The 72,089-nt window shown below is 38.4% G+C and overlaps 2 protein-coding genes across 2 annotated transcripts; one reads left to right on the top strand and one right to left on the bottom strand.

Moving 5' to 3' along the window:
* Nucleotides 1-44,704: 44,704 nt before the first annotated feature.
* Nucleotides 44,705-47,354, top strand: LOC110604711 (transcription factor MYC2). Its single transcript, XM_021742990.2, has one exon. It carries the CDS (start codon nt 44,936-44,938, stop codon nt 46,988-46,990), a length of 2,055 nt encoding a protein of 684 aa, XP_021598682.1. The 5' UTR covers nt 44,705-44,935; the 3' UTR covers nt 46,991-47,354.
* A 6,023-nt stretch (nt 47,355-53,377) lies between these two features.
* Nucleotides 53,378-55,011, bottom strand: LOC122722298. Its single transcript, XM_043952772.1, has 4 exons — nt 54,420-55,011; nt 54,047-54,305; nt 53,929-53,992; nt 53,378-53,506 (listed from the first exon to the last, which is right to left on the bottom strand). Exons 1-4 carry the CDS (start codon nt 55,009-55,011, stop codon nt 53,378-53,380), a joined length of 1,044 nt encoding a protein of 347 aa, XP_043808707.1.
* Nucleotides 55,012-72,089: the final 17,078 nt, after the last annotated feature.

Raw genomic sequence — 72,089 nt, 5'->3', positions numbered from 1 at the left:
TATAATGAGTCCAGGAATCTCTTTTAGATAACATAAAATTTGTTTTAGAGCAGTCCAATGTTTCACCGCAGATGTAGACATTAACTGACTTACAATGTTTACTGCAAAAGCAATATTTGGTCGAGTCATTACCATAAGGTAGTTCAGCTTTCCAACCAACCTCTTGTAGCCCTATAGATTATCATAAGAGTCTCTGCCATCCTTTGAGAGAATATATTAGGAATCATTGATATGCTACAGGGTTTAGCTCCCATCTTTCCAGTTTCTGCAAGTAAGTCAAGGATATACTTCCTTTGAGACAGAAAAATTACTCCTCAAGACTTCTACTCCTCAAGACTGTAACGCCCCGGAAAACCGGACCGCTACCGGCGCTAGGATCCGGGTCGACTTAAGGCCGCCGGGACCCGTAGCAAGCCTGACATATAACCTATACACCTGTATAATCCCATACATGATCATCAACATGCATAAAAATTAAAACTTTCCTTCATACATACTGTCATCAACTAACTCAACCTGTGCATACTCTGTACATATACATAACATAGTCCCTCTGTGGGATCTCATCAAGCCTCAAAGGCAATACAACCTGTGTTGAGTTAGTTTACATAAACATCATAACATAAGATCATGTGTATAAAAAGGGATTAACAATATACTATGGTCAAGCACAACTCTATCCTCAATAACCTCATTACATTCATACTGTAATCTTTTACATATCATCATAATACAATTGTCATGTCCACAAACTAACTATTACATACATATGACTTTTTCTTCTTGCCTTCTCTATCTATCCCGTACCTGCACACCTGGGGGTTAGGGGAGAGGGGTGAGCTACAAAGCCCAGTGAGTAGAACTATAAAAAGAGTATTTAAAATATGCCATCATGAAATGCGCCACTGCACAAACAAATCACACCACGGATGGACTGATTCAAAAATCCCTCAACTCCATGCCCGGCCCTATTATGGGCACCACAGGACTTCGTATTGCCCGGCCCTATTATGGGCACCACAGGACTTCGTACTCGGAGTTATTGCCCGGCCCTATTATGGGCACCACAGGTCTTCGTATTGCCCGGCCCTATTATGGGCACCACAGGACTTCGTATATAGAAGGCTAATGAATCATCCTAATGTCCATCCACTATCATCTATCACAACAATGCAATGCGCCATAGTCGTGAATTCTAATGCAAACAACCTATAATATGATCATGATGCATGAAGCATGATAAAAGCATTTCATTTTCTTAATTTAAAAGGTTAAGTTTAGTTCCACTCACCTCTGGCAGACTCTGACAAACTCTGTAGCAGCTGGCTCACTGCTGGGGTCCTTGGTTCCTCGGGTCCGAACCTACACAGGTGGACTCCAATGAGGGACCAAACATACATAAACATTACTCTAATATATTCCCCAAAAACCCCCTAAAACATCCTGAAAATATCACATAGGGATATGCATGAAGTGGCTGAACAGGGCACTTTCGGCGGCACCTTCGGCGGCCGAAAGTCCTGGACAGAGAGGAAACTCAGGCAGGTTCGGCGGCACCTTCGGCGGCCGAAAGTCCTAGACAGAGACGAAAGTCTCTTTTCGGGGGCACCTTCGGCAGCCGAATGCTGCCTCCACAAGAGGGGTTCGGCGGCCGAAACTTCCTTCGGCTGCCGAACCTGGTTTCTGCCAAACGGGCAGAAACTTGGTTCACATGAACCTCCTGCCTCCCAAATCCACAAATCAAGCATATACTCCAATCAAATCATGCATAAAAGTTCCTAGGGGCCTCAAACATGCATATACCCCCTCTACAACACTTCAATCACACACAATCAAGCTACATTGTTCAAAAAGTCATCAAAAACCCATAGGTTCAACATATACCCTAACATGCATTCTACCCCTTAAAACTTCATAAAACTTGTTTAAATCATACATTGAGCTTAAGATCGGCTCTTACCTCTTGAAGATCGAGGGTTGAGGAGATCTAAACTCGGAGATAGGAGAAGTTCCAACTTTTGGTCTCCAAGCTCCAAAACTCGTTCTAAGCTCAAAGATCTTCAAAACCAAAGTTATAAACTTGTAAAAATCATGGAAAAAGGAAAGAAAAACTCAAGATTGGGGAAGGATGGCGGAAATGCTCACCTTGGCCGAAATGGGGAGAAAAAGCTCGCCCATTTTCGGCTAAGGGACCCTTTTATAGTGGCTGGCCAGGCCACGTTCGGGGGCCGAATGTGCCTCCGCATCCATGCAAATGTTCGGCGGCCGAACATGAGGTTCGGCGGCCGAACCTGCACTTTCCTCACTCATGCTTTCGGGGGCCTAACGTGCCTCCAAAACGCATGCATGTTCGGCGGCCGAACTTAACTTTCGGCGGCCGAACCTGGTTTTCCTCCAATGCTATTTTCATGCAAAAACTCATTTAGTTTCATACTTTAAAACATTAAAATACATGAAAACATTTTATAAAACATGATTCTACCCTTCTAGAGGTCTCCGACATTCGAGATTCCACCGGACGGTAGGAATTCCGATACCGGAGTCTAGCCGGGTATTACAAAGACTTCAACTCCTCAAGACTTTGACCCCCAAGAAATACTTAAGCTGACCCAAGTCATTGGTATGAAAACTCGCATGCAAGTAGTTTTTGAGATAAAAGATCATTGTACTATCATTCCCTATAATGACACATGTCATCAACATACATAACAAGGAGAATAATACTAATATCTAAATTTCTATAGAAGACTGAATGGTCACACTTGCTCTTTTTTAACCTAAATTCTTGAACAACTTCACTAAACTTATCAAACCATGCACGGGGGCTCTACTTCAAACCATATAAAGATTTCTTTAAACAGCAGACTTTTCCATACTCCCCCTGAGCAATAAATCCAAATGGTTGCTCCATATACACCTCCTCTTGAAAGTCACCATGTACAAAATGTATTCTTGATATCTAACTAGTGTAAAGGTCAATGTTGAGAAGCAGCTAGGGAGATGATCAAGCAAACTGAGGTTATTTTTGCCATAAGAGAAAAAGTGTGAGAATAGTCAATGCCATAGGTTTGTGCATAATCTTTGGTGACAAGACGGGTCTTAAGCCTCGCTACGGAACCATCTGGATTGACTTTGATGGTAAAAACTCATTTATAACCCACAGTCTTCTTGCTAGAGGGTAAATCAACTAGTTCCCAAATATGATTTTCATCTAAAGCCTTGATCTCCTCAAACATTGCATCACACTATACAGAATCTATCATGGCCTCTTTAACTGTCTTAGGCAAAGAAATGGAATCTAGATAGATAATTAAGGAGGTAGAAGAAGGAGACATGTGATCATAAGACAGAATGTTAGCAACAAAATAGGTAGACTTACACTATTATTTATCTTTACAAAGACTAATGAGGAGCTCAAAGTCACTCGGTGGTGGAAGGCGAAGAAGATTCTAGTGTAGGACATGTATCATTAAGTATTGGTCTCCGAGAGTAAACTTGAACAATTGACGTTTAACAAGAGGCTAAGTACTAGGAGGAATGTTACCATCATATTGTGTGGTAAAAGGCATACATGAAGAGTTCCCACCATCAAATATGATTCTATAGATAAGACACTCATCGTCCTCCTCTTAACCAATAGAGATTTGTACAACAGGATAAAAAGAAATTTGCTCAAAAAAGGCTACATCTGTTGAGACCAGATATTTATTGAGGTTTAGAGAGTAACACCAATACCCCTTCTAGAGGTGAGAATATCCCAAAAAAAAACACTTCAAAACTTTAGGATCAAGTTTAGTCAAATGAGGTCTGACATCCCGAACATAGCAAGTGCTGCCAAAAAGTCATAGTTCTAGAGGAAATAATAACTTCTTCGAAAAGAGGACATTATAAGGAGTATTATCGTTCAGTACTGTGGAGGGCATATGATTAATGAGGAAGCATGCAGTAGAGATATCATTGGCCCAAAATTACTTAAGAACTTGCATTTGAAACAATAGAGCTCGAGCAGTCTCATAGAGATGTCGATTCTTCCTTTTAGCTATCCCATTTTGAGCAGGTGTATCAACACATGACGATTGGTGAAAAATACTATGTTAAGTCATATAAGCCTAAAATGATTCTAACAAATATTCTTTAGCATTGTCGCTTCGAAAATTTACAGAAACATTAAATTGAGTTTTGATTTCAGTATAAAAGACAAAAAAAATAAGAAAACACTTCCGAACGATACTTCATAAAATAAATCCAAGTCATTCTAGAGAAATCATCCACAAAAGTGATAAAATATTTGAATTCAGTCTTAGATCCAACTGAACATGGGCCCCAAACATCCAAATGAACTAATTCAAAAGCAGACTCAGCTTGTTTATTAACTCTAAGACTTAAAGAACTTCGATGATATTTCGTAAAATGACATGACTCACATTCCAGTGAAGATACCTCATGAAATTGAGGGTATAGCGCTTCTTCAAAACGGGTAAATAATGATGTCCCAATCAACAATGTGCTTCCAACGGAAATACGACACTAGAGCAAGCAACAGATCGAGGCACCCATGCATCTAAAATGTAGAGACCTCCAAATACATGTTTTTTACCAATAATCTGCTTCGTTATAAGAACCTGAATGAGACAATGATCAGAAAAAAAAGAAACACAATAATTTAGGTTTTTGGTAAATTTACTAAAAAATTTAATTAAAGGCAAGATTAGGTAAACAGAGCACAGATGATAGGGTAATAGAAGAAGTAGGTTTGTCAGTCCTAGAACCCTCAATATTATATGTTGACCCATCAACTATAGTAATAGAAAAAGATGCTTTATGAGATTGAAAACTAGCAAAAATATGAGGATTACCTGTCATGTAATCCGTTGTACTAAAATCAATAACCCTCAATAACCCATTTATATAAAGAGAAAATAAGACAGGTTTTATCTGTCCCAACAGCTACTGGAGACGTTGGAATAATTTTAATAATATGGGTCTTACTGTCAGAAACCATTTCAAGCAAAACCCTATACTCCTATATCTTTAAACAAATTAAAGGAAGACAACATAATCTAACCCAATGAACAGTAACCTAGTGAATAATAAACTGCCACTGAATAACACTTCCCAATCAACGTCGGATGGTTGGAGTTCTACCGGAGACGTGCCGAAAATGGCCAGGCGATCATCGAGGAAGAAACTAGAGGAAAAATGGATGCGACACATGCTCCCATGCATCATCCCGTGAAACTGAGGCTGAAACTTAGATCAGCGTGTGAGCACCACTCTCAAAAGCTCCAATCACCGTTTTCTGAGAAACGGTCGGAAATGATGTTACGCCTCTCCTTGTGCCGGCGGTGAGACCAAATGGACACCCAAACTTAGTAACCCAGTAATCAAATTTTCAATCTGAGAAATCCAAAGAAAACAGACACTCAAAATTAGCTCAAAAACTCTGATACTATGTAACAAAACAAGAAACAATTGGGCAATTTCTGCATATTTTCTCTATTAAAGTAAGTGTGTTTATATACAGATTACAAGATTTTGTTAAAGCAACTCCTAAGAATCCTATATCAATCAATTAGCATATAATTATATAATCTCTTTTAATTATGTACATATTATGTTCACAATCTAACAGAGATTTTGATTTCATTTCTTTAGATAAACTCAATTTATTAGTTATTGCAGGTTTTATTTTGATTTTATATGGGCTTAATTTTTCTCTATTTGTTTCAAATTTTAATTTCAGTTCTCCATTTTGTTTGAGATTTAGTTTATAAAAAGTAGTTGGATTGAAAGTTTAAGGAAAACATATATCAAAAAATAGATCCATTATAACTAATTACATACTCTGTTTGGAGATTAAGAAATAGAAATTTTAAGTAAAAGGTATTTTGAAGATAAAAAAAAACTCTTTTTTATTATGAAAAAGTTATTCACTTAATAAATTTCATAGACGGAAATTAAAACTCAGGATTAAAGAGTTTAGTTTTAAAAATAAAAGGATATATTTATTAATTATATTATATTTGAGGAACTAAAAAGTATATTTTCCTTTAAAATTTAATTTTAGATAAAATTACATATCGCCGTATACTTTAAGGGCAAAATTGAAATTTACGCCGTTCTAATTCATTACAACCGGCTCATGTAGGGGTGAGCATTCGGTCGGTTCAGTTCAAAATCGAACCGAATTGAATAAACCAAAAATTGAAATTTTAGTGTTTATAAAAACCGAACCGAACCGATTTTGGTTAGAAACCGAATCGAACCGAACCGGTCTGATTCGGTTCGATTCGGTTCGGTTTGATCGGTTTCGATTTTTAATAATTTTTTTTATTTTTTATACTTTATTTTTAATATTTTAAAATTTAATTAAAATATTTTAATTTTAATATGATTTAATTTCTCTATATTATTGAAAAAATATATTATTATCACTAATCGGTTCAGTTCGGTTTTTTTTAATTTTTTTTTTATTAAAATCGAACCGAACCGAAATAATTAAAATTTTTAAAATTAAAAACTGAACCAAACTGAAACATATAAAAAAATTAAATTAAATTTTTAAATCAATTCAGTTCGATTAATTTTTTTGATTTGAACCGAATACCGCTCGGCCCTAGGCTCATGTATGGAGTGAGGAGGTAAAAGAAGAAAGAAGCAAAAAGGGAAGCGGTAGTTGTTTATCACATGGGGAATGTCACATACACGTGTCCAAACAAAAAATTCAATTAATTTTCTGATTCCGAGCAAAACGTGCCACAATAATTAATATTTTATTATTTTTATTTTTATAAAAATAATAAACGTTTTCGAGAACAGTCTTTTTTTTTTTAATCCGACGAGTAGGGACGACCAATCAACGGTCACGAGTATTCTTCGTGACTCCACCGCGTTGGTCATCGCTGTTTTCTGCTTGGCTTAAAGTTACTCCACATCTAATAATACTAGAGAGTATTCCACTCTAAAATAGTTTATATATAAAAAAAATTTTAATTATTAAATTAATTTAAAACATAAATTTTAATAAATTTACATATAATATTATTAATAAATCTCAAAATTTAATATTTTTATCATAAAAATATTTTTATTATTTAATTTTCTTGTATGAAAAAGCAAATAAATGTTAAGATTATTTTCTTATTCATTTAAACGTCTCAAAAATTAAGCCTATAATTATTTTTATATTGATTAAAAACATAATTAATTTAATTAAATTCCACTCATCTTATTTATTATTAAATCAAATTTAAATTATATATTTTAATAAAAATATATTAAACATTAATATGAAATTTATTAATTAAAAATATATTTATAATTTTGAATGAATTAAAGATAATAAATTCATTTTTAATGGTCGGAGAGTGTATTTCTAAAATATAAATATATATTTTATTTTAATTTTTGTATAAATTTTATTACAATTATTATGTGGGTGTCGTCTTTTATTTTTACTTTTTATTTTTTATTTTAATTCCCAAGATATATGTTGTCTTTGTCAATAATTATTTTTTGAGCAAAATATCGACAACGCGCTGGCGAGTAGCTTATTTTTTCTAAATGGACGCCGATCTTTTTTTAACTACGTTGTACTCGTGGCGTCTTTTACATGTATGCCAACGGCAACACATTTTCTTTTTGAAAAAAAAAATATCTGTTTTTATTATAATAATCATTAAAATTAAATGAATTTGTGATTATTTTAAAATAAAATGAAAGGGTCTTTAATTTGTAAAATTTATGTACTTTAATTTTATTTTTGATTCGATTATTTTATCTTTTAATAAAAATAATTTAATATTTTTATTAGTAAATTAATATTTACATTACCTAACTGCCTCTCACAATAAAATTTTATTACAATAAATAATGTAAATTTATTGATTTTGTTATTAATCTAGTGATAATAAATTTCTCAAGCAATTACTTATTATGTTTGCAATAATATTTATTTAATAAAGAGTTTAATGAAATGAAATATCTACAAATCGAGAGCCAATCTTGAAACATTAAATACATATAACAATATTATATACAATTTATCCGGTACTAATAGCAATAGATGAAAACTGATCCATTTATATTATATTAGAACAATTAAGCTTAATAAATCTCATAAGAGGAGAATTATCTATATGGTTGAGAGGGAGAATCAATAAAAAAATATCTATTTGCTAGAATAGATAACAATCAATAGAGATACGGTATGAAGTAGCGACTGAATTAGGCTATACAAACATGTCGTAGCACTCGGTTTTTCATTAAAGACTTACCCAGTTTTTCACATAAAATTATCGTTAGCAGGCACAATATAGCAGATCTCCGTTACGCCTGTAATTACAAGATCCCTAATCAATTAGCCGTATGGATTTCCTGAAAATACTATAATTAACTTCATCTTCTTATAGTATAAAAACTAATGATCGCAGAAATCAAGATATATAATTTTTACACAATTACTCTTGAGTTCTAAGAAATTCTTTTAATTTATAATATTTTTTAATTTACTGACTTAAGCGTCGGAATAGCTAACATAGGTGCCACCATCTCATATTCTTTTTTTTTTATAAGATTGACCAATTACAATACAGTTTTATTTTGGTCACATCACTCTCCTTACTAGACAAGGACGGCGTATTCTTATGAACCCAAACTCACTACTTGCATGTACCTTAAAAGCTAAATATTTTTCCTTTTTACCTTTTTGCGTACTGAAGCTGGTAGCAATTTTTCCTAGAATTAGAGAAGCATTTTATGAGGAAGAGACATCTTACTTAAAGGGATTCGTTGGAAAATGGGGATGAGAAATCTATCTCATGCAAGAATGATAACAAGAACTCAGAATCTTTTCTTATAAACCCAAGAGTTAAATCTAGCCATAATTTGAATACCATTTGGGTGAGTCAACTTTCAAATCAAATCTAGCTCGGAATCTCCATGACGCTCGCTCCTCTACTTCAAAAGCAGGACTCGATCCTTTGGCACATGCACATCTCTCCTCTTTTTTAGAAGGATCCCCTTACCTCCGAAGCTCTCTCACTTCCTTTGGTCATGTTTCCAAGAGAAGCTTTGCATGAATTCGAATGTGTGCATTCATGTATATCTAATGATGTGTATAATTAGGAACAGTACCCACGAAATTCTAAATATTTAAATCCGAATCCGTTTATATATATAATATATAAATCCGTTCCATATCCATTTAAAAATTAAAGTTAACTATCCGTATCCATCCCAAATTTATTTATCATTATCCGAATACTATTCCAACTCGTCCCAACCCGATTAACGATAGCTATTTTTTATTAAAGATTTAGTTACAAATTCACAAAAACATTCAAATCACAAGTTCACTGAAAAAACAATAAGTGATTTCAACTAACACATTCAAAGTTTTCAAACCAAAAATACATCTCTTAATATATTCATATATCAAAAATACTATCCATCACAATCAATGGAGTAATCATCACTCCTAAAGTAGCAGAATATGTTCAATGCATCAACTCAACATTATAAATCTCATCTTCACAAATCACAAATTAAAAACCATCAGTGTTACAACCACGACCACAATATCATTGAAGTTACACCACCAGGAGTAGAAGAGAAAAAAAAAATAATAGTGAAAAACTACTGTAGCATATCGAAATGAGATTTCATGCGTTGCAATTAGTTGATGGATTGCATGTGTCCTTCCATCCATCACAAATGAAGAGTCACCTTCGAAGGCTTGAACCGTAATTGTTCTTGAGGAAGAAGAAGAAGGGTAAAAATAATAATGGATGCAATAGCAGAAGGATAATATAGAGAAATGGAAGGAAAAAATCGATGAAGTAAAAGAAAAAGACGAAGATCGAAGGAGTGAACGAAAGATCGATGGACTAGGGGAGTTTGAGAGGAGGAGGCTGTTTGGGTTGAGAGAAAAAAAATAGGGTTATGTTGTAATGTAGCAGGTATAAAAATTTATACTCCGAATCCGCTTAAACCTGTTTAAGAATTATCTAAATTCGTCCCATTAGGATTCGGATGGATTGGATACCCGCGATAAACCGTCCGATAACCATCCCTATGTATAATCATTAAAGAGAGAAAAATTGCCACCAACATTTAATTTAATGATATTAGATCGATTTTAAGTTTTTATTGAAAACAATTCAAAAATAAAGAATAAGATCTAAAATAAAATTTTAATTTAATAATGCTGATATAACATAATAATCGCCCAATATAGGCCATGCACTGGCATTCAAAGACAGGGTCACGTGATAAGGGTATGATCATACTCGGTCACACTGAGGGAAAAGAAGAGCCGGACGTTTCAGGACTTAACTCTTCGTCAAGACTCATCCTCTCAACCTACAAGACGAGACTCCATGGAAAATTATCGTTAAAGGATATTAGATTTCTGTTACGCTTACAATCACGGGATCCCCTATTAAATAGCCGGTACCAATCAAATTTTCAGGTGATGTGTTAATTAACTTTATTTTCTCACAGCATAAAAGCTAATGATCATAGAGACCAAAGCATGCATTCTTACACAAATACTCTTGAGTTCTAAGCAATTCCTTACATTCGCTCTTTTCTTCAGTTCACTGACTTGAGTGTCAGAGTAGTTGCCCCAGGCGATAACCACCTCACGTTCTTTTTCTTGCAGAGTGGCCAATCACGGCATAGCTTCATTTCATCCACATCATTTTGGTTCCGTTGCTAGAAAATCCATTGAATTCTTTTTTATCATTTGGATTAAAATTAGTCTCTTATTCTCTTTTTTATTCTATAAAATGGCTGACAATTCATGAGTTTCTGCTAAACCTATTGCCAACAAGGACATAATCATTTTCTCCACTCCTGGTAGTAGACAAAATACACCCTCTATGGTTAACAAGGTAGATCTCAATAATCTGAATAACAAGAAGCTCCAATACATTAAAAGGCGGCAGACTACTCTAGAGCAGCATAAGACTCAGGAGGAGGCCACATTTATGGCTCCCAGGGTAAGGGAGGACGCCACCATTAATATCCTAAGGACTCAGGCAGAGGCAATTCAAATGCAATCCAAGGGGAAGGCAAAGTTGGAGGAAGAGGAGTCGTTGGACGAAGCTCCAAAGGATGTTGACTGAAAGCTAATACGGACCGTACAAAAGTATCAAAAGAAGCAGGAGAAGAATTATGGACTGAAAGATTCCTTGCCCCTTTCAGAAGAGATCTTGGTAGATAAATTTTCCGCTAAGTTCAAACTTTTAAGTTTGGACAAATACGACAAAACATCAGATCCCAGAAGTCACCTGGAAATCTTTAGGACAACTATGCAGTTTCAGGATGCCAATGATTTTGTTTTGTGCCGAGTGTTTCCGTCAACACTCATAGGTTTGACTTAGAAATGGTACCAACATCTGAGCCCAGGTTCAATTCAAAACTTTACACAATTTGCTATATTATTTAAATTCAGGTTTATTACTTGTATACCTTCTAAAAAGCTCTTCTTTGACTTGCGAAAGATCTGCCAAGAATAGGACGAGTTTTTAAGGAGTTTTATCTCACGGTTCAATGCAGAAGCAATACATGTGAAAGAATGAAATTATGAGATAGCATGTGAAACATTAAAAAAAGAAACGTGCAACATCAAGTTCATAGGTTCTCTAATCAAGAGCACAGTCGCTACATACCAACAGCTTATGGGCAAAGCCCAGAACTACATAAGGCTAGATGATGAAGTCCAAGCGTTGAGAGAGGACAAAAGGATGAGTTAAAAGCAAAACCAAAAGGCAGAGAGGTGAGGATAGGAAGGAGACAATAAAAGGCCACAAGGCGGGTTCCGCTAGGCTATAATCTAAGTGTTAGTCCTACTAAACAAGGCATCTTATGCCAGGCCACAAGGCGGGTTTTGCGAGGTCATAATCCGAGTGTTAGTCCTGCTAAACAAGACATCTTATGCCAGGCCATAAGACGGGCCCCGCCAAGCCATAAACTGGGTGTTAATCCCGCTAAATAAGACATCATATGCTAGACCACAATGAGAGTTTCCCCGGCCATAATCTGGACGTTAGTCCCACTAAACAAGGCATCTGATGCTAAGGCCATAAGGCGGGTATTCGCCAAGTCACATGACCAGTTGTTAGTTCCACTTCAAAAAAAGTTTAAAAGGCATTTTATGCCAAGGCCACAAGGCAGGTATTCGCATGCCACATGACCGGTGTTAGTCTCGCTTCACAAAAAGTTTAAAAGGCATTTTATGCCAAGACTATAAGGCAGATATCCGCCAGGCCACTTGACTGGGTGTTAGTCCCGCTTCACAAAAAGTTTAAAAGGCATTTTATGCCAATGCCACAAGGCGGGTATCTGCCAGGCCACATGACTGGGTGTTAGTCCTACTTTACAAAAAGTTTCCAAACCATTTTATACCCAGACCATAAGATGGGTGTTAGTTAGGCCACATGACCGGGTGTTAGTCCCGTTTTGCAAAAAGTCTCTAAGGCATTTCACGATCAGGCCACCAAGAGGGTATCCGCTAGGCTAACGACCGGGTGTCAGTTCTTATTAATCCTCAAGTCATTATTATGACCGGGAGTTAAGCTCGATTTATTATTTTTTTTCTAATTTATTTCATAGCCACAAGACAATCGTCATTTATGGGCAGGAGCAGGCAAAGCGATACGAGTATGGAAAGACAATCTAAGCAAGCCACGTACCCCAAAATCGTGAAGACAACTATCACCTTCGAATATGAAGAATCAAAAACTAATAGGGAGGCTTTTGATATAACACAATAATCGCCCAAAGTATGCATGCACTGGCACTAGAAGACAGGGCCCGTTGTAAGGGTCTGATCAGATGATACTTGGTCTCATTGAGGGAAAAAAAAGACTCGAACGTTTCAGGACTCAACTCTTCGTAAAGACTCACTCTCTCAATCTACAAGGTAAGGCTCCATAGGAAGTTGCTGTTAAAGGATATTAGATTTTTGTTACGCCTACAATCACGGGATTTCCTATCAATTAGTTAGTACTAATCGGATTTTCAGGATTTGCATTAATTAACTCCATCTTCTCACAATATAAAAGTAAATAATCGCATAAACTAAAATATACATTCTTACACAACTACTCTTAAATTTTAAATAATTCTTTATATCATTTTTTTTAATTTACTGACTTGAGTGTCGGAGTGGCTATCCTAGGTGCTAACCACCTCACGTTCTCTTTCTTACAGAATGATCAATCACGACACAATTTCGTTTCGATCGCGGTCATTTCAAATGTGTAAGGTCATAATTTGAGTTTATATTAAATTTATGACAACTATTATTAAATTTTAATTTAGTGGTAATTGAAATTTTTTAGAATTATAAAGCTTAAGAATTTAAATTTAATTAGTGTTAATTATAAAAATAAAAAATACGAATTTATCAATTTTAATTTTATTATTTATAATTTAACTTATATTAAAATAATATTTTATTACATCTCACTAATAATAAATAACAATAATTTTCATATATTATTAAAAAGTATTAACGTCACAAATAAAATATAATTATTAATTAATATTTTTTTAATATTTTAAAAGAAAATAAAAAATTATTTAATTCTACTCATTTTTATTTTAATACAATTTATATTAAAATAATATTTCATAATATAAAATTTATATTAATATTTTTCGACAGTATTTAAATTATCATTATTTAATAATAATATAATACAGTAAAATTTCATTTAATATCAAATCATCTATAAATATTAAAAAGTTAAAAATTTATAAAATTATATTTTTTTACTTTTTTTTTTTAAAGAAAAACACCAATGCCGGCAATGGGAGGGAGGCTGCACAATACAATGATGAGGTGCAATGAATGACAGAAATGAACAAAGACATTCTAAGTTAAACATCACCAAACTTCCAACTTACAATTATTAATTAATCATTTTATCTATTCTCACCAATAAAGTTCACGTTAGTCTCCCCTTCACTTTCTAGTTACTCAGTTTCCATGAAAATTTTATTTAAAATAATTAGTATATGAAAAATAGTAAAAAAAAAATGATTATTCAATTTTTAAATTTTACCATTAATAATAATAATTTACTCTTTACATTTGAAAATTTAATTTAGAACCCTTTCATTCACTTTGTCTTTAGTATTTTAAAATAAATTATAATTACTTATAGCTTATCTCTTAATTTTATAATTATTTATAATTTCATTTATTAATTTAATATTTCATTTCTCTTCTGTCAAAAAAAGAAAGAGAAATTAGAGAAAACATGACTGCCGATTTAATGTTCAATTGAAAAAGATTAATATAATTTATTTTTCATTTTTTAAATTTAAAAGTTGCAATTTAATTTCAATTTAAATTAAAAATAATACTATATTTAATTAAAACTTTTTGTTTTTTATTTCATCTAAAATTAATGAAAATAGTTTAATTTTTAATTTTGTAGGTTTAATTGAATTTAATTAAACTTTTAAGTCAATATAAATTAAAAAAAATTAAATTAAGCTTTTTCAATCGTTATAATAATGGAAATGAGTATAAAATCAGAGTTTGTACATCTCACCTCAGGCACAAAGTCAAAACAGGATCTGCGAATAAATAACCCACTAATAAGTAAACAGTGGGCTCGGTTGGATTTGAGTTTTAATTTCTATATTTTAAATTCATTAAAAATAATATTCTCCCAATTTATTATATATTATTTTTTTATTAATAATATAAGAAATGATAGAAGGGAGAGAGAGCATGTGAAGAAGTGAGTGAAAATGAGAGGAAGGGGAAGAGAAAGGTTTTGTCGATCGTCAGCATCATCAGAGTGTGCGCGGAGTATGAGGGTAGCTATTCGAAAGGAGATTCGGTTGTGCTTTTAATGTTGTCGTTTTATCTGAATTTTTATCGATAGATTTTTCGTATTTTGTTTCATTCATTGGTATTCTTTCCCTATTTAGGGTAACTATTCAAAAGGAGATTCAATTGTGCTTTTGATGTTGTCGTTTTATCTGAATTTTTATCGGTAGTTTTTTCGTATTTTGTTTGATTCATTGGTATCCTTTCCCTGCCTTCGAGCAAGGAAAAGTTTACTTCTCCTTTGTTTGCTTTATTTCTGGTGGATCTCTACCCTCGATCTTTCCTCACCGTAGGTAGAGGTAGAAGTTGTTATTTTTCTGATTTTGTTTTTTAGGTCCAGCGAGGAAAGTTTTATGAATCTAGTCTGAGAGTGTTTTGATCCGGCTTTTGAAGAGATCTATTGAGACTTGATGTTGGTAACATAGGACTACACCATTACGTTCGATGATACGGCTCCTGTTGACTGTTAGACAATGGCTACGCTTTGTTGCGTCTCTCCCTATCGGTGTGGATCGAAGCACGGATGCTATTCTTCTGGTCGATTGTGTTTGCATGTTGTTGTTTATTACTTTCTTCTATATTGGCTGTCTTCTCTATGGATTCCATCATTGGCTTGTGTGGTCCTCGATTCTGTGATGGAGGGGATGCAATCGCTTGTTGGCGGTGGGTGGTTGAGCGGTGACTAGACAGTTTCGGTGGTGTCTATTTGCATTTTGATTCTGGGTTCTTTCATTTGGTTTGATTTTATTTGATTTGATTTGGTTTGATTTGATTAATTTTTTCTTTGATTTTGTTTCCTTTATCAAGTTTGATTTAGTCTGATTAATCCTTTTGAATAGTCTCTATATCATCTATATATAGCCTAATGAATCTTGTGAAAATGCAAATTATGGTAAAAAAACTTTAAAAGTAAATTATTTTTCATTATTGAATTATGTAAAAATTAATATATATGTTTCTAGCTTATTTTTTTTAAATAATAATTTCATATATGTGATTTTAATTTTATTAAACTTGAAAAATTACATTATTTCTAAATATGGTTGAAAATTTTTCAATTCGCTAAAAATTAGATGTTGATGTTGCACAACAATCATTTAAAGTATGCAGTAAGATGTCACCACAAGATATGGTCACGTGGCAAAAATTTAATAAGTTAATACGCAGTCCCACACGTAGAAAAGAAAGTCCAGACGACCATGGTATCTGAAACTAAGAGAAAAGAAAATCGAGGAGCTTCAAGTTGGCCTTGAGTCAAGTTGGCCTCAGGTCGGTTCAGTTCGTCAAGCCTCGTCCTCCCAGCTAAAGGGTGAGAATCTATAAAAAAGTTACCGTTAAATAGCTAGTGTTTAAAAATCTAGTAGATCCTCTTTACGCCTGCAATCACGAAATCCTCGACCAATTAGCCAGCGAGAACCTTACTAACGAGCTAGCCACATGATTACCAGATTTTCAGAAAATGCTATAATTAACCCCACCTTCTTACAGTATAAAAGTTAAGGATCACATAGATAAAGGTAAGTAATTTTCTTGTACAACTTCTCTCAAGTTCTATATTCACCCTATTCTCTAATTTTATTATTTGAGTATCAGAGTGGCTGCCATGGACACCATCATCTCACGTTCTCTTTCTTGCAGGTTTAACTAATCGCAGTACAACTCTAATTTTGGCCGCATGAAATATATATTAAATTTAACTTAATTTAAAAAATGAAAATTAACCCTTTTTAAACTAGAACTAAAAATGGTTAAAGTTGAATCAACTTTATTTTATTTAATTGCGTTGTTTCATTTTCTAATTTAATTACTATTTAAATTATAAACTTACCTCAACATTGCATATTTATGCATATTCTTCTTTTATATATTAAGGAACTCAATTTTTTTAGTATAAAAGATTTTTTTTTCAAAAAATAAATTAAAATTATGTATAATTATAAGAATTTATTTAAATTATATATTTGAAAAATAAATCATTTTAAATAAAATAATATGTAGAAAATATGTTATTGATATTTTCGAGATTAGATTGATGATGTGGCAAAAACAAAACTATATTATGATTGGCTAAATCTGCAAGGAAAAAAAAGTGAAGTGGTGGTGGGTGTCCACGACAATCACTCCACGCTCAAATTAGTATATTTAAATATAGAGATATTGCTTAGAACTTGAGCAGTGTAAGAGAACAACGTATCTTTGTCTTTGTGATTCTTTCCTTTTTATACTGTAAGAAAGTAGAGGTAAATATAGCAGTCCTCGATAATCTCACAATAATGTGACTGACTGCTTGATAAGGAGTATTGCTAGCTAACAAGTTAGTGATCCAATGATTACAGGCGTAACATAGATATGTTGGATTGTTCTCGTTTAACGGTAACTTTGTACCGAGACTCATCCCATTCAGAGGAGGGCGAGTCTTGGTAATAAACTGGATGTTTGAAATGTTCGGGTCTTCCTTTCCTCGGGTGGAACTGCATTACTTGCTTATTAGGTTCGTGCCACATGGACATGTCTTGTGGTGACAGCTCATAACTTACTTTGGGCGATTGTTATGTAGCATCAGAGGTCTCCACGCTGGTCTTCGATTCTTCAAATTCGAAGGAGTTAGCTGTCCTTGAGACCTGGGGCACGTGGCCTCCTAAGATTAGTTTTTTGCTGTTCACGCCATTTTGCCTATCTAGCCCCTCAATAATGATTACCCTGCTTATCGTACCGCATTTAAAGCCTGCCATCAAAACCGTCTTATAAGAACCCTTCTTCTTCCCCAAATATCACTTTTTGCTTTCACTCGTGACCTTTTACTTTTAAAAAGACTCATTCGCACCTTCTTATTCTTCCTACAGTAATTTCTGTTTCCTTCTTTTCTCTTCGAGATGGATAAGAATGTTTCTTCTTCTCTTACCCCTAGCAGAGGTTCCGCTTCAAGCTCCTCCTCCGAAAGCTTCATCAGTCCCCTAACCACCATTATTCCTTTGAGGGAGGCTCTAGAAAATGGGGGTAGCTCTATCAGTGACATCCCATTCGTTCTACCGGAGCAAGATGTAGAATGCTTTTATGATGCCTACCAAATCCCTTGAGAGACCTTTCACATCTTTGCCCTTTCTCCATGCGTTTGTGTAAATGACTTGATCCATGTGAGGAACACCATTATGGTTTTTGAGGAGCAGTTGAAGGCGGGTCTTAGGTTTTCTATGGACCTATTTTTTATTGACATTCTTTAGTTCCATAAGCTCTCAGCTTCCCAATTGCATCCCAATAGTTAGAGAATCTTGATGGCCTTCTAGTTCGTTTGCCTTAATAACAATATCGAACTGAGCATAGCCCTCGTCTCCCAACTGTATCAACTAGGTTCCCACAAAAATGAAGAATTCTGGTATTTTAACGAGCGAAAACACCAGACCGTGTTTGACCGGATACCTTCTTCATCAAAGCATGAAAAAATAAGTTTTTTATCTTTTGTCACCGAATGTCTGGGGGTTTTGGGCGCCTTTAGACAAGCTGGTACTTTTGGGTGAAACTGAGGAAGGATAGGGTCCTACCAAGGAGGAGGGAGGATGAGGCTTTAGCCTCCCTTTTGACAATGGCTAAGTCTCTAGAGAAAATTGACGTTACTCAAATGGTGACAAACACCATTTTATCCTGACGGAGTCATCTAGGTGACCTAGACTCGAGATCCTCACCCGCATAGCCTCCCTAGCCTTGAGGAAAGTATCTCCCTGGCTAGAGATCAAGGTACTTCTCTTTCTGCCTTTTTTAAATTTTAAACTTCCTTGCTTACTTATTTTTCTCTTTTTGCAAATATGGTTGGTTCAAGAAGTAAATTTGCTAAAGCAACGCGTGTTGGCCATAAAGGCAGGGCTTTCGCTGGGGCTACTAGTCCCTTTACTAAGCGCGCTCGCCCTGCAGAAGAAGTGATCATGCTTCCTCCTACCAAATCTAACTATAGTAGAAGAGTCAGTCCACTTATAGTCAGAGTCTTCTGTCTTGGACGCTTCTGCTTTTGCCCTAGCTTTTAAGCTTCCTGCTGCTGTCCCCACTCCATTTGAACCTGCTCTTGCGAGCATGACAGTTGAGTCCTCGTGGCCTCTGATCGTTCAGCGCCGACATTGGAGCTAAATCGGGTACCCTCACTCCTTGATGATACTTCTCTGGGCCTTCTATTTAATCAAAAGTGCCTTGAGACCCGCGGATCGCTGCCGCCTAAATGAGCTCGAGATCGATGAGCTTTTTTTATAATGTCATGACTCTTCCTTGGAGAGTGTCCTCTGCGCTTATGTGCCAAGGAGCATAATAAAGCCCTGAGGCTAGAGTTTGGCACCCAAGAGAAAAGACTCGAGTTGGTGAAGTAGAGGGCACCATGAAGAGCACCATGAAGGAGACTCTAAAGTCAGTAGATAAACTCCGGACTGAGCTGAATGAGGCTAATGATTCCAAACTGGTCCTTGAAAATATGGCAAAGATTGCCGAGAATCGGTCTTTGAGAATAAACAAATATGGACTTTTTGTAAAATAATAATAATAATATTATGGAATGTATATATCTATGTTTGTTTGGTATGTGTATCTTAAAAACATTATAAAATATCAATATAATAAATTATATGTATTTAAATGATATATATGGATAATTACATTTATATTTAATAAATATGTAATAAATTTATGTAGGCCATATATTATTTTTTTATTCTTTAATTTTTTAATAATTCAATAATTTAACTATCAAGTAATAAGATACACGAGCACCATTCATTACTTAAATTAGGTTTTTTTTTTCATCATTTTATTTATTTATCAGGAATTCAATTTTCAGTACAAGTTAGAAAGTACAATATTTATTTATTGTTTTATATTATTATAATATAATTTAAGATCAATAAATAATTATACTTGATGCTACATAACAATCGCCTAAAGTGAGCCAGGAGTTTTCACCATAAAATAGATCCACGTAACAAGAATCTAATAAGCAACTAATGCAGTCTCACCCGAAAAAAGGAAGACCTGAACATCTCAAGCATCCGGTTCATTACCAAAACTTGCCCTCCCCTGGATGGGATGAGTCTCACTATAAAATTTCCATTAAATAGGACATTCCAGCATATCCCCGCTACACCTGTAATTATGGGATCACCAATCTATTAGCTAACAATACCCCTTATCTAGCAGCCGGCCACATCAGCGCTGGATTATTGGGGATTGCTATATTTATTTTTACCTTCTTACAGTATAAAAGGAGAAGAATCAAAGAGACAAATGTACGTTATGTTCTTATACTACTTAAGTCCTAAGCAATTCATTATCTTCTCTCTGTACTTTAGTATACTAACTTAAGTGTCGAAGTGGTTGCCGTAGACACTCACCACCACCTCACTTTCTCTTCCTTGCAGTCTAACTAATCACAACATAGCTCTATTTCAGGCACATCATCAATCTAATCTCGACAACATCATTCAGTTTTGTTACTGGAAAATCCATTGAATCCTTTCTATTCACTTGGATTACGACCAGGACTCCTACTCATTCTCTCGTAGAAAAATACCTCTCTCTCCTTTAACTCTCAAAATGGGTAGTAGTTCGTGAGCTGCTACTAATATCACTACCAACGAGGGGGTCATCGTTTCTTTCACTCCTAACAATAGACAAAACACGCCCTCATAGTCAATGAAGCATACCTTGATAATTAAACAACAAACAAATACTCCAATACATTCAAAGGCTGCAAACTACTCTCAGACAGTATAAGGCTCAGAAGGAGGTATAGAATATGGCTCTCAAAAGAAGGAAAGAGGCCTCTGTAGACACCTCAAGGGCTTGGATATAAATGGTCAGGATATGGCCTAAAGGAAAGCCCAAGTCCGAAGATGAACCATATGAAGCTCCAAAAGGCATCGATTGGAAGCTAGTACGGGCCGTGCAAAAGTACCAAAAGGAACAAGAGGAGGATTTCGGTTTAGATGGTGCCTCACCTCTTTCGGAAGAAATCTTAGCAGAAACTTTTTTAGCCAAGTTCAAACTACCTAGCTTGGACACATATGATGGAACAACAGATCTCAGAAGCTATCGGACAATCTTTAGGATGGCCATGCAGATTTAGGATGTCAATGACTTTGTATTGTGCGGAATATTTTCATCAACACTCATAGGTTTGGCTCAGAAATTGTACCAACATCTAAGCACAGGTTTAATTCAAAACTTTACACAGTTTGCTATGTTATTTAAATCTAGATTTATTACTTGCATACCTCCTAAAATACTTTCTTCTGACTTGCGAAAGATCCGCCAAGGAGAGGGCGAGTTTTTAAGAAGTTTTATCTCACAGTTCAATGCTGAAGCCATACAGGTGGAAGAGATAAATAAAGAGATAGTGCGTGAAGCATTGAAGAAAGGAACACACAACGTCAAATTCATAGATTTCTTAATTAAAAATCTAGCCGTGACATATCAACAGTTGATAGAAAAACCTTAGAAGTATAATAGGCTGGATGACGAAGTCCAAGCGATAAAAGAGGACAAGAGGGCGACTCAAAAGCAAAGTCAAAAGCCCGAGAGGCGATGACATGAAGGAGATCACATGAGTTATCTCATCTCTTGAAGGAAGGATGATCAAAGTAAGTATAAAAATTATACTTCATTGAATGATTCATTGAATGACTCACAGACTCATATTTTGATGTGGATCAAGAAAAATGACAAAGAAATCAGGTAGCTGCCCAAGCTCAACCCCAAGAAAGTAGAGAAACAAGATAGGATCAATTACTATCGTTTTCACGAAGATCGCAATCATACGACATAAGAATATTAGCAACTAAAGGATGAGATCTAGAGGCTAATAAGGGATGACACTCTTCAAAAATTCACCAAAAAGGACAGGGAAGAGAGGAAACTTGAGCCCGAGGAAATAACTCTCGAAACCACCCCTGATCGAGAGCCTATAGGGGTTATACATGTAATAACGGAAGGACCTAGGAATGACTAGAGAAAGTAAGCATATTACAAATGTAATTTTCAGTCTGGTAAGTTGGAAAAAGACCTTTTAAAAAGTCGAAGGTTATTCACCCAGAAGCCTTCTAAGCTGGCCAAATTGGAGGGCCAAGTGATTCCCTACTCTCAATATATTTGTAACATAAAGAAATTTTTAGCATAATAAAGTTAACGAGGTATTTTCATATGTTGCATTTTTCAGTGATAAGGAATGATGGGATTGCCTTCCTCGAAAAAGAAAAAAGATTAAAGAGACAAGAAGAGGCCACAAAGTGGGTTCTGCCAGGCCAGATCACAAGGCAGGTTTCGCCAGACTATCCGGGCATTGGTCCCACTAAACAAGGCCACAAGGTGGGTTTCACCAGGCCAAATCACAAGGTAGGGCCACACCATTCGGGCATTGGTCCCACTAAACAAAGCCACAAGATAGGTTCCGCCAAACCATTCGGGCGTTGGTCCCACCCCAAGGTGGGTTCCATTAAGCCAGATCACAAGGCGGGTTTCACCAGACCAGGTCACAAGACGGGTTCTACCGGAACACCTGAACGATGGTCCCACTATTCAAAAGTGATCATAAGGGACCACAAGGTGGATCTCGCCAGGTGTTGATCCCCTATTAAAAATCCTAAGGCATGGCCCAGGCTACAGGGCGAGTATAAACTAGGCCAAAAGAACGGGTGAGGGTCCCACTAATCGAGGTCTTTGTGCTAGGCCATGAGGCAGGTTTCGCCAAATTCAATTACTGGGTGATAGCCCCGTATAAGACTTTTTTGAGACATTCGAGGCCAAAGCCATGAGAAGGGTGTTCATGGGCGAGTACTGGCCTCAGGTGTAATACCCGGCTAGACTCCGGTATCGGAATTCCTACAGTCCGGTGGAATCTCGAATGTCGGAAGCCTCTAGTAGGGTAGAAACATGTTTTCTTAAAATGTTTTAATGTATTACATGATTTTAAATGAAAAAGGAAATGAATTTTTGCATGAAAACAACCTTGGAGGAAAACCCAGGTTCGGCCGCCGAACCTCAAGTTCGGCCGCCGAACCTCAAGTTCGGCCGCCGAACATGCAGGCATTTTGGGTGTGCCTTAGGCCCCCGAAGGCATAAGTGAGGGAAGTCCAGGTTCGGCCGTCGAACCTCAAGTTCGGCCGCCGAACATGGCATGCATGCGGAGGCACGTTCGGCCCCCGAACGTGGCCTGGCCAGCCACTATAAAAGGGTCCCTTAGCCGAAAACGGGCGAGTTTTTCTCCCCATTGTCGGCCAAGGTGAGCTCTCCGCCGTTCCTCACCAATCTTTGAGCTTTTCCTTCAAATCTTTCACGATTTTCACAAGTTTTCATCTTATTTTGAAGATTTTCAAGTTTTGAGCAAGTTTTGGAGCTTTGAGGTCCAAGAACTCAAATCTCTCCCATCTTCGAGTTTAGGTCGTCTCTCTCTCGATCTTCAAGAGGTAAGAGCCGATCTTAAGCTCATTGCATGTTTTAAGTAAGTTTTATGTAAGATCTATGAGGTAGAATGCATGTTTAGCTTATGGTTAGGTTTATGAGCTTATGTTGTGATTTTGAGCAATGTGTTGTTGTTGTGTGTTGTAGTTGGGGTTTAAGATAGTTTGAAGCCTCTAGGAGCCAATGTATGTTTATTTGCATGATTTGAATGAGTTATATGCATGTTGGAATGAGAAGGAGAGGTTTTTGTGCAAAGGGAACCAAGTTTCTGCCCTCTGGCAGAAACCAGGTTCGGCAGCCGAAGGACTTTCGGCCGCCGAACCTGCCTGGGAGGCAGGCCTTTCGGCTGCCGAAGTTGCCCCCGAAAAGAGACTTTCGTCTCTGTCTGGGACTTTTTGCCGCCGAAGGTGCCGCCGAACCTGCCTGGGTCTCAGCTCTGGAGGGACTTTCGGCCGCCGAAGGTGCCGCCGAACCTGCCCTGTTCAGCCTTCCTTTGCATGTTTTGCATGATTGTTTTAAGGTGTTTTAGGGGGTTTTTGGGGGATGTTTTTAGAGTTATGTTCTAGTTGTTTGGTCCCTCATTTGAGTCCACCTGTGTAGGTTCGGACCCGAGGAACCGAGGATCTCAGCAGTGAGTCGGTTGCTTCAGTCAGTGTCAGAGCTAGCCAGAGGTGAGTAGAATAACTCCTTATGTTTCAATTAAATAAATCAGTTTTGAGCATGTTCATGCATCACGGATGCCATGTGATATTTTAGGTTGTTTGCATTAGAAATCACGAATATGTTGCATTGCATAATATGTTGTGGATGTGGATGAATGTTGAATGATCCATTAGCCCTCATATGTTATGACATGATGATATGATATGGAAGTCCAGGTGTGGCCTGCACTACGCCCCTGGCACTATGTAAGAGAAAGACCGGACGTGGCCTGCACTACGCCCCCGGCACTATGGATTATGTATGTTATGTTATGTATAAGAGAAAGACCAGGTGTGGCCTGCACTACGCCCCTGGCATGATTGGAATATGTAGAGGGCTAAATGGTGACAAGTTCATCCTTGATATGATTAGTTGTGATGTGATGCATTTCATGTTATCATATGTTTTAAATGTTTTATTATTCTGCTCAATGGGCTCTTGTAGCTCACCCCTTTCCCCTTAACCCCAGGTATGCAGGTACAGGGTAGACCAGGAGGTCCGCAAGAGTATTGAAGTCGTTTATATGTAATAGATAGAATGTGGACATGATGAAATTGTAAAGTTATGAATAGTTATGTAATGTAATGATATTGAGGATTAGAGATTGTGCTTGACCCTATGTGCATGGTATCCCTTTTAATACATGATCTTAGAAGTTTTGAAATGCTTATGTAAACGAACTCAACACATGTTATGCCACCCATTGGGGGCATTGATGAGGTCCCACCGAGGGGCCAATGTTTATGATTTGTGATTTATGTTCAGTGCATGCACAGGTTGGGTTTGGTGTATGAATGAAAGAAAAGTTTTAATTTTTTTATGTATGTTGTTGATCATGTATGGGATTAAAAAGGTTTTCAGGTTGCATATCAGGCTTGCTACGGGTCCCGGCGGCCTTAAGCCGACCTGGATCCTAGCGCCGGTAGCGGTTCGATTTTCGGATCGTTACAGAATGGTATCAGAGCCCTAGGTTCATATGGTCGGACCTAGAGTGTCGGGCTCATAGATGTTATAGAAGGTCAAGCACAATAGGAAAGGTCATGTCCACTAGGATAGGATGTGGAGTCCTGTCTTGTATGATGATGTGAAATGCCATGATTATATACATGTGCATTAATGCTATGATGTGAATGATATGTATGTAATGCGGGTTCATGTGTGCCCACATGAATCATAAGATGCTAACGTTTATGTGATGTGTACTGTTTTTTTTTTTCAGAAAACAGGATGAGAGGAACTCGTCGATTTGCACGATTGACTGGAGTGCCACCTGAGGATGAGGGCATGAGCGCCCGTCCTCCTACATTGCCTAGGGCAATGTCTAGTAGGTCTAACAGAGAAAGAGCAGTAAGAGACCCTAGAAGGTCTCTGGATCTAGGTAGGAGCAGATCAGTGAGGGGAACAGTTCAGGGAGGAATGTCAGAAGACATGGGGGATGATATGGATGTAGAGCAGAGGAGGGATGGCAGTCTGGGAGTTAGCATGTCAGAAGAGGGAATGGGAGAGTCCCAAGGAGGCACTCAGGCCTCGGGATTTGTTCAGCCACCCCACTACCCACACTTCTCACAAAATCCCGGGTATTCGATGGGAGGTACATCGGATTACCCTAGCTTTACCCCTTATCCCACACAGATGCCATACCCACCCTACTACCCACCATATTCACAATACCCAATATATCCACCCCCACCTTACTATCCAAATCCAGCAAACCCTACCTCAGAAAATGTTGCACCTCCTCCACCATCAGCAGAACCCACAGTTCCAGCAACCCATATGCCTAAGCCTAGCTCATCTGGTGGGAGCAAGGTCAAGATGACCGACTACATGAAGCTGGGTGCTCCCCAGTTTGAAACCGGTGATGACCCATTTGTGTACCTTGAGAGGGTCAAAACCATTACAGATGAGATAGGGGCGAATGACAGTAGAGCCATTCAGATGGCTGGGTTCACATTAAAATGCAAAAAGGCCCGTGAGTGGTTTAAGAACTATGTGAGCCCGAGGTTGGACAGCCTATCATGGGAGGAGTTTGCAAATGAATTTGCAGGATGGGCTTTTCCTGACAGTTCAAGAGAATTGAAGATGATTGAGTTTGAACAGTTAAGGCAGACAGAGGAAATGAGTGTAGAGGAGTACACCGACAGGTTCTTGGAGCTGTTGCCGTTTGCAGGGCAAACTCTTGACACAGACCAGAAGAAGTCAAGGAGGTATATCATGAAACTTCACTCCAGGTATTCCTCCTTGATTCAATCCGCAGATAGGGAGAGCTTCCATGCCATAGTGGATATGGCTAGGAGGATGGAGGCTAGTGCTATCATCGAGGGGAAAGTCAAGCAGTCAGTGGCACAGCCTTCTAGTTCTAAGACCCCAGGCTCTTCTTCGCTGAATGCAGCAGTTTCAGGTAGTAAAAAGTGGGACAGAGGCTCTAGGAAGTCCAAGAAGAACAAGTTTTGGAACAAGGTTAAGTCCAGTCTGGGATTTGGAGGTGGCTCAAGCTCTGGTGCGGATAATGCAGTTTGTGCAAGGTGTGGTAAGCCACACAGGAGAGTATGTCGGTTTGGGACGACAGCCTGTTACAGATGTGGTCAGGAGGGGCATATGTCTCGAGAATGTCCAAGAGCAGCCCCGATGGCACAGTCCCAGCAGACAGCTTCAGGTAGTGTAGCGCAGCTAGCAGCTTCAGCCACGACTCAGGCCAGTGGCAGAGGTAGAGGGAGAGGGGCAGCCTCTTCTTCAGTGGGTTTCAGAGGTGAAGGTCCATCAGCTCCAACACGAATCTTCACGATGACACAGCAGGAGGCAGATGCATCTAACACCGTGGTGGCAGGTAACTTAGTCATTGGTTGTTCAGATGTGTATGCCTTGATGGACCCTGGTGCATCTCATTCTTTTATTGCACCGAGAGCCGTTGAGAGGTTGGGGTTGATGATCTCTGGGTTAGAGTGTCCTCTCTGGGTCAGTGGACCCAAGTGTGATCCATCAGTGGCAGAGTCAGTCTGCCAGTGTAGTCCTGTTTTTATTGAGGGAAGATGCTTGTCCGCCGACCTGGTGGTTCTAGATTTGACAGATTTTGACGTCATTCTAGGGATGGACTGGTTATCTACCCATGGTGCTACCTTGGACTGCAGGGACAAGGTAGTCAGGTTCAGAGGTCAGGATGGGTCAGAGGTGGTCTTCAGAGGAGACAGGAGGGGTACACCTAGAGGTCTGATATCAGCTCCTCAGGCTCGTAGGTTGCTTAGGAAGGGATGTCAGGGGTATTTGGCTCATGTGAGAGAGCTTAGCAGTCAGGTTAGAGAACCCGCCTTGGTGCCAGTGGTTAGAGAGTTTCTAGACGTCTTCCCAGACGAGCTACCAGGTTTACCGCCTGCTAGGGAGATAGAGTTCGAGATAGAGTTCGAGATAGAATTGATGCCTGGAACCCGACCGATCTCTATCCCTCCCTACAGGATGGCTCCAGCTGAGTTGAAGGAATTGAAAGAACAGTTGCAAGAGCTGGTAGAAAAGGGCTTCATCCGACCGAGCACCTCACCTTGGGGTGCACCAGTCTTGTTTGTGAGAAAGAAGGATGGATCCCTTAGACTTTGTATCGACTACAGGCAGTTGAACAAAGTCACTACCAAGAATAAGTACCCATTGCCAAGAATCGACGATCTATTCGACCAGCTAGCAGGAGCGGGTTGTTTCTCCAAAATAGATCTGAGATCGGGGTACCATCAGCTGAGGATCAGAGAAGAAGATGTGCCAAAGATAGCTTTCAAGACCAGATATGGGCATTTTGAGTTCCTTGTGATGCCGTTCGGGTTAACCAACGCCCCTGCAGCATTCATGGATCTCATGAACAGAGTGTTTAGCCAATACCTGGATCACTTTGTTATTGTCTTCATAGATCATATCTTAGTGTATTCCAGGAATGCAGAGGAGCATGCCCATCATCTGAGGTTGGTTCTGCAGACCTTGAGGGAACATGGCTTGTATGCCAAGTTCTCTAAGTGTGAGTTCTGGCTGAGGAGCATTTCATTCTTGGGGCATGTCGTGTCAGAAAATGGAATAGAGGTGGACCCCAAGAAGACAGAAACTGTGGCTAACTGGCCTAGACCCACTTCAGTGACAGAGATCAGAAGTTTCTTGGGTTTGGCAGGTTACTACAGGAGGTTCGTTCAGGACTTCTCAAAGATTGCAGCTCCTCTGACCAGGTTGACCAGGAAGAATCAGAAGTTTGTGTGGACCGACCAGTGCAAAGAGAGTTTTGAAGAGCTTAAGAAGAGGTTGACTTCAGCACCAGTGTTAGCTCTGCCATCTAGTGATGAGGACTTTACAGTCTATTGTGATGCGTCCCGCGTGGGACTGGGTTGTGTACTAATGCAGAATGAAAGGGTGATTGCTTATGCTTCTAGACAGCTGAAGAAGCATGAGTTGAATTACCCCACACATGACCTGGAGATGGCAGCAGTAATCTTTGCACTCAAGATGTGGAGGCACTACCTCTATGGGGTAAAATGTGAGATCTTTACAGATCATAAAAGCCTGCAGTACATCCTGAGTCAAAGAGATTTGAATTTGTGACAGAGGAGATGGGTAGAGCTGCTGAGTGACTATGATTGCAAGATTCAGTATCATCCGGGTAAGGCGAATGTTGTGGCAGATGCCCTAAGCCGGAAGTCACTAGGCAGTCTATCCCACATCACGGCAGAGAGGAGACCAGTGGTGAAGGAGTTTTATAAGCTTATTGATGAAGGTCTACAGTTGGAGTTGTCTGGTACAGGTGCTTTAGTGGCCCAAATGAGAGTGACACCCGTGTTTCTGGAGCAGGTGGCTCAGAAACAGCATGAGGACCCAGAGTTAGTGAAGATTGCCAGGACTGTTCAGTCAGGCAAGGATAGTGAGTTCAGATTCGACAGCAAAGGGATCCTTCGCTACGGGAGTAGACTATGTGTACCAGATGACATTGGGCTAAAAGAAGACATTATGAGAGAGGCTCATAATGCAAGATACAGCGTTCACCCCGGAGCCACCAAGATGTATTAAGATCTGAAGAAGGTTTATTGGTGGCCAGCTATGAAGAAAGAAGTGGCACAGTTTGTGTCAGCCTGCGAAGTGTGTTAGAGGGTGAAGGTGGAACATCAGAAACCGACTGGAATGCTTAACCCGCTACCTATTCCAGAGTGGAAATGGGAGAATATAGCTATGGACTTCATAGTGGGGTTACCGGCAGCGTCCAACAGATTGGACTCCATATGGGTGATTGTGGACAGACTCACCAAATCTGCTCACTTCATCCCTATCAGGAGTGGCTATTCTGTGGACAAGTTGGCGCAGGTATATGTCGATGAGATCGTCAGACTGCATGGGGTTCCTGTCTCAATAGTGTCCGATAGAGGGCCCCAGTTCACCTCCAGATTTTGGCGGAGTCTGCAGAACGCCATGGGTACCAGGTTGGATTTTAGCACTGCTTTCCATCCACAGACGGACGGACAATGAGAAAGGACCATCCAGACCATAGAGGATATGCTTAGAATATGTGTGCTGGACTTTGGCGGTTCTTGGAGGCAGCATCTACCTTTGGTGGAGTTTGCCTACAATAACAGCCATCATGCTAGCATCGGGATGGCTCCATATGAAGCTTTGTATGGGAGGAAGCGCAGATCACCTGTTTGCTGGGAAGAAGTTGGAGAAAAGGCCTTGGCAGGGCCTGAGCTAGTAGAGATTACCAGCAGGGTAGTACCCATAATCAGAGAAAGAATCAAGACTGCTGCCAGCAGGCAAAAGAGTTATGCAGACATCCGCAGGAGGCAGGTAGAGTTTCAGGAGGGGGATTTGGTATTGCTCAAGGTGTCTCCAATGAAAGGAGTGGTTCGCTTTGGGAAGAAAGGTAAACTAGCCCCACGATACATCGAACCCTTCGAAGTCTTGTAAAAGATTGGGAATGTGTCGTACAAGCTGGATTTATCTGCTTCAATGGAAATAATCCATCCGGTTTTCCATGTTTCAATGTTGAGGAAGTTCGTGTCAGATCCGAGCAAGGTTCTTAGTGAGCCTGATGTGGAGATCCAAGAAGATCTCACCTATGTTGAACAACCAGTACGGATCATAGACACCCAGATCAGGAAGCTGAGAAACAAGGAAATCCCGATGGTGAAAGTCCTTTGGAACCACCACGATATGGAAGAATGCACATGGGAGACACGGGAGTCCATGCTCCAGCAGTACCCTTATCTTTTCTGAGGTTAGTTCCTTATGAGTTTTATGTGTTTTATGTGTATGATATGTTGTGTACCTTGCATGTGCTAGTTGAGGAACATTCGGGGACGAATGTTCTTAAGGGGGGGAGAATGTAATACCCGGCTAGACTCCGGTATCGGAATTCCTACAGTCCGGTGGAATCTCAGATGTCGGAAGCCTCTAGTAGGGTCGAAACATGTTTTCTTAAAATGTTTTAATGTATTACATGATTTTAAATGAAAAAGGAAATGAATTTTTGCATGAAAACAACCTTGGAGGAAAACCTAGGTTCGGCCGCCGAACCTCAAGTTCGGCCGCCGAACATGCAGGCATTTCGGGTGTGCCTTAGGCCCCCGAAGGCATAAGTGAGGGAAGTCCAAGTTCGGCCACCGAACATGGCATGCATGCGGAGGCACGTTCGGCCTCCGAACGTGGCCTGGCCAGCCACTATAAAAGGGTCCCTTAGCCGAAAACGGGCGAGTTTTTCTCCCCATTGTCGGCCAAGGTGAGCTCTCCGCCATTCCTCACCAATCTTTGAGCTTTTCCTTCAAATCTTTCACGATTTTCACAAGTTTTCATCTTATTCTGAAGATTTTCAAGTTTTGAGCAAGTTTTGGAGCTTTGAGGTCCAAGAACTCAAATCTCTCCCATCTCCGAGTTTAGGTCGTCTCTCTCGATCTTCAAGAGGTAAGAGCCGATCTTAAGCTCATTGCATGTTTTAAGTAAGTTTTATGTAAGATCTATGAGGTAGAATGCATGTTTAGCTTATGGTTAGGTTTATAAGCTTATGTTGTGATTTTGAGCAATGTGTTGTTGTTGTGTGTTGTAGTTGGGGTTTAAGATAGTTTGAAGCCTCTAGGAGCCAATGTATGTTTATTTGCATGATTTGAATGAGTTATATGCATATTGGAATGAGAAGGAGAGGTTTTTGTGCAAAGGGAACCAAGTTTCTGCCCTCTGGCAGAAACCAGGTTCGGCAGCCGAAGGACTTTCGGCCGCCGAACCTGCCTGGGAGGCAGGCCTTTCGGCTGCCGAAGTTGCCCCCGAAAAGAGACTTTCGTCTCTGTCTGGGACTTTTTGCCGCCGAAGGTGCCGCCGAACCTGCCCTGTTCAGCCTTCCTTTGCATGTTTTGCATGATTGTTTTAAGGTGTTTTAGGGGGTTTTTGGGGGATGTTTTTAGAGTTATGTTCTAGTTGTTTGGTCCCTCATTTGAGTCCACCTGTGTAGGTTCGGACCCGAGGAACCGAGGACCTCAGCAGTGAGTCGGTTGCTTCAGTCAGTGTCAGAGCTAGCCAGAGGTGAGTAGAATAACTCCTTATGTTTCAATTAAATAAATCAGTTTTGAGCATGTTCATGCATCACGGATGCCATGTGATATTTTAGGTTGTTTGCATTAGAAATCACAAATATGTTGCATTGCATAATATGTTGTGGATGTGGATGAATGTTGAATGATCCATTAGCCCTCATATGTTATGACATGATGATATGATATGAAAGTCCAGGTGTGGCCTGCACTACACCCCTGGCACTATGTAAGAGAAAGACCGGACGTGGCCTGCACTACGCCCCCGGCACCATGGATTATGTATGTTATATTATGTATAAGAGAAAGACCAGGTGTGGCCTACACTACGCCCCTGGCATGATTGGAATATGTAGAGGGCTAAATGGTGACAAGTTCATCCTTGATATGATTAGTTGTGATGTGATGCATTTCATGTTATCATATGTTTTAAATGTTTTATTATTCTGCTCACTGGGCTCTTGTAGCTCACCCCTTTCCCCTTAACCCCAGGTATGCGGGTACAGGGTAGACCAGGAGGTCCGCAAGAGTATTGAAGTCGTTTATATGTAATAGATAGAATGTGGACATGATGAAATTGTAAAGTTATGAATAGTTATGTAATGTAATGATATTGAGGATTAGAGATTGTGCTTGACCCTATGTGCATGGTATCCCTTTTAATACATGATCTTAGAAGTTTTGAAATGCTTATGTAAACCAACTCAAAACATGTTATGCCACCCATTGGGGGCATTGATGAGGTCCCACCGAGGGGCCAATGTTTATGATTTGTGATTATGTTCAGTGCATGCACAGGTTGAGTTTGGTGTATGAATGAAAGAAAAGTTTTAATTTTTTTATGTATGTTGTTGATCATGTATGGGATTAAAAAGGTTTTCAGGTTGCATGTCAGGCTTGCTACGGGTCCCGGCGGCCTTAAGCCGACCTGGATCCTAGCGCCGATAGCGGTCCGATTTTCGGTTCGTTACATCAGGATTACAAGAAATCCTAGAAAATATTTAAGACCCGAGATAGGCATTCGCTAGGCCATATATCCAGAGGTTATCTCCTGTGTTGAAAAGTTTTCAAGCTATTTTTTACTACTACGATGGACGGGTGTTAACCCTTAATAATTCTTTAAAAAAATTGTTTAAGTCTTGAAAGAGGGGTATGAATGAGCACAGAGTATACAGACACTCAGTGAAAATAATGACATAAGAAAATATTTTTATTAAAATTATAAAGGATTATATGGGAGGATGAATATCTTCGGGTTCCTCTACCTGAATCTCTACTATATCATTATTTTCTACATTTATTATATTTTCTGTAGATACCTAATCGTTGAGGCTGCCCTCAGCTCGTCCCTCCCCCTCTTCAATCTCATCTCCCTCCTCTTCAGGGAAGATATCATCTATTCAAGAAAAATTTTCGAAAGAAAACCGTTTCACCATCTCATTTTTTACCGAGTCTTGGTCTTACACGAACATCTACCCACCTTGGACCACTATTTCCTGCAACTCTGTCTCAAGCTCGGCCACCTTGAAAGATGCGGCCCGAACTAGGGGTGTGCATCGGTCGGTTCGGTTCGATACCAAATCGAATCGGCCAAAACTGATTTAACTGAAATTTTTCAAATTGTAGACCGAACCGAACCAAATTGTAATACCCGGCTAGACTCCGGTATCGGAATTCCTACCGTCCGGTAGAATCTCGGATGACGGAAGCCTCTAGTAGGGTAGAAGCATGTTTTCATAAAATGTTTTAGAATATTTCATGGTTTTAAGTATGAAAATTAGATGAGTTTTTGCATGAAAAGTCTTTGGAGGAAAACCCAGGTTTGGCCGTCGAAAGTCAAGTTCGGCCGCCGAACATGCATGCGTTTTGGAGGCACGTTAGGCCCCCGAAAGCATGAGTGAGGGGAGTTCAGGTTCGGCCGCCGAAAGTCAAGTTCGGCCGCGAACATGGCATGCATGCGGAGGCAAGTTCGGCCCCCGAACGTGGCCTGGCCAGCCACTATAAAAGGGTCACTTAGCCGAAATGGGCGAGCTTTCTCCCATTTTCGGCCACAGCTAGCTTCCGACCTCCCTCTTCCAAATCTAGTGTTCTTCCTTCAAATCCCCACCATTTTTCTTGAGTTTTAAGCTTGCATTGAAGGTTTTGAACTTTTGAAACAAGTTTTGGAGCTTTGGGAACTCAGGAGCTCATTTTCGTGGATCTCCAAGTTTAGGTCGTCTCCCTCTCGATCTTCAAGAGGTAAGAACCGATCTTAAGCTCCTTATATGTTTTAAGTAAGTTTTAAGTTGTTTTATGGGGTAGAAATGCATGTTAGGCTTTAAGTTGAGTTTATGGGTTTTGATGATGATTTGAACAATGTATGTTGTTTGTGTTGTTCTTGTGTGTTGTAGTTGGGGTTTAAGTTAGTTTGAGACCCCTAGGTGTGATGTATGGTGTGTATGCATGTTTTAGAACAAGTTTATGCATGACTGGAGAGTTTGGAGGCAAAAATGCATAAGGGAGCCAAGTTTCTGCCCTTTGGCAGAAACCAGGTTCGGCAGCCGAAGGCACTTTCGGCCGCCGAACATGGCTGGGGAGGCAGGCCTTTCGGCTGCCGAAGTTGCCCCCGAAAAGAGAGTTTCGCCTCTGTCTGGGAGTTTCGGCCGCCGAAGGTGGCGCCGAAAGTGCCCTGTCCAGCCATTTCTTGCATGTTTTTATGTGATGATTTCATGATCTTTTAGGGGGTTTTTGGGGAGTATATTAGAGCTATGTTTATGTATGTTTGGTCCCTCATTGGAGTCCACCTGTGTAGGTTCGGACCCGAGGAACCGAGGACCCCAGCAGTGAGCCAGCTGCTACAGAGTTTGTCAGAGCTTGCCAGAGGTGAGTGGAATAAACCTTAAGTTTTAAAATGAATGAAATATGAATTTTGAGCATGATCCATGCATCATGAATGCCATGAGATATAGTAGGTTGCTTGCATTAGTATTCACGAATATGTTGCATTGCATTTATGATGTTGATGTGGATTGGTCATTGGATGATCCTTTAGTCCTCATATGATATGATGATGTTATGGCATGATGTGGTATGGAAGTCCAGGTTGTACCCATTCTACGTCCCTGGCACGATGTAAGAGGAAGTCCAGGTTGTACCCATTCTACGTCCCTGGCACAGTTGGACTGTATGATATGTTATGTTAAGGGAAAGACCGGTTGTACCCATTCTACGTCCCGGCACAGTTGGACTATGTAGAGGACTATTGGTGACAATACCATCCGAGATGTGATTTGTTGTGATGTGTTGCATTACATAATGGCATGAGATTTTTAAATATATGTTTTCACTATTCTGCTCACTGGGCTTTGTAGCTCACCCCTCTCCCCTAACCCCAGATGTGCAGGTACAGGGTAGACCAGGAGGTTAGCCAGAGTTTTGAAGTATGTGTATGTAATAGTTAGATGGTGGACATGACAGTTGTACTATAATGTAATGTAAGAGATTACAGTATGTTATGTAATGAGGTATTTTGAGGTTATAGATGTGCTTGACCCTATGAGTTTTGTAATCCCTTGTTGATGCATGATCTTAGATATTTGATGATACAGATGTTAGCCATCTCATCTCATGATGTATTGCCCATTGGGGCATTGTTGAGATCCCACAGAGGGATTATGTTTATGATCATGACTATGCATAGTATATGTTCAGGTTGTGTTGGATGAATGAAAGGAAAAGCTTAAATTTTTCTGTATGTTTGTGGATCATGTATGGGATTAAACAGGTTTACAGGTTGTATGTCAGGCTTACTACGGGTCCCGGCGGCCTTAAGTCGACCCGGATCCTAGCGCCGGTAGCGGTCCGATTTTCGGGTCGTTACAGAATGGTATCAGAGCCCTAGGTTCATAGGATCGGACCTAGAGTGTCGGGCTCATAGATGTTATAGAAGGTCAAGCACAATAGGAAGATCATATCCACTAGGATAGGATGTTGAGTCCTGTCTTGCATGATGATGTGAAATGCCATGATTATATGCATGTGCATTAATGATATGCTATGCTATGTGATGTATGTGATGAGGGTTCATGTGTGCCCACATGAACCATATGATGCTAATGTTTGTATGATGTGTATTGTCTTTCAGAAAATAGGATGAGAGGAACTCGTCGATCTGCACGATTGACTGGAGTGCCACCTGAGGATGAGGGCAAGAGTGCCCGTCCTCCTACATTGCCTAGGGCAATGTCTTGTAGAGCCAACAGAGAAAGAGTGTCAAGGGACCCTAGAAGGTCTTTTGATGCTAGCAGAAGGGGGACTGATAGAGGAGGAAGTTCTTCATGTGTGAGGGAGGTCATGGAAGAGGATCAGAGGAGGGATGGGAATCTGGATGTGAGCATGGAGGAAGAAGGGACAGGGGAGTCTCAGGGAGGCGTTCAGGCCTCGGGGTATGGTTTTCCACCCCATTACCCACCCTTTCCACAGGGTTCAGGGTATCCGATGGGAGGTACATCGGATTACTCCAGTTTTAACCCCTACCCTACCTACATGCCCTATCCACCTTTCTATCCGCCTTACACACAGTACCCAGCTTATCCACCCTCACCCTTCTATCCAAACCCGGCAAACCCCACCTCGGGGAATGTTGCACCTCCACCTCCACCACCTACAGAACCAGCAGCCCCAGTTACTCAACCTCCTAGACCTAGCTCAGCTGATGGGAGCAAGGTAAAGATGACAGATTACCTCAAGCTAGATGCTCCCAAATACAAGTCAGGGGATGACCCCTTTGAGTATCTGAGAGTGGTGAAGACAATAACTGATGAGCTAGGGGCAAGTGACAGCAGGGCCATTCAGATGGCAGGGTTCACTTAAAAGTGCAAGAAGGCACGAGAATGGTTCAAGTGTTATGTGGACCCGAGGCTAGATGGTATGACATGGGAAGAATTTGTGAATGAGTTCGCTGGATGGGCTTTTCCAGACAGTTCTAGAGAACTGAAGATGATTGAGTTTGAGCAACTGAGGCAGTCAGAGCACATGGGTGTAGAGGAGTTCACGGATAAATTCTTGGAGCTGTTGCCTTTTTCAGGGCAAGCTCTAGATACAGATACGAAGAAAGCCAAGAGGTATATTATGAAGCTGCATTCCAGGTACTCCTCGTTGATTCAGTCAGCTGAGAGGGAAAGTTTCCACACTGTGGTGGATATGGCTCGAAGAATGGAAGCAAGTGCTATAGTTGAGGGGTCAGTGAAGCAGTCAGTGACCTAGTCTTCAGGGGTTAAGACCCCAGGCAGAGGAGGACCAGGGTTCTCTTCTCAGAGCTCAGGTAAGAAGAGGTGGGATAACACCACCAGGAAGCCGAAGAAGAATAAGTTTTGGAACAAGCTGAAATCCGGTCTGGAATTTGGCGGTGGCTCGAGCTCAGGCTCAGATGGTACAGAATGCCAGAGATGTGGAAGACCGCACAGAGGAGTGTGTCGAGCTGGGACTAACACATGTTTCAGATGTGGACAGGAGGGACACATGGCTCGGGATTGTCCTAGAGCACCTTTTATGGGCCAGCCCCAGCAGACAGCTTCTGGTAGTGTGGCACAGCCAGCAGTTCCAGCCACAACTCAGGGCAGTGGCAGAGGTAGAGGGAGAGGGGCAGCCTCTTCTTCTGGTTCCCGAGGTGAAGGTCCATCAGCTCCAGCCAGGATCTTCACCATGACTCAGCAGGAGGCTAACACATCCAACACCGTGGTGTCAGGTAATCTCGTCATTGGGTGTTCTGATGTGTATGCATTAATGGACCCAGGTGCATCTCATTCTTTTATTGCTCCGAGAGCCGTTGAGAGGTTGGGTCTGGTAGTCTCTGGGTTAGAGTGTCCCCTATGGGTCAGTGGACCCAAGTGTGACCCGTCAGTGGCAGTGTCAGTCTGCCAGTACAGTCCAGTTTTTGTTGAGGGAAGATGCCTCTCCGCCGACCTTGTGGTTCTAGATTTGACAGACTTTGACGTCATTCTAGGGATGGATTGGCTATCTACCCATGGTGCTACCTTGGACTGCAGGGACAAGGTAGTCAGGTTCAGAGATCAGAACGGGTCAGAGGTCATCTTTAGAGGAGACAAGAGGGGCACACCTAGAGGTATGATATCAGCCCTTCAGGCTTGTAGGTTGCTTAGGAAGGGATGTCAGGGGTACTTAGCTCATGTGAGAGAGCTAGACAGTCAGGTCAGGGAACCGGCCTCGGTGCCAGTTGTCAGAGAGTTTCAGGATGTTTTTCCGGATGAGCTTCCAGGTTTACCACCTGCTAGGGAGATAGAGTTCGAGATAGAGTTGATGCCTGGAACTAGACCGATCTCTATCCCTCCCTACAGGATGGCTCCAGCCGAGTTAAAGGAGTTGAAAGAGCAGTTGCAAGAGCTGGTAGAAAAGGGTTTCATCCGACAGAGTACCTCACCTTGGGGTGCTCCGGTCTTGTTTGTGAGAAAGAAGGATGGATCCCTTAGGCTTTGTATCGACTACAGACAGTTGAACAAAGTCACTACCAAGAATAGGTACCCTTTGCCAAGGATCGATGATCTATTCGACCAGTTAGCAGGAGCAGGTTGTTTCTCCAAAATAGATCTGAGATCGGGGTACCATCAGCTAAGGATAAGAGAAGAAGATGTGCCAAAGACAGCTTTCAAGACCAGATATGGGCATTTTGAGTTCCTTGTGATGCCGTTCGGGTTGACCAACGCCCCTGCAACATTCATGGATCTCATGAACAGAGTATTTAGCCAATACCTGGATCACTTCGTTATTGTCTTCATAGATGATATCTTGGTGTATTCCAGGAATGCAGAGGAGCATGCCCATCATCTGCGGTTGGTCTTGCAGACTTTGAGGGAACATGGCTTGTATGCCAAGTTCTCTAAATGTGAGTTCTGGCTGAGGAGCATTTCGTTCTTGGGGCATGTAGTGTCAGAGAATGGGATTGAGGTGGACCCCAAGAAGACAGAAACTGTGGCTAACTGGCCTAGACCCACTTCAGTGACAGAGATTAGAAGTTTCTTGGGTTTGGCAGGTTACTACAGGAGGTTCGTTCAAGACTTCTCAAAGATAGCAGCTCCTCTGACCAGGTTAACCAGGAAGAATCAGAAGTTTATCTGGACCGACCAGTGCGAAGAGAGTTTTGAAGAGCTTAAGAAGAGGTTGACTTCAGCACCAGTTTTAGCTCTGCCATCTAGTGATGAGGACTTTACAGTCTTTTGTGATGCGTCCCGTGTGGGACTGGGTTGTGTACTGATGCAAAATGAGAGGGTGATCGCTTATGCTTCTAGGCAGCTGAAGAAGCATGAGTTGAATTACCCCACACATGACCTTGAGATGGCAGCAGTAATCTTTGCACTCAAGATGTGGAGGCATTACCTCTACGGGGTAAAATGTGAGATCTTTACAGATCATAAGAGCCTGCAGTACATCCTGAGTCAAAGAGATTTGAATTTGAGACAGAGAAGATGGGTGGAGCTGCTGAGTGACTATGATTGCAAGATTCAGTATCATCCGGGTAAGGCGAATGTCGTGGCAGACGCCCTAAGCCGGAAGTCACTAGGCAGTTTATCCCATATATCGGCAGAGAGGAGGCCAGTGGTGAAGGAGTTCTACAAGCTTATTGAGGAAGGTCTACAGATGGAGTTGTCTGGTACAGGTGCCTTGGTGGCCCAGATGAGAGTGGCACCCGTGTTTCTGGAGCAGGTGGCTCAGAAACAGCATGAGGACCCGGAGTTAGTGAAGATTGCCAGGACTGTTCAGTCAGGCAATGGTAGTGAGTTCAGATTCGACAGCAAGGGGATCCTCCGCTATGGGAGCAGACTATGTGTACCAGATGACATAGGGCTAAAAGGAGACATTATGAGAGAGGCTCATAGTGCAAGATACAGCGTTCACCCCGGAGCCACCAAGATGTACCAAGATCTGAAGAAAGTTTATTGGTGGCCAGCAATGAAGAAAGAAGTGGCACAGTTCGTGTCAGCCTGCGAAGTGTGTCAGGGGGTGAAGCTGGAACATCAGAAGCCGGCTGGAATGCTTAACCCGCTACCGATTCCAGAATGGAAATGGGAAAATATAGCTATGGACTTCGTAGTGGGGTTACCGGCGGCGTCCAACAGAGTGGACTCCATATGGGTGATTGTGGACAGACTCACCAAATCTGCTCACTTCATTCCTGTCAGGAGTGGCTATTCTGTGGACAAGTTGGCGCAGGTATATGTGGATGAGATCGTCAGGCTGCATGGGGTTCCTGTTTCGATAGTGTCAGATAGAGGACCCCAGTTTACCTCCAGGTTTTGGCGGAGCCTGCAGAATGCCATGGGTACCAGGTTGGATTTCAGCACTGCCTTCCACCCCCAGACGGACGGACAGTCCGAAAGGACCATCCAGACCATAGAGGATATGCTTAGAATGTGTGTGCTGGACTTTGGCGGTTCTTGGAGGCAGCATCTACCTTTGGTGGAGTTTGCCTACAACAACAGCCATCATGCTAGCATCGGGATGGCTCCATATGAAGCTTTATATGGGAGGAAGTGCAGATCACCTGTTTGCTGGGAGGAAGTTGGAGAAAAGGCCTTGGCAGGGCCTGAGCTAGTAGAGATCACCAGCAGGGTGGTACCCATAATCAGAGAGAGAATCAAGACTGTCTGCAGGAGACAGTTAGAGTTTCAGGAGGGGGATCTGGTATTGCTCAAGGTGTCTCCAATGAAAGGAGTGGTTCGCTTTGGGAAGAAAGGTAAACTAGCCCCACGATACATCGGACCCTTTGAAATCTTGCAAAAGATTGGGAATGTGTCGTACAAGCTGGATTTACCTGCTTCAATGGAAAGAATCCATCCGGTTTTCCATGTTTCCATGTTGAGGAAGTTTGTGTCAGATCCGAGCAAGGTTCTTAGTGAGCCTGATGTAGAGATCCAAGAGGATCTCACCTATGTTGAGCAGCCAGTACGGATCATAGACACCCAGATCAGAAAGCTAAGAAACAAGGAAATCCCGATGGTGAAAGTCCTTTGGAACCACCACAATATAGAAGAATGCACCTGGGAGACACGGGAGTCCATGCTCCAGCAGTACCCTCATCTCTTTTAAGGTTAGATCTCTATGTGTTTATGTGTTATGTATGTATGTTATGTTGTTTTGCCATGCTATGTGTGCTAGTTGAGGTACATTCGGGGATGAATGTTCTTAAGGGGGGGAGAATGTAATACCCGGCTAGACTCCGGTATCGGAATTCCTACCGTCCGGTGGAATCTCGGATGACGGAAGCCTCTAGTAGGGTAGAAGCATGTTTTCATAAAATGTTTTAGAATATTTCATGGTTTTAAGTATGAAAATTAGATGAGTTTTTGCATGAAAAGTCTTTGGAGGAAAACCCAGGTTTGGCTGCCGAAAGTCAAGTTCGGCCGCCGAACATGCATGCGTTTTGGAGGCACGTTAGGCCCCCGAAAGCATGAGTGAGGGGAGTTCAGGTTCGGCCGCCGAAAGTCAAGTTCGGCCGCCGAAAGTCAAGTTCGGCCGCCGAACATGGCATGCATGCGGAGGCAAGTTCGGCCCCCGAACGTGGCCTGGCCAGCCACTATAAAAGGGTCACTTAGCCGAAATGGGCGAGCTTTCTCCCATTTTCGGCCACAGCTAGCTTCCGACCTCCCTCTTCCAAATCTAGTGTTCTTCCTTCAAATCCCCACCATTTTTCTTGAGTTTTAAGCTTGCATTGAAGGTTTTGAACTTTTGAAACAAGTTTTGGAGCTTTGGGAACTCAGGAGCTCATTTTCGTGGATCTCCAAGTTTAGGTCGTCTCCCTCTCGATCTTCAAGAGGTAAGAGCCGATCTTAAGCTCCTTATATGTTTTAAGTAAGTTTTAAGTTGTTTTATGGGGTAGAAATGCATGTTAGGCTTTAAGTTGAGTTTATGGGTTTTGATGATGATTTGAACAATGTATGTTGTTTGTGTTGTTCTTGTGTGTTGTAGTTGGGGTTTAAGTTAGTTTGAGACCCCTAGGTGTGATGTATGGTGTGTATGCATGTTTTAGAACAAGTTTATGCATGATTGGAGAGTTTGGAGGCAAAAATGCATAAGGGAGCCAAGTTTCTGCCCTTTGGCAGAAACCAGGTTCGGCAGCCGAAGGCACTTTCGGCCGCCGAACATGGCTGGGGAGGCAGGCCTTTCGGCTGCCGAAGTTGCCCCCGAAAAGAGAGTTTCGCCTCTGTCTGGGAGTTTCGGCCGCCGAAGGTGCCGCCGAAAGTGCCCTGTCCAGCCATTTCTTGCATGTTTTTATGTGATGATTTCATGATGTTTTAGGGGGTTTTTGGGGAGTATATTAGAGCTATGTTTATGTATGTTTGGTCCCTCATTGGAGTCCACCTGTGTAGGTTCGGACCCGAGGAACCGAGGACCCCAGCAGTGAGCCAGCTGCTACAGAGTTTGTCAGAGCTTGCCAGAGGTGAGTGGAATAAACCTTAAGTTTTAAAATGAATGAAATATGAATTTTGAGCATGATCCATGCATCATGAATGCCATGAGATATAGTAGGTTGCTTGCATTAGTATTCACGAATATGTTGCATTGCATTTATGATGTTGATGTGGATTGGTCATTGGATGATCCTTTAGTCCTCATATGATATGATGATGTTATGGCATGATATGGTATGGAAGTCCAGGTTGTACCCATTCTACGTCCCTGGCACGATGTAAGAGGAAGTCCAGGTTGTACCCATTCTACGTCCCTGGCACAGTTGGACTGTATGATATGTTATGTTAAGGGAAAGACCGGTTGTACCCATTCTACGTCCCGGCACAGTTGGACTATGTAGAGGACTATTGGTGACAATACCATCCGAGATGTGATTTGTTGTGATGTGTTGCATTACATAATGGCATGAGATTTTTAAATATATGTTTTCACTATTCTGCTCACTGGGCTTTGTAGCTCACCCCTCTCCCCTAATCCCAGATGTGCAGGTACAGGGTAGACCAGGAGGTTAGCCAGAGTTTTGAAGTATGTGTATGTAATAGTTAGATGGTGGACATGACAGTTGTACTATAATGTAATGTAAGAGATTACAGTATGTTATGTAATGAGGTATTTTGAGGTTATAGATGTGCTTGACCCTATGAGTTTTGTAATCCCTTGTTGATGCATGATCTTAGATATTTGATGATACAGATGTTAGCCATCTCATCTCATGATGTATTGCCCATTGGGGCATTGTTGAGATCCCACAGAGGGATTATGTTTATGATCATGACTATGCATAGTATATGTTCAGGTTGAGTTGGATGAATGAAAGGAAAAGCTTAAATTTTTATGTATGTTTGTGGATCATGTATGGGATTAAACAGGTTTACAGGTTGTATGTCAGGCTTGCTACGGGTCCCGGCGGCCTTAAGTCGACCCGGATCCTAGCGCCGGTAGCGGTCCGATTTTCGGGTCGTTACACAAATAAGATAAAAAACCGAATCGAACCGAACCGAATTGGTTCGATTCAGTTCTGTTCGAAATCGATTTTTGATCTTTTCTCTAATTTCATTGAATTATACTATAATTTGGGCATAATAAGAATTGATTTGAATCTAATCCGATCAATTAATCATAAAATCCAATCAATTAATCACAAAATCCAATCAATTATTCATAAAATCCAAATTAATCAACATCTTCTAACCTAATATACTTAATCAAATATAATAGTTAAATTATAAAATAATTCAAACAACATCAAAATATAACAGTAAGTAATTTACCACGATTGTGTAAGGGAGAGATGCGAGCGACGGCCATCAAGGAGAGATTCAAGCCGCGAGCGACAGCCGTGAGAGAGAGAAGCGAGCTGCGAGCGACAGCTGTGAGAAAGAGACGCGAGCGACAGCTGTGAAAGAGAGATGCGAGCCGCGAGCGACAGCTGTGAAAGAGAGACGTGAGCCGCGAGCGACAGCTGTTAGAGAGAGACGCGAGCCATGAGCGATGGCCGTGAGAGAGAGACGTGAAGGATGGAGAGAAGAGACTCTGGCTTTGGCGAGTGGGTGGATGGGTGGCTGCGGGACTGAAGACGCGAAGGATGGAGAGAAGTGACTCTGGCTGGCTTTGGCGAATGGGTGAGTGGGTGGCTGCGGGACTGGCGATTGGGTGGGTGGATGGCCGTGGCTGCGGGACTGAACTGAAGGACGAGAACAGAGAAAGGACGAGAACGGTGAGGAGTCTCGCGGTCGTCTGAGACTGAGGTTTGAGAGAGAGGGAGGTAGGTGGGAACTTAGGAAGTGCCTATTGCCAAAGTGATATAATAACCCTATCATAAAACGCAGCGTTTAAATCTAATTCGGTCGGTTCGGTTCGACCGAATTATTTTGTCTTTAAAACCGAACCGAACCGACCAACCCGAAATTTTCAAAAATTAAAATCGAACCGAACCGATTTTATTTTAAAACCGAACTAAAGTATTAAATTAAATCGGTTCGGTCGGTTATTTCGATTCTAACCGAACAGTGCTCACCCCTAGCCCGAACCCCTCAGTCTAAGCTAAATAAAAATTATTAATAAAAATATATTTTTATATAAATTATTAATTTAAATATTAAAAATTAGATAAATTTAAATATTTTAAAATAAATTCGAACATTAGTAATATTAATAATATTAATTAAATTTATATCGAATGGTTTTTGCAGGTATCTATTCGTTTGAAAGTAAAAGAAAAATTCAACTTCCCAAATTCCTTTACTTTTATCCTATATTAAAAATTATTAATTAAAATACGCATCTTTAATAAATTAATATTGTGTTTTAAACTAAAAAATACTAAATAAACATGAAATTTTTAAAATTCTGTGACTATATGTTACTGTTAATTACTTAAATAAAATTAATTTTTTAAAAGAAAATTAACCTTATTAAAAATATTATATTTTTTTCGTTCCATTAAATTAAAAATTAAAAAAAAAAAACCGAAAATTTCAACCCTACTTTTTATTACCCTTTAACTTTTTTTATAAGGGTATTATTACCAGTAACGAAGTCCATATGACTACGATACGATTACGCGTTCGCCGGCCCTTTTCCCTTTAGCCGCTCACGATTTAATCGGCGACTCTTTCCTAGAAACTCCCTACGGCATTCGCCATCTTGGTTTTTGTCCACTCTCTCCTTTGTTTTGTTTTGTTTTTAACTAAAATTCAGCTGAAATTCACTTCAAATAAATCTCAAACCCAAATGCACAACAAATTGTCGCACCTCATCGCCATTCGCTCCTCCCTTATCTCCTCTCCTTCCTCCTCCTTTCCACCTCACCACCCTTTTCTTCCACTCACTCCACTCTCTTTCTCTTTGTGAATTCCCTTCAATCCATTTCATTAAGATCTCACTTTCCTTCCTTCTTTCTTTGCTTTCCTTCCTTTGATTTGGGTATTGGGTTGTTTGTTTCTCTTGTGTGTATGGAATGACGGACTATCGGATATCATCCACGATGAATCTGTGGACGGACGATAACGCATCGGTCATGGAAGCCTTCATGAACTCTGATCTCGCCGCTCTTTGGCCGCCGCCGCAATCCGCCGCTTCTACTTCCACTCCTGCGCCACCCAACGCCGACGCCAGTAGGACCCTTATCAACCAATCTCAGCAGCTTTTTAATCAGGAAACCCTCCAGCAGCGTCTCCAGACCTTGATCGAGGGAGCCAGGGAGAGCTGGACCTACGCCATCTTCTGGCAATCGTCGTATGATTACTCGGGTGCGTCGGTGTTGGGGTGGGGTGATGGGTACTATAAAGGAGAGGAGGATAAGGGTAAAGGCAAATCTAAAGGTTCTAGCTCTTCAGTTGCAGAGCAGGAGCACCGAAAGAAGGTGCTACGGGAGCTCAATTCGCTGATCTCAGGTCCCACTGCCGTCACCGACGATGCTGTTGATGAAGAAGTCACTGATACCGAGTGGTTCTTTCTCGTTTCCATGACTCAGTCATTTGTTAATGGAAGTGGGTTGCCGGGTCAAGCCTTTTTTAATGGGAATCCGGTCTGGGTGGCTGGACCTGACCGGCTTTCTGCGTCGCCGTGCGACCGCGCCAGGCAGGGTCAAGTTTTCGGCTTGCAGACCTTGGTGTGTATCCCATCAGCGAATGGAGTTGTAGAGCTTGGTTCAACTGAGGTGATTTATCAGAGCTCGGATCTGATGAACAAGGTTAGGGTTTTGTTTAATTTCAATAGTTTGGAGGTGGGTTCATGGCCGATGGGAACGAATCCTGACCAGGGTGAGAATGATCCATCCTCGATGTGGATCAGTGATCCATCGCAGAGTGGGATTGAAATGAAGGATGGAAATAGCACAGTTCCATCATCAGGTGGCACCACAACTGCAAATAATAGCAACAATAATAACCATAATGGCTCGAAAGGGATTCAATTTGGGAATCCCAATTCGAGTAGCGTGACTGAAAACCCTAGTGGAATTCAATTGCAGAATCATCAACAGGGTAACCAGCAGCAACAGCAGATGACACAGACACAGACACAGACACAGACACAGAGCTTTTTTACTCGTGAGTTGAACTTTGGGGAATATAGTGCTTTTGATGGTAGTAGTGCTAGGAATGGGAATTCCAATCTGTTGAAGCCAGAATCAGGGGAAATTTTGAATTTTGGGGAGAGTAAGAGGAGTTCTTGTAGTGCAAATGGAAATTTCTTTTCAGGTCATTCACAGTTTGCAGTGGAGGAGAATAACAAGAAGAAAAGATCCCCAAATTCAAGGGGGAGCAATGAAGAAGGGATGCTTTCCTTTACTTCTGGGGTTATCTTGCCTTCTTCTGGTGTGGTGAAATCAAGTGGTGGTACGGGGGATTCAGACCACTCTGATCTTGAAGCCTCTGTTGTTAGACAAACGGAGACTAGCAAAGTTGTGGAACCTGAAAAGAAGCCACGGAAACGGGGAAGGAAACCAGCCAACGGAAGAGAAGAACCACTGAATCATGTTGAAGCAGAGAGACAGAGAAGAGAGAAACTTAACCAGAGGTTCTATTCCCTGCGAGCTGTAGTTCCCAATGTGTCAAAGATGGATAAAGCTTCGCTTCTTGGAGATGCCATAGCTTATATCAAGGAGCTTAGATCAAAGCTGCAAGCTTCAGAGTCTGATAAGGAGGAGTTGGAGAAGCAAGTGGAATCAATGAAGAAAGAGTTTGCTAGCAAAGATACACGCCAAGAGCCACCTCCTCGTGATCAAGAACTCAAGATGTCAAATACCCAGGGAAGCAAACCGATAGAAGTAGATGTAGATGTGAAGATAATCGGATGGGATGCAATGATAAGAATCCAATGTAGCAAAAAGAATCACCCAGCAGCTAGGTTAATGGCAGCTTTGAAAGAGTTGGACCTTGATGTTCACCATGCCAGTGTGTCGGTTGTGAATGATTTGATGATCCAGCAAGCCACGGTGAAGATGGGTAGTCGATTTTACACACAGGAGCAGCTCAGGGTAGCCTTATCAACCAAAGTTGGTGACACCTGATATGGTCTGAAACCAGATCAAGAACTTGCTTTTAGCCATTGGTATAGAGCTTGTTAAGCTTATTATATTATATAGGCCTTGAATTAATTTCCTAATGGTGTTAGGTTTCTGGGACATTTTAAGGCTCCTGACGGCACAATCTCTGTAAAATAGTATTGTTGCTACTCATTTCTTGGTAGTTTGTTCTAGTATCATATGAGTTTGAGCCGATTTTAATGGAGGAGCTGAACTGAGAAGAGTTGTGTAGCTCTGTGAGCTCCAATCAAGTGAAGATAGCTTTTTCTTTTTCTTTTTATGTTGATTTTCCTGTCTGTCCTTGATGTATATACTTTATAAATTGGAACCTCATGGGTTTTGTGCAATCTATTCAATGTGTATCAATGTAGAAATTATTTCCCCTGTTTTCCAATCATGGAAATCTGCTAAGTGGTCTTGTCTTTTTCATCTCCCCAATTCAACCAAGGAAAAGGGTTTTGCAGAAGTTGGCTTTGATTGAAGATCTGCAAACTGAATATTTCCTTTTTCAGTGGAAGCTAGACAGTTCCATATTTGTATATTTGAGAATGAATAGTTTGCCATATAAATGGTCTGTCAAAGATTCTCAACATTTCTAATTTTGGTGAGTTAGCTCTTGACCTTCATTTTCTTGCTGAAATTGTACCAGCATGCCTGAGAATCCTACCCAACCTCTTTCTTTAACCATGAACATGAACTTGTGGAGTGCATGAGCATGCAACATTAAGAAAAAATAAAAAAAAGATTCGTTTAGATCCATTGTTTCTTTTCTGGTTTCCTCCTTCTGCTTGCACACTTCCCAGCATATGAAAAACACTAACCATACATTAGAGCTTTAGAACTTCAAAAAGAAAAAAATTGTTATATCAAACTTAATCCTTTCGTTTGCTATGAATATTTTGTAAAAAAAAAAAATTCTTATAAATTTATGCATAATAGAATTTTTTTTAAATTAAAAAGAATTAATTTTTTTTTAATTTCAAACACTCTATTAAAGGTTAATGAAGACCATGATTATTAATAATGGCAAGAACAGAAGTTTTTCTTATAAACTGTAAAAATTGCGAAAATAAATAGATGTGAGTATATGAAAAAAAAAATTAATTAATTAATATAATTTTTAAATAGTGTAAATTATACTGTTAAGTAGGTGACGTTTTCATGTTGAATTTGATTATCATATCTCATTTGTATAAAAAAAAAAATAAGTCTCCATTTATTGCAGAAATAATTAATATTTAAAAAATATTTTTATAAAAAATATTTTATGTGAAAAATAATTTTCACAAAAAATATATTTTACGTTAATAAGAGTCTGAAAATGTAAAAGAATAATTTAGTACTGTACTGCATAGTATAAATTTTATATTTAAAAAGAAATTTCTCAGTTTATATAAATTTATAATATAAATATATAAAATTTTATATAAATTTACTATATTTGACGAATCTGTATAGAATCGGTCGGAACAAAATTTTCCCCACTCGAAATGCGGAATCTTGTCATAACGGGGTTATGGTTGGGTGTGGTGGGGCCCATCCACCGCAAGGAAATGCATGTTATGTTGTGTTTCCTCGCAAAGAATGTTTACAAGGGGATGGTTTACATGTAGATTAAGCAGATAACGTTGAACACATGGCTAAATGAGCATAGCAGGGCCACAAATGTGAAAGCAAGAAATGAATGTCAAAGGAATGACTCATTAAAGATTAATTTGCAAACGCAAGTATCCAAAATACTATTAGCTACCGCTTTTGCTTTCTCTTTTTAATATAATATTTGTAGGGATGGGTCCAAATCATTTAGAAAAATAATATTAATTTGGATCGGTTTCCTAAATGTGGAAAATATTTTTAATGGATTAATTTTTTAAAAATAAATAACTTATTTTATTGGTTATTATATTAAAAAAATAAAATATATCGATAAAATTTATGTATAATTTCATCTTTAAATCCCAAACTTATTTCAATCAAAATTCATTAACTCAAGAACTTTAATATTCTTTGAGTATATCTCGCTTATGAGTCATTCTACTATTTGGATATTTATGAATAAATCATACCATAGTATTCAATTCTTAACATTTCAAAATGATAATTTTGTTTTAAACATACACATGTGCTTAAAAATATTTTATACATCCCACGAATACCGAATAAATATGTCAATAGTAGAATATATATATATATATATATATATAAATTCATCAATCTATCCGGATGTAAAAATAATCCTCTAGATAGGGGTGTAAATGAATCAAATTGTTCATGAGCTATTTAAAATTCGGTTCGATAAAAACTTGACCGAGCTCGACTCAATTTCTAAACGAGTCAAAGTCGAACTTAATTTTTAAACTCGTTTGGTAAACAAGTCAAGCTTGAGCTCCATAGTATTCGGCTCGTTAAGTCTGGTGAGTTCGGCTCGTTTCTGAGTTTATGAGCAGGCTCGCGAATAGGATCATAAACAGTCTCGTTAAGTAAGCTGAAATTATTATCACAAGAGAAATAAACTCAAACTCTGCATATACTTTCATGAGTCAAATATAAATTTTATAAAATTTAGCTCTATATAGTTTAGTTACACTCTTAAACTTGCATATATTTGGATTATTAAGATTTAAAAGTTTATCTTTATAAATTTACGAGCTAATTTATAAATATATTTATTTAACTAAAATTATTTTAGTTTTAAACTTATTAATTTTAAATTAAAACTCATTATACATGTAAATAAATTGAACTACTCGTGAACTATTCGAGACTAAACTCGATAAAAGCTCGACTCGTCTAAGCTCGTTTGCTAAACGAGCCAAGCTTGAACTTCTTAATACTCGGCTTGAGTTTGAAAAAATTTTAACGAATCAAGTTTGAACTTTTCAAAGTTCGGCTTAACTCAGTTCATTTACACCGCTACCTCTAGGTAGATCACTGCACCATTTATTCGAATGTAAAAAATTTGGGAAGAAATTTTATTCCAATCGCAACTCCACCATTTATTTGCATTTAATATTCAAATCAACCCATAACTAACTTAATTGAATGAATTTGGCATTAATTTAAAAAAGGCCCACATTTAATCTAACAAGAAAGAAAAATTAAAAACCTAAGAATTGAGAGGAAGAGCACTTACCTTAATTACACAAAACCTTAAAAATCTCCAAATGTTCTCCTTAATTCACCTTTTCTTTTTCTTTGGATATTTCCACTTCCAAATCTCTTGACTCTTCACAATTCCAAATAAAGAAAATCATATAAATGCAAAATTTTATCATCGAATGCAAGAAAAAAAAAATGGTAGATAAACCTTTTTTAAAACAATTTTAAACTTACCCAACTCTTCCTCTATCTAAAATCACTATTCACATAAACTTCTCTATTTAATTTCTTTGAATTTGTGGCCTTAATCACTTCTTAATATCTTGTGGAAGTGTTAGGAGTTGATAGGTTTTAATTTGCAAGTGATTTGGAGGTGGGATTTTAAAGGAAGAAGAGGAAAAGAAGATCGAGGGGAAGGAGGATTGGGTATTTGGCCATGCTTGGTGTTTTATCTTTTTCTTCTCTCTTATCTCTTAAAATTTAATTGAAGAGTGACGGGTGTCGAATTCGTCAATTTAAAATTTATTTTCCTTCTCTCAACTGACAAGAATTTGTAGACAGGTAAGTGAGTATCGATCTCACATAGACTTTAATCTTGTTTAATTTAGATGGCCAATTTGAAATAGAGAATAGTTTAATTCAAAAAGTGAGAAGAAAAATTTTTTCTTTTTTTATGAAAATGGTTGTGCCTTGGGCAAGCCAATAAAAATAAACTTAAGAGAAAATAAATAAATAAATAATGTAATTGAAAATTTAGAAACAACTAATTAATTAAAACTTTCAGCTGAAGGCAATCAAATTGAGGTATTTTGCAGTTGATCATTGATTAAAAAAAATAATTCATTTTATTATCTATTGTTTGGTTATAGTGGTCAAACACGCGAATCCCACCAATTCTTCTTTATGAATAAATTAATCTGCTTCGCGCTTAAATTAATTCCTAGTCAACTAACAACCCCAACAAGCGTGTAGATTTAATTAGTCGACTGCTTTAAGAGAGAAGAATCCAAACTTGATTAATAAAAATACGCGTTTTATTTAAATCAAACTAATATGTTAATTACTACTTGTTATTAACTCAATTAAACAATTACGGATTTAATCAGATTAATTAGCGATAAGTTATTTTTCCAAGAGATTCAATAGGCCTCTTGAATTTTCAAGAAAACAACAATGGAGGTGGTGTTCCTCGAAATCAGAAATTGACAAAAAAATAGAAATAAGATGAAGAGAATTAAGTGCATAACCTCACAACTTAAACAAATCTCAATTTAAATTCACCTTCAACTGAAAATAAATGTTTAGCCACTCATGGCCATAATAAAATTATAACAACTAAGCAAAAGAAGAAGAAAAAGAAAAGAAGATGGAGAAGAGAGTAGGGGGCAGCAAGAGAGGAAATGAGAGTGAGAGGTAGAATCTGATTCTCCAGGTTAAATGCTAGGAGCCTTTATATAGGCACAAAAAGATAAAACTTAAAATAAAAACTATTATCCCTATCTTATCTCTATCTTCATCTTATCTCTATCTTCATCTTATTTCTATCCTCATCCGATTGAGTTTGATTCAATTTGACTCCACTTGAAGCTAATATTATCTTTGCTTAGATGACAAAATCTATTTTATCTCCCCATCGCCTCCCAGTATAAAAAATCCTTTAATTCAATATTTTTTCTTCCTTTTATCAACTTCTGCTCACAAACCTGTACAAAATTAAATTCAAATTAAAATTAAATATTTACATAAAAATTACAGTAAAATCAAGGAATTAAATGAGGAAAAAAATTGTGAGTTTTGCAACTCATCAGATTTCCCCACACTTGCACCTTTGCTTGTCCTCAAGCACAAAAATTGAAATGAAACAATGAAATACAGCCCTGTCCTCAACCAATCTGAAATTTAATTTGTCCAAAGCAAAGAACCAAATTGTCATGCAATAGGATAATAGCAGAAATAGCTTAACTCACCAAAGTTCACTTCAACAAGTTTCATATTTAAAACATGTTTCTCAACTCATAAAGTTGGTCCTCAATTTAATTTCAAGCACATAAAATATTAGAATGCCATATAATATTAAACTGCCCTTTTGAAAGAATAGAATCTTAGAACTCTTGACTAGACCAATAAAATTTAAAGATTTGGGGGTTTATTATTTATTTTTTACACTGCCTACTATATCTTGCCTGAAACTGATAAAGTGAACGTGAAACAAATGGTTACTGAGGCATTTGCTCCAGGTTATTCAGCTCAGGTGGCTACTAGCTCCACTCATAATTACCCAATAAAAAGGCATGGGCAAATTTTTTAAACGGCCCAAAAGGGGTGATACTCTCCCAAACACCGATTTCTCCATACAGAATTACCTTAAGGGGTCACCAAGTACCGCACTACTTGGACCATCGGGTTGGTAACCAATTGATCAAGCAACTAGAGGAATGGGTCATAGGAGTGCATTTATTTCTGATTTTTTTTAATATGTTTTTCTTCTTTTTTTCTTTCTCTTTTTTTTTTCTTTTCTTTGATGACACCCCTTAATTTTCACATAAGTATATAGTCTAGAAAATATCCTTTAATTTATTCTCAACAAAGAGCAGCAACTCATTTAAAAGAACATGCATTTTTTACCCAACTATTTAAATAAGGACCATACTTCATGATATTTCAAAACAAGCCTTAAAAATAAAACTAATAAAATGAACAATGATAAATTTATTCTATTTAAGCTAGCATACAAATGGCATAATATCTTGTATTCTATGATAAAGGACATATCAATTTCTTATGGCAAGTAAGGAGCTGTAAAAATTTTTATTTTCTATTTTTTATTTTTTTGAATAAAATGATGCTTAATATTGGAAATCGTAAAAATTAAAAATGAGAAACAATTTAAAGTGCAAGTGCTGAGAATCAAAATAACAAAAGTGTTTATAGGCTTGGGCAAGCCTCTACCTCAAACACCAAAAACTCAAAGAAAAATGGCAGAAAAAGAATAAAAATTCCCAAAAATTTCCAAAAATTTCAGAATGTTCATCAATCATCAATCACAAAAAAAAAAACTTCAATTTCCATACCACATCTCCCCCCATACTTACTCCTTACATTGTCCTCAATGTGGAAAAAAATTCAATCAAACGGGGAAGTCCACAAAATAAAATAAAAGTAAGTTAAAAAAAAACTTCCCTGAGGAGTAAGTCCATATAACTCAAGCTGGTGGTGGGTTGCATTTGTCGGTCTTGGAATTGCTTCAGAATCTCATGTTTCATCTCCTCATCATCATAACTCATCACATCTGCAAACGCTGGCATGTGGTTGCATCCGGCGAGGAAGTGGATGGCGGAGGAGGCGGCGCTGGCCATCTCCAAAAAGGTTCCCTAAAGTCTCGAATTGCCTAGAAAATCCAATCTGCTCCAAAAATAACAAATAAATTAATTTAAAACTAAAAACTAAATGAAAACTTACTTGTGACTCTACAGGCTTGGGCAAGCCTATAATCTTGGGTTGCCTCCTAAGCAGCGCCCTTGTTTATTATCCTAGGCTGGACAGTGGTATATTAAGCTTCATCCACTTCCATCTTCGTATTCATTCAACACCCAAATTAACTTCATTGCTTTTAAGGGATTCAACTTGGAGGAGATTATGATTGAAAATGTGTTATTACTTTCCAAAAATATATATTTCAAATGAGCTGGAAGTAATTTTAACTCAAGTTCTGGTGCCTTATGATTCAAAGCGTCCAATGAGTGGATTATTTCTATGATTTCTTCACTGAATTGCGATGTGCTATTGTCAAGGCAGCCCATTGTCAAGTTTTCGGTTAAAACTACCTCCAACTTGTTTTTCTTGCTTAGTTCAAAGACTTCTTGAGCGAGAGGATCAACTACATCTATGCTGCAAAGAGAAAAATTATCATCAGAATGCTTCATTGCATCATAAACATTAAACTTTACCTCTTCTCCATCAAACTCCATTGAAAGTGTGCCTTCATGCACGTCGATCTTCGTTCTAGCTGTGTTAAGGAATGGTCTTCCTAGCAATAAATCTGTAGAGTTGGATGAATTGTTATCTTCCATATCCAAGACAAAAAAGTCAGCTGGGAAAATTAATCTTCCCACTTGGACCAAAACATCCTCTAACACGCCTTTAGGATAAACTATTGATCTATCGGCGAGTTGGAGTGTGACTCCTGATTGTTTCAAAGGACCTGCATCCAAAGACAAATAAACTGATAGAGGCATAACATTTATGGAAGCTCCTAAATCACACATTGCCTTATTGATTTCAAGATTTCCAACTTTACATGATATAGCAAACATGCCTTTGTCTTTACATTTTGGTGCAATTTTTCTTTGGAGTACAGCTGACACATTCTCTCCTACTTTAATCTTTTCGTGCCCATACAATTTTCTTTTATTAGTGCAAAGGTCTTTTAGAAATTTCGCGTACCTGGGTATTTGCTTTAAAGTCGCAATAAGGGGTATGTTTACCTGGACCTTGCGAAAGATCTCTAAGATCTCTTTCTCTTCCTTTTCTCTTTTTGATTGAACACTTTTAGGAAAAGGTGGACGTATTACCTGCATTGGGGATTGTTCTTCCTCATATTTTTGAGGCTGATTCTCTTCTAGAATCTCTATTTCTGCTTCTGCCTTCTGGTCTGCCTTACTGCCTTGGGCAAGCTTCTTCGGGCTGGCAGATTCTAACTCCTTCCCACTTCGCAGCATAATTACACTTACATTCTGTTTTGGATTTGGCACGGTTTGGGAAGGCAGTTTCCCTTGTGATTCCAGCTTGCTTACTGATGTAGCAAGTTGGCTCATTTGATTCTCCAAATTTTGAATGCTTGACTTCGTTTCCTGTTGAAAAGCAAGAGTGCTATTAGCAAGGGATTGAACAATGTCTTCTATAGACATACCTGATTTTGTAGTTTGATAGTTTGCTATTGGCTGGAAGTTCTGCTGTCTATTCCCATAGCTAAGGTTTGGATGATCTCTTCACCCTGGATTGTAAGTGCTTGAAAATGGGTCATACTTCCTTTGTTGTCCATTGAATTGTTGTCCATTGAACCCTCCAATGGCGTTTACCTATTGCTCTCCTTCTTGAAGGATAGGACACATATCTGTGGGGTGATCTGCTTGTTTGCAAATGCCACAAGTTCGTGTATTGTTCCCTGCAGCCAATTGTCGAATTGTAGCTGTTAGTTGTGAAATTTTAGAATCTAAAGATGCAATACTTACTTCATTGGCATTTCTTGGAATGTTGACTCGCGGTTGTCGAAGCCGGTCAAAAATAACCTTTCTGGTTATCAACAATTTACAACTGCAGATAGTGGTGAAAGGATCGAATCCACAGGGAATTGAAAACTTACCTATTTTCCTTATTAAGACCAAGAGAATAAACTGAAATAAAAATAAACTGAAAGCAAAGTAAACTGAAAGCGAGATAAACTGAAAGCGAGATAAACCGAAAGTGAAATAAACGGAAAGCAAAATAAACTGAAAGCGAAATAAACTGAAATGAGATAAAACTAAAAATGAGATAAACTGAAAGCGGAATAAAAATAAATTGCAGTAAAAGTAAAATGGGTGGTTTGAGATTGATTTGATTAACAAACTACTGAAAGCAATTAAAATAAGCGAATAATAAAATAAAAGAGAAATAAATAATAAGAAAGCTCTAGTTGAAGAATTGGATCCACTTCAGTTGTTGGGATTGATCATTGACACTTAGTTTCTTTTGATTGATTCAATAGATTAGTTATGGAGATGGAAGACGCTTCTCACCACCATGTCTCTCCTTATGATTAAACCAATTAGGGAACGTCCTCTAATTAATTACTAATTAACAAATTGCCAAGGAACGTCCTTGGGCCTTAGGCATCAAACAATTGTTAATTGCATGAATAAAGAGAGAGATCCAATCCTAACTACTCAAACGCATGAGATGCTGCTAGATCATACAATTTCCTTGGTTTTTACACCAAGTGTTCTTATGTTTGAACAATCCAAGCAATTACGGACTTAAAATCATTCAAACTAACAATATATTAGCTTGCAATCAATAATCAATTGGCCACATTGATCAAAATAACAAAGCAATAATGGAATCAAGCGTGAAATTGCACAAATATTGAATAACCAAAAGATAAACAACTTATGTTCAGATCTCACAATCCATAAAACAACCAAAGTTTCAACCAATCTTCAACTAGACAAAAAGGTTTCAACCTCTCATGGCTGAAACAAAAAAAAAAAAATAAAAGAAAAGAAGAAAGGTAGAAGAAGAGATGTGAATCCCGTAGGTGTCTCTAAGGTGGTGTGTAAAGGTTGTGTGGAGGCTCCTTATGTGTCTTTTTATAGTTGAAAGTGCTGCCCTAGGTCATACTTGCTTCCTAATTAGTGAAGAGGCTGCCCAAAGTGCTGGAAAGGAAAGAATCGCATTGCAAATTCTCCAGAAGGAAGGAGGCGCGCGGATCAGGCTTCAGAAGAGGAAGGATACGCGCGGATTGCAGAAGAGGAAGTGGAGCGCAGTCATTGAATGCAGAAGGGAAAGTGAATCTGTCCAGTCTTTCCTTTTTAGGTGGAGTCTTCGTTTGAATTTTGAATGCTGAATGTAGAAGAGGCAAGTGTGTCTTCATGAGATCTTGCTGCCTAAATAGGAAGATATGGCTGCTACAGTGTGTGCACATCTTTGAACAAGGAAAGAAAGATCTGCGATTTGAATTTCAAATAATCTTCTGACTGAGCTTTTCTTATTTGCTTTTGCTTCTGCACTTTCCTTATTTGAAAACTTTCCTTTTCTGAAAACTTTCCTTATTTGAAAACTTTCCTTTTTTGGCACTTTCCATATTTGGCACTTTTTGGCAGTTTTAAGAGCATTTTCTCCAGATTGTCTCTTTACACCTAATATCTGCAAAACATGATTAAAACCACAAAATTAAGCAGAAAAGATGTAAATAAACATCAAGAACATAATGATAAAATGGACTAAGATATGCTCTATCAAATACCCCCACACCTAGCCTTTTGCTTATCCTCAAGCAAATAAACATAATCAAACAAACTTTCTTTGCTCTAGATCCTTATTACCACTTAAGCTCTTACTCAAGACACCTATTTTGAATCATTGCAGTGAAGAATATATGCATGAAGATTACTCACATTCTTTCCTTGTTTCCCTTTACTTACCATGGCTAGGATTTGTTTTACTCAAGAGAGAGATCATACATGCACATATTATTTGTTCAGATAAGACTCTTTTTAGGTTTTAGATTGACTTGCCCTTACCTTGAAGTACTTTATTCAGTCTTTTGCACTTAGATCTTGCTTGAAAAAGTCACCAACCTTTTGACGTGAAGGTACATATTGGTGATACCCACCCCCAGTTACTCAGTTGGTCACCTGTCCAAGTGGCTACTAGCTCTGTTCATAGTCTTTCAACCATTGGAACAGTTTTAAATTTGTGCTCATGAGGTCTTTCCTTTGCTGAATTTTCTTTCTCTCAATGATTTGGGCAAATCAACATCAATTGTTAAATCAAGTCAAGTTAAGTTCATTCACACAATTTTCAATTTATTCTCTCTAATGAGTGTCATCAATATATTTTTCACCATGGCAAAATTAAAGATTCAATTCAAAAGGCAATTCTCAAACATGAATATAACTCACTGCAATTGATTCAACATAAGTTTAAAGAGTTATCACATCAATGGGGTCATGGAAAGAAAAGCTCATCAACATAGTCTATCAGTTTGAGTGAAGCAAATCGGAACACAAAAAGGAAGAAGACTGTGATTGTGTGTGTTATTGAAAGCAAAACGAAAAATTTGAAAAAAATTCGCACTAAAAATGAAAATAAAAATTCAAACTGAAAATCAAAGTAAAAATTAAAAATTCAGAAATATGCACCCCTACACCTAAATCATGCATTGTCCTCAATGTATAGGAAATATTAAAATGAAAAAGAAGTTGAGTACTCCCCTGGGTGTGGTGTGCATGGTGCGATCCACTTGATCAAGGCTCAAGTACATATTGGTGATACCCACCCCCAGTTACTCAGTTGGTCACCTGTCCAAGTGGCTACTAGCTCTATTCATAGTCTTTCAACCATTGGAATAGTTTTAAATTTGTGCTCATGAGGTCTTTGCCTTTGCTGAATTTTCTTTCTCTCAATGATTTGGGCAAATCAACACCAATTGTTAAATCAAGTCAAGTTAAGTTCATTCACACAATTTTCAATTTATTCTCTCTAATGAGTGTCATCAATATATTTTTCACCATGGCAAAATCAAAGATTCAATTCAAAAGGCAATTCTCAAACATGAATATAACTCACTGCAATTGATTCAACATAAGTTTAAAGAGTTATCACATCAATGGGGTCATGGAAAGAAAAGCTCATCAACATAGTCTATCAGTTTGAGTGAAGCAAATCGGAACACAAAAAGGAAGAAGACTGTGGTTGTGTGTGTTATTGAAAGCAAAACGAAAAATTTGAAAAAAAAATCACACTGAAAATGAAAATAAAAATTCAAACTGAAAATCAAAGTAAAAATTAAAAATTCAGAAATATGCACCCCTACACCTAAATCATGCATTGTCCTCAATGTCTAGGAAATATTAAAATGCAAAAGAAGCTGAGTACTCCCCTGGGTGTGGTGTGCATGGTGCGATCCACTTGATCAAGGCTCAAGTAATTGGAGAAGGGAAAGGGGTCCCAACTGCATTGAGTAAAAAGTGTAGCACTCCTTTTGATTTTTTCATAGCCCATCCTATTTTCTCCATGTACTCATGAAGTAACATGATTAGCTTCTCTTCTTTCAGATGAGGTGTGCCTCTAGCCCTTATGTTTGCATTTTTTAGCACTTCCAACTTCAATTGATATTTCTCCATAGGTGGCTGCAATTTGGCATTAAGTTCAGGCAAAATAAATTCTACCTTATCTGGAGGTTTGGGAAGGCATTGATCTGCATGGTCCTTTGGTTTAGGTGCTTGGAATACCATTTGTTCCTTATGAGCATGGACTGTTTGCGTTGGAAGGCTGAAAGGAGTTTCAGACGATGGAAGCTGTGGTGAGAGGTTCGGCGGCCGAAAGGTGGTGGTTTCAGTCTGCGCAAGGCTGATTTGGAGAGGTGCAATTGGCTCTCCTTTGTTCTGCGCATGTTTGCGGTCCACCTATTGGATGCAACAATCAGTTTCTTTCAGTTCTAGCTTTTTCTGGCTCTCTTCTCTGCAAAGATCATTGATCAGAATATCATCTTGATTTATAAAAAAAACATCTTTGCTCATATGATCAATAATATCTAAACTATCAGCAGGTTCTGTTTGACCAGTTTGTTTAGAAAAACAGTATTCTGGTTGATTCTCTTCAGCAGCTTGTTCTTGAACTTGCGAACTTTCATCATCTTCCTCATCATCTTGAAACTCGTCCTCTCTTCTTATCATGGTTGCACTCATTGAGGTGGTCAATTGTTCCACCTGCTGTTGGAGAGTTTGCACAGAAATCGCCAATGTCCTAATCTTCTCTTCAAGGTGTTGGTTGGAACTTGGAGGTTTTTCTTGGGCTTGATTTCCTTGATAATCCTGGTAGTTGTTATCCCATGCATAACTGAAGTTCGGAGGGTCTCCCCAATCTGGATTGTATGTGTTAAAGTAGGGATCATGTCTCGACTGTTCATAGTATCCTCCAAATGCATGAACTGGTTGGTCATTGAATCCTCTAAATGTATGTCTAGGCTGACTATTCCCATAAAGTGTAGGACATTGATCAGTTGGGTGTCCCACATATCCACAGATCCTACATGGCTTTGGTGGCTGAAGTACTTGAACCTGTTGAACTAGTCCTATGGCAAAATCTTTCATAAAAGATGTCAGAAAAGAAAGATCAGATCTACTTATCTCATCCATGATTCAGATCTGCGATGGTGACTGTGCCTTTTGGTGAGATGTTCGGCGACCGAATGAGTTGCAGAAGGTGCTCCTGCGCAAAGGTGGTCTTCACTCTTTTTTTTTTTTGGATCTTAAGGCAGAGTGTCCTTGAGTGCAGATCTGGTCATGAAAGAAAAACAGATTAGTTAAATCAATTTCCCGGCAATGGCGCCAATTTTTGACTCGCGGTTGTCGAAACGGGTAAAAAATAACCTTTCTGATTATCAACAATTTACAACTGTAGATAGTGGTGAAAGGATCGAATCCACAGGGAATTGAAAACTTACCTATTTTCCTTATCAAAACCAAGAGAATAAATTGAAATAAAAATAAACTGAAAGCAAAGTAAACTGAAATGAGATAAACTGAAAGCGAGATAAACCGAAAGCGAAATAAAAGGAAAGCAAAATAAACTGAAAGCGAAATAAACTGAAACAAGATAAAACTGAAAATGAGATAAACTGAAAGCGGAATAAAAATAAATTGCAGTAAAAGTAAAATAGGTGGTTTGAGATTGATTTGGTTAACAAACTACTGAAAGCAATTAAAATAAGCGAATAATAAAATAAAAGAGAAATAAATAATAAGAAAGCTCTAGTTGAAGAATTGGATCCACTTTAGTTGTTGGGATTGATCATTGACACTTAGTTTCTTTTGATTGATTCAATAGATTAGTTATAGAGATGGAAGACGCTTCTCACCACCATGTCTCTCCTTATGATTAAACCAATTAGGGAACGTCCTCTAATTAATTACTAATTAACAAATTGCCAAGGAACGTCCTTGGGCCTTAAGCATCAAACAATTGTTAATTGCATGAAGAAAGAGAGAGATCCAATCCTAACTACTCAAACGCATGAGATGTTGCTAGATCATACAATTTTCTTGGTTTTTACACCAAGTGTTCTTATGTTTGAGTAATCCAAGCAATTACGGACTTAAAATCATTCAAACTAATAATATTTTACCTTGCAATCAATAATCAATTGGCCACATTGATCAAAATAATAAAGCAATAATGGAATCAAGTATGAAATTGCACTAATATTGAATAACCAAAAGCTAAACAACTTATGTTCAGATCTCACAATCCATAAAACAACCAAAGTTTCAACCAATCTTCAACTAGAAAAAAAAGGTTTCAGCCTCTCATGACTGAAACAAAAATAAAAAAAATAAAAGAAAAGAAGAAAGGTAGAAGAAGAGATGTAAATCCCGTAGGTGTCTCCAAGGTGGTGTGTAAAGGTTGTGTGGAGGCTCCTTATGTGTCTTTTTATAGTTGAAAGTGCTGGCCTAGGTCATACTTGCTTCCTAATTAGTGAAGAGGCTGTCCAAAGTGCTGAAAAGGAAAGAATCGCATTGCAAATTCTCTAGAAGGAAGGAGGCGCGTGGATCAGGCTTCAGAAGGGGAAGGATGCGCACGGATTGCAGAAGAGGAAGTGGAGCGCAGTCATTGAATGCAGAAAGGAAAGTGAATTTGTCCAGTCTTTCCTTTTTAGGTGGAGCCTTTGTTTGAATTTTGAATGCTGAATGTAGAAGAGGCAAGTGTGTCTTCATGAGATCTTGCTGCCTAAATAGAAAGATATGGCTGCTACAGTGTGTGCACATCTTTGAACAAGGAAAGAAAGATATGCGATTTGAATTTCAAATAATCTTCTAACTGAGCTTTTTTTATTTGCTTTTGCTTCTGCACTTTCCTTATTTGAAAACTTTCCTTTTCTGAAAACTTTCCTTATTTGAAAACTTTCCTTTTTTGGCACTTTCCATATTTGGCACTTTTTGGCAGTTTTAAGAGCATTTTCTCCATATTGTCTCTTTACACCTAATATCTGCAAAACATGATTAAAACTACAAAATTAAGCAGAAAAGATGTAAATAAACATCAAGAACATAATGATAAAATGGACTAAAATATGCTATATCAAATGTCCTCTTCTTGGCCATATTGTCTAGAATTGGCAGCTAATTTGGAGATTAAAGTTTTACCTTCTTCAGGTTCCATTTCTGCAAAGGCTCCTCCACTAGCAGCATCTATTATTCTTCGTTCTAATGGCAAAAGTCCTTCGTAAAAATGAAGGTTAAGCTGTTTTGGAGTGATTCTATGTTTTGGACAACTTGCAATTTATTTCTTATACCTTTCCCAATATTCATGTAAAGTTTCATTTTTTCTTTGTTTAATTCCACTTATTTCTTTTCTTATTGATGATGCTTTAGTTGCTGGAAAAAATCTTTCTAAGAATAAGTCTCTAATTTGTACCCAAGTGGTGATTGAACCTAGGGGCAAATAGTAGAGCCAATCCTTAGCAGATTCAATTAAAGTGAAAGGGAAAGCTACCAAACTTATTTGTTCGTCAGTTATACCTTGTGGTCTCATACTTGAACAAACCACATAAAACTCTTTTAGATGACAATGAGGGTCTTCATTCTCCAAGCCTTGAAATTTTGGTAACATATGAATCATACCTGTTCGTAATTCTAAGGGTGCATTCAGTATTGGGTATGTGATGCAAAGGGGTTGCTCTTCAGCGGCAACAGCTGCGGCCATATTGTCTCTTTGGTTTGTGTCAATTGAAAGCTCGGTTGGTGTTGAAGATGAGGTCTCTTCGGTGCGCAGAGGGGTGTCGAATCGAAGAGTGACGGGTGTCGAATCTGTCAATTTAAAATTTACTTCCCTTTTCTCAATTGACAAGAATTTGTAGACAGAGTAAGTGAGTATCGATCCCACAGAGACCTTAATCTTGTTTAATTTAGATGGCCAATTTAAAATAGAGAATAGTTTAATTCAAAAAGTGAGAAGAAGAGATTTTTCTTTTTTTATGAAAATGGTTGTGCCTTGGGCAAGCCAATAAAAATAAACTTAAGAGAAAATAAATAAATAAATAATGTAATTGAAAATTTAGAAACAACTAATTAATTAAAACTTTCAGCTGAAGGTAATCAAATTGAGGTATTTTGCAGTTGATCATTGATTAAAAAAAAATAATTCATTTTATTATCAATTGTTTGGTTATAGTGGTCAAACACGCGAATCCCACCAATTCTTCTTTATGAATAAATTAATCTGCTTCGCGCTTAAATTAATTCCTAATCAACTAACAACCCCAACAAGCGTGTAGATTTAATTAGTCGACTGCTTTAAGAGAGAAGAACCCAAACTTGATTAATAAAAACACTCGTTTTATTTAAATCAAATTTGTCAATTCCTTAACATAAACTAATATGTTAATTACTACTTGTTATTAACCCAATTAAATAATTACGGATTTAATCAGATTAATTAGCAATAAGTTATTTTTCCAAGAGATTCAATAGGCCTCTTGAATTCTCAAGAAAACAACAATGGAGGTGGTGTTCATCGAAATCAGAAATTGACAAAAAAATAGAAATAAGATGAAGAGAATTAAGTGCATAACCTCACAACTTAAACAAACCTCAATTTAAATTCACCTTCAACTGAAAATAAATATTTAGCCACTTATGGCCATAATAAAATTATAATAACTAAGCAAAAGAAGAAGAAAAAGAAAAGAAGATGGAGAAGAGAGTGGGGGGCAGCAAGAGAGGAAATGAGAGTGAGAGGTAGAATCTGATTCTCCAGGTTAAATGCTAGGAGCCTTTATATAGGCAAAAAAGGATAAAACTTAAAATAAAAACTATTATCCCTATCTTATCTCTATCTTCATCTTATCTCTATCCTCATCCGATTGAGTTTGATTGAATTTGACTCCACTTAAGCTAATATTATCTTTGCTTAGATGACAAAATATATTTTATCTCCCCATTGCCTCCCAGTATAAAAAATCATTTAATTCAACATTTTTTCTTCCTTTTATCAACTTCTACTCACAAACCTGTACAAAATTAAATCCAAATTAAAATTAAATATTTACATAAAAATTACAGTAAAATCAAGGAATTAAATGAGGAAAAAAATTGTGAGTTTTGCAACTCATCAAAAGAGTCAGAATTTAATTGGACACTATTCAATCTATAAATTTCTACTTTCCACTACTTCATTTAATTTCTCTATTAAACTCAAAATTTTTATTTTTATTGCATAAAACTCCAAAAGTTCTCTTAACAAGAATGAGTTACTTCTTCCTTTAATTTTGATTAAATAAATATTTTACTCTTCCTAAGATACTATTCACCTTTTTAAAAAATACTAAATAAGTCCATACTTCAATTTGTATTTCAAGTTTTTTTCGCTTATCAAAACAACTCATATTTGTCCTAAATTTTATATTTCAATATCTCTTGTATCACGGGTAGAAAAAATATCGGCCATATCTCAACTGGTACTATTCAGCATTCAAGAATAACATTATTCATGAACCGGAAAATTTGGGATGTTACAACTCTCCTCCTTTTAACAAAATTCTTCCTCGAAATTTGTAACGACCCAGAAACCGGACCACTACTGGCGCTAGGATCCAGATCGGCTTAAGGCAGCCGGGACCCGTAGCAAGCCTAACATACCTCCTATTACCTGGTCAAATCCCATACATGATCAAACCTTAACATAAAAACTTAAACATCTGATGTAAATACCGAGCTCGACCTGTATGCTATATAACTGAAAACATAAAAGAACCCCATACTAGAGCCCTCATCTATTGCTCTAGCTGGGTCAACACAACATACATCAAGCTTGGATCACATCGATGAACCAAAACCTAACCTGTGTGTAACAGCCCGGAAACCGGTACCCTGCCGTAACGGCTCCAAACTGTTCGGCGCTAGGATCCAGATCGGCTTAAGGCCGCCGGGACCCGTAGCAAGCCACTAAACATGCTAAACCTCGGGTCTAATCCCATACATGATCAAACTTTTCGTGAAAACTTAAACTTTAAAACTTGTTTTACCTAACTTGGTTTGATCTATGCGCGAGAACATAGAACCTCATACCCGATGGGTCATCAAGCTAACCTTAAAACCACGTCCGCTTGGGTCAAGGGATTGAAACCCTTTCTTCCCTCACGACCGTTCAAACTCATAACATAAAACAATTCACATCATGAAAACCTTTCATAAATCGTTTTAGAATGATCATGCATAAACCAAGGGATTCAACCAAACACTAGGGCAAAGCACTACTCTATCCATTCATGACATTCACATGACATTACTAAGCTTTTCTTAACTTTACTCTATCTCTATTCAACATAGTTCTTTATATACATCATCTTTATATACATCATGACTTTCTCTTTACAATCATGTCCATTAACTAAACTAGTCAAGCATACAAAACAAAGCATAACATCTTTTTATATCCATAAACATATACATACCACTATAACAAAACTAAGCTAAGCTATTACAACCAAGCCCATGCTTATACTCTGATACTTCCCATAGATCACTCTGACTTGACTTTAGCCCTGCAAAACTGGGATTAGGGGAAAGGGATGAGCTAAAAAGCCCAGTGAGTAGAAACAGAGAAAACAGTTCATTAATTACATGCTTTCATGAAATGCGCCATATCACAACTATTACACAACAATCCTTTTCACTCCCGCTTGAGTTCACGCTAGCAATCTCTTCCTCTCGCGGGTGATTTTAGAGGGTTCTCGAAACGTCCTTCCCCTCAGGGTTAGACATGACCCCAACATTCCCTCTGTCATAACTCGGCTCCCAAGGAGCTCTCATTGGGCTTTCCTACATGTACTCGCCCGACTAACAAGGACTCAATGACAGACTTACGGGCTATTGAGGTCGCCTTGGTCCACCCATCTCATCATATAATCAACAATTTATGCAATGCATCACATTCGTGAGACTAGTGCAATCATCCTATTACATATAAACATGATGCATGAGCATGCTTTAGGCATTTGATTTTATTAAAATAAAAGATTAAGTTAGTTATACTCACCTCTGGCAGACGCTGAACTGACTCTGCAACTGCTAACACTGATGGCCTCCTCGATCCCTCGGGTCCGGTCCTACACAGGTGGACTCGAATGAGGTGCCAAACACACTCTAAACAACTCATAAACAACTCCCCAAAAACCCTCTAAAACATCACTTAAACATGCATAGAAAACAACCTTGAAAAGGCTGAACAGGGCACTTTCGGCGGCACCTTCGGCGGCACCTTCGGCGGCCGAACCCTCCCTCCAGAGACGAAACTCGGGCACTTTCGGCGGCACCTTCGGCGGCCGAAAGTCCCACTCCAGAGACAAAAGTCAGGCACTTTCGGCGGCCGAATCCTTCCTTCGGCGGCCGAAAGTCTGCTTTCAAGCCAAAACTCAGCTTTCGGGGGCAAGGTTAGGCGGCCAAACCATGCATCCAAAGGCAGGTTCGGCGGCCGAAGCCACTTTCGGCGGCCGAACCTGAGTTCTTCCCAGAAGGGCAGAACTCAGCTTCTCATGCATTCAAGCCTCCCAAACATTCCAAACACCCCAAAACAAGCACCCAACTTTACCAAAACATGTATAAACCTTTAACCATGCACAAAGGAGCTTAATAGCTTGATTAAACTCCAAAAACAACATCAAAACATACATAGATAGCTTATGACCCACATAGGCCAAAACCATCAAAACAACCCAAATCCTTACATACTCTTTCCCAATCATGCATACTCACTCCCACAAGCATAAAGGAGCATAAACTAACATAAACTCCTCAACATAAACATCACATAACATACATTGGGCATAAAACCCACATAACTCCTAACATGCATATCTACCCATACTCTACCATTAAAACCTTCATAAAACTTTATAAAAACACTAGGGAAGCAAAGATCTACACTTACCTCTTGAAGATCGAGGGTGGTGTGATCCCTAACTCGGAGGTGTGGAGAATCCAAGCTCCAAAAGCTCCAAGCTCCCAAAACTTGATCTAAGCTTGAAAACTCTTCAAAACCACCATGGAACTCATGAAAACATGAAGGAGATGAACAAAGAACATGAAAACGGCCAAAGGAGGACAAAAACTCACCTGAGCTCGAGAATGGGGAGAAAACTCTCCCATTTCCGATCTGAGGGCTCTTTATAGGTGGCCTGGTCAGAGACCTTCGGCAGCCTAACGTGCCCCCTAAACTCATGCATGTTCGGCAGCCGAACTTGACTTTCGGCGGCCGAACCTTGGCTCGTTCAAACAAGACTTTCGGAGGCCAAAAGCGCTCCCGAAGCCTTTCCATGTTCGGCGGCCGAACTTCACTTTCGGCGGCCGAACCTGGCAAACGCCTCCTTGGTCTATTCTTTTAAAAACTCAAATCTTTTCCATTTAAAACCATGAAATTATGTGAAAACATTTTAGAAAACACATTTTACCCCTCTAGACGCCTCTGGCATCTTCAGAAATTCCAGATTCCAACAGAGTTTCCGCCGGAGGTAGGAATTCCGATGCCGGAATCTAGCCGGGTATTACACTGTGCATGCATCAAAAACCATAAAATCATGTGAAAATATTTTAGAAAAACATTTTACCCCTCTAGAAGACTCTGGCATCTTCAGAAATTCCAGATTCCAACGGAGATTCCACCGGAAGGTAGGGATTCCGATGCCGGAATCTAGCCGGGTATTACAGAATTTACCTATTTTAAATAATTGTAGGTGTTGTTATTGCATCACCTCCTCGCTCTTCCAAAGTAGCTTTCTCTATCTCGTGATTCCTCCATAGGACTTTTACTAATGGAATTCACTTATTCCTAAGTTCTTTGACCTCTCGAGCTTATTTCTTGACTAGCTCTTCTTTATAGGTTAGTTCAGGCCGAATATTAATGATCTTAATTGATATGACATGTAAAGGATCCAACCTACACCTTCTCAATATAGGTATGCGGAAGACATTATGAATTTTGTCTAACTTTAGCATTAAAGCAAGTCTATAGGCTAACAGACCCATATGTTTAATAACTTCACATGGGCAAATAAACCTAGGACTAAGCTTATTCTACTTACCAAATCTAAGTACTTTCTTTCAAGGAGAGACTTTTAGCAACACCTTGTTTCCAACTGCATATTTTATATCTTTTATCTTCAAATCTGCATAGATCTTCTATCTATCTGAAGCTGCATTCAAGGTAACATGGTTGTTGCTCCATGTTACTGATTAAATTGTTTCCTTACCAAACTTATTTGCTCTATGTTACCCACTAAATTGCATCTTTTGCATGCTTTTATCATCATGTGCTAGTATTTTATTGTGTGCTTGTTTGCTTCTAGTTTATTGTTATGTTTCTTTATTGTTTAGGATATCATTGTTAACTCCTATTGTTGCAATTTTATTAGTCTTCTGTTGTGTATTGATTCTAAAGTGCAACACTTCTAAGTTGAATATCAATAGGTAAAGGACATGAATAATGAGTTCATAAGAGATAAAATCTAACTTATGAGTGAACCGCGAGTGTAAAAACCTTTTTGAGAGAAACACATAAGAGAGCAAGTAAGGATCAACTTTTATTTTCTTTTTCTTGTACTTTTGAATTCTTTTCAGGATGGCAAGCAAATAATTAAAAGAAGGTGGGAGGAGGCTCAACATATCCTTTAAAACTTACATGGAAAATTTTAATAACATTATGAAGACCTTGGAAAGAGCCATCCACGAAGAGGACACAAGAACCACCAATGATGATGTTGATCAATTTGAACATAGCCAAGAAAAACATGAATATGAAAATTGTCATATCGAAGAAAGCTAAGAAGTTGAGATAAAAAGCACTTGAGTAATATAGTGTGCACTTGAGTAATATAGTGTGGACTTGAGTACGTGTAAATTAATCCTTTTATCGTTGTTATAGATGTAGATTTGAGGGTGAATCGTCTTGGAGAGGGAGGACTTGATGTGTGCATAAGGAGAGCAATAATTTTCAATAATTTGAAGTGCATTAGAGTCCTTATAGTATTTAAATATTCAATCCGTAAAGCTTCAAATCAAAAGAAATCAAGTTACCATCGATTAATTCAAAACTTACGAGATGAGAATTATATATAAGAAGCATGAGAGAATAGAAAAAAAAGGCACAATCTCTTTAACACATATGGACATACAATATAATTTCGGGTTGCATAATGCATGCATGGCCAAAATGGACTTGGATTTATTTTGTTATTTTAGTGTTCTAGTATTTTATTGGACTTGTTTTAAATTAATTAGGCCGATTTTTTAAAAGCAAATTTGTACACCCTATTAGGAGAAAGATTTCTCTAAGATAATCTAGGAAAAAAAAATCTTTAATATAATTCAAGTTTCACCGTTTGACTAGATATTATTCTTACATTAGAATTAAAATTTTCAATATTAGAATTAGAGTTTAAAGACTATAAAAAGGCTCCTTAAGTGGCAGCCACAATTTTTACATGATATATGAACATTGATATTTTTTTAGTTAACAAACCATTGTTGCGTCTCTTTAAGTGGCAGCCACAAATTTTACATGATTTGTGATCATTAATATTTTTTATTGGTTAATAAAATTTTAGAGAGTTTTTTTTTTAAACTTTGTGTTGTATCAAGAATTAGCATCTTATCGAGATTAATAATTTCAAGGCAATTCGATTCTTATTCCTTATTTTATTATCTACGTTCTTATTTATTTATTTATTATTTAAGAGTGTAGTAGAATACTTGAGAATTAATTTTCGCATGTAACTTGATATTATTATGTATTAGCATTTTAAATTGTATTGTTAATATGGAATTCTGCATAAATTAGTATTAGGACATATATCATAGATAAATTGTAATTTATCTATCTTGATTGTTATTTTACTCAATTTTAATTTCATAGTCATAATTGTTGTTACATTCATTTCGTTGAGTTAATACGTTTTCTTGTTTGGATAGCTTGTTTATAATTTCATTTGCTATGTTTTCTTCTCAATTTTGTGTTATCTTAAGATTTAGTAAAAAAAAAAAAAAGAAAAAAAATCAGATTGAAAATTTGTGAAAAAAGGAAAAAAAAATTTAATTCTTGAAATTCATTTTTGAGGTTGAAAGCAAGAAAAATGACAATTTTGCAATCTATTTATTATATACCTTGACTAAAATTGCTAGTTTGAGTTTTTGGAAGTGTTACATGCCTAAATCTTTCGAACATTGGGATATAGCTTATGTTTGGCTTCCATTAGGGAAGTGAGAAATTTATTATTTTTTCGAATTACGGTTTTCTTTTAATTTTTGTCATCTTTGTTTCATTTAATTTGTTGGCATTCCATACATATAGAGTGACATATTTGCTGCATGTTACTCATTAAATTAGTTCTTTAGCATACTTATTTGCTCTGTGTTACTCATAGAATTACATCTAGCATACTCATTGCCATCATGTGTTAGAATTTTATTGTGCACTTGTTTGTTTCTAGTTTTGCTGTTAAGTTTCCTTATTATTTAAGATATCATTGTTAACTCCTATTGCTGTAATCTTATTAGTCTTTTGTTATGTGTTGGTTTCGAAGTGCAATACTCCTAAGTTGAATGTGGAGAGGTAAAAGGCATGAGTAGTGAGTTCATTAGAGGGTAAAAGCCAACTTGTGAGTGAAACACGAGCGTAAACACATTTTTGAGAGAAATACGTGAGGGTGCAAGTGAGGATCAACTTTTCTTTTCTTTGTTTGTGCTTTGGAATTCTTTTTACAATGGCAAGCAAAGAATTAAAATTTTGATAACTTTATGAAAATCTTGAATAGAGTCTTCCACGAAGAGGACACAAGAATCACCAATGTTGATCAATTTGAACATAGCTAAGAAAATCATGGATATAAAAATTGTCATATGGAAGAAAGCCAATAAGCTGAGCTAGAAAGTACTTTAATAGATTAATTCCAAGAATCGCTGCAATTATTGAAAAGGACAATCAATATAGATATTAGTATGTGTACATCAATCCTTTTATTGCCATTATAGATGTCGTTTCGAGAGCAAATCATCTTGAAGAAGGAGGAATTGATGCGTGTATAAGGGGGGAATAATTTTCAATAATTGAAGTGCACTAGAATTGTCATAGTATTTAAATATTCAATTCGAAAAGCTTCAAATTATGAGAAATCAAGTTATCATCAATTAATTTAAGACTTACGAGATAAGAACTATATTTAGCAAGTATAGGAGAATGAGAAAACAAGCTATACTCTCTTCAACACATGTGGACGTGCAACACAATTTCAAGTTACATAATGAATGCATGGCCGAAATAGACTTAGGCTCATCTTGTTATTTTAGTATTTTAGTATTTTATTGGACTTCCTTTAAATAAATTAGGCCCATTTTTAGAAACAAATTTGTGAAGCCCATTTAGGAGAAAAATTTCTCCAAGACAATCTAGAAAAGAACCTTTAATGTAATCAAGGTTTGACTGTTTGATCAAATATCCTTCCTACATTAGAATTAAGCCTTCCATGATTAGAATTAGGATTTGAGGGCTATAAAAAGACTCCTTAAGTAGTAGCCACAATTTTTACATGATTTGTGGACATTGATATTTTCTTTGGTTAATAAAATTTTAGACAGAACTTTTTAACTTTGGGTGCATCAAAAATTGGCATTTTATCGAGATTAGTAATTTCGTGGTAATTTCATTCTTGTTTCTTGTTTTATTATCTTCATTCTTATTTATTTATTATTCAAAGGTGTATAAAAATGCTTAGGAATTAATCTTAGCATGTTATATCATATTATTGTGTGTTGGCATTTTAGATTGCATTATTAATCTAAGATTCTGCATCACTAGGTTAATATAAATAAAGATCAATGTATTAATAAAAATAGATCTAAATAACTGTGAATGATATATATTTGACCTTTAGGATAGAAATTAGAAAAATAAGCAATCGAGAAGTCTTCTATTATCGCTTGCACCAAATGCATTAAGCTTATTCAAAGGCAGGCCCTCCATTTAATACTCAAGTCTATCTCCATTATTTGGACTTGATCTTCTTATGCCTTAGAGTTTTCATTCTTATCTTTACAAGTAGTTAGGCATTGGGTTGCTATAAGTGTGAGGCCTTTGTTCTGGGTCAGCCATTTTCTTTTCATCAATGAGGTCCTGAATTTTATGCCTTAGTTGAAAATAATTATTTATGACATGTCCCTTGTAACACCCTCAAACC

Source organism: Manihot esculenta, chromosome 17 (genome assembly GCF_001659605.2).
Source record: "Manihot esculenta cultivar AM560-2 chromosome 17, M.esculenta_v8, whole genome shotgun sequence".
Taxonomy (NCBI): Eukaryota; Viridiplantae; Streptophyta; class Magnoliopsida; order Malpighiales; family Euphorbiaceae; genus Manihot; species Manihot esculenta.
Note: the sequence above shows the minus strand (reverse complement) of the source record. Positions and strands in the feature narration are given on the sequence as shown.

Bases quoted from the DNA above. Each gene is read 5' to 3' on its own strand.
- LOC110604711 (XM_021742990.2), top strand. From the start codon at position 44,936: ATGACGGACTATCGGATATCATCCACGATGAATCTGTGGACGGACGAT.
- LOC122722298 (XM_043952772.1), bottom strand. From the start codon at position 55,011: ATGTCTATAGAAGACATTGTTCAATCCCTTGCTAATAGCACTCTTGCT. The intron at 53,993-54,046 runs GTTTAATGTTTA...TTCTCTTTGCAG, and splicing joins TTTGATGGAGAAGAGGTAAA to CATAGATGTAGTTGATCCTC. The intron at 53,507-53,928 runs GTAGTTTTAACC...TTTTTGGAGCAG, and splicing joins GCAAGAAAAACAAGTTGGAG to ATTGGATTTTCTAGGCAATT.